The sequence below is a fragment of the Callospermophilus lateralis genome, chromosome 2 (assembly GCF_048772815.1).
Source record: "Callospermophilus lateralis isolate mCalLat2 chromosome 2, mCalLat2.hap1, whole genome shotgun sequence".
In the NCBI taxonomy this organism is placed as follows: Eukaryota; Metazoa; Chordata; class Mammalia; order Rodentia; family Sciuridae; genus Callospermophilus; species Callospermophilus lateralis.
Genome location: NC_135306.1, coordinates 198,653,175 through 198,712,338, shown reverse-complemented (window position 1 = coordinate 198,712,338; position 59,164 = coordinate 198,653,175). Strand labels below are relative to the sequence as shown.

General features: G+C 38.4%; 4 protein-coding genes across 4 annotated transcripts; 3 read left to right on the top strand and 1 right to left on the bottom strand.

Annotated features, from left to right (window-relative positions):
- Nucleotides 1–13,890: 13,890 nt before the first annotated feature.
- On the bottom strand, nt 13,891–14,835 carry LOC143390537 (olfactory receptor 5B12-like). The gene has a single exon (XM_076842911.2). It carries the CDS (start codon nt 14,833–14,835, stop codon nt 13,891–13,893), a length of 945 nt encoding a protein of 314 aa, XP_076699026.2.
- A 12,738-nt stretch (nt 14,836–27,573) lies between these two features.
- On the top strand, nt 27,574–28,521 carry LOC143391854 (olfactory receptor 5B2-like). The gene has a single exon (XM_076844608.2). The coding sequence runs from the start codon at nt 27,574–27,576 to the stop codon at nt 28,519–28,521; it is 948 nt and encodes a 315-aa protein (XP_076700723.2).
- A 14,115-nt stretch (nt 28,522–42,636) lies between these two features.
- Nucleotides 42,637–43,569, top strand: LOC143390536 (olfactory receptor 5B3-like). Its single transcript, XM_076842910.2, has one exon. The coding sequence runs from the start codon at nt 42,637–42,639 to the stop codon at nt 43,567–43,569; it is 933 nt and encodes a 310-aa protein (XP_076699025.1).
- Nucleotides 43,570–54,074: 10,505 nt separating this feature from the next.
- Nucleotides 54,075–55,013, top strand: LOC143390535 (olfactory receptor 5B2-like). The gene has a single exon (XM_076842908.1). The coding sequence runs from the start codon at nt 54,075–54,077 to the stop codon at nt 55,011–55,013; it is 939 nt and encodes a 312-aa protein (XP_076699023.1).
- The last annotated feature ends 4,151 nt before the right edge of the window (nt 55,014–59,164 follow it).

Below are 59,164 nucleotides of genomic sequence, written 5' to 3'. Positions count from 1 at the left end.
TGTTCAGAGGGGGCTATTTGGAAATGAGTAGATCATGAGGGTTCTGACCTCATCAATAGATCAATCAATTTAAGGAGTCATAATCTGAAAGAATTATTGGGAGGTGTTCAAAGTGTACGAAGTAAAAGGGGGTGTCCCTGGGGATGTACTCTGGGGAATATCTTGCCTTTAGTGCCTCTCTCTTCCTCTCTCTGGTTTCTGGTTATTAGGAGCTGAGCAGCCCTCCTCTGCCACTCTCTTCTGTCATAATGTTCTATCTCATCCCAGGTCCAAAGCAATGGAGCTGGCTGACCATGGATTGAAGATTCTGAAACTGTGAGCCAAAATCAATCTTTTGTCCTTTAATTTTTATGTCAGGTATTTTGGTCACAGTGTTGAAAAGCTGACTAATACAGAGATTCGGTAACAACTGTGTATGCTTTCTTAAATGCTTTATGCCATTGATTCTCTCATTCTTCTCTATACATATTGGAACATGTTCTCAATGATCCAGACGTTCAAGTTCATGATCTTCATTTCCTGTTGAGCCTAGCTTCAAAATGGGTCCAAAAACCCAACATTAAACCCCAGGCCTTTTTCTTGGAATGTCTTGGAAGCTTTGAACATGCATGTGATTTTTATGACATATAGATTTTCAAAGCCTTCTATGGAATTTAAAATTTCTCCAGAAATTTTCTTTTAGATTTTTTCATCAGATTGTTATTTGCTTCAAATGATATTTACATCTTTGGGAAATTGCAATAGTATATAATTGCAAATCTTCGATATATGCCCAAGAATAAGGTTATTTAATGAGTGAAAAGAGTCAAGTGAAATAAAGACAGAAACTATAATTGGGCTTTTCCATATTTTGGTGCATTTTAATTGTACATCGTTGTGGAATTTGTTGCTACATATTCAGACATACACATGATATAAAAAGTACAATTTGGTTAATATCATTCTGCTGGGTTTCTGTTCTTGTGACTAAAAGGTTCAGGGGTCACTCCAGTTAAACTGGGCTAACTGGGCTGCTCAAAATAACCACACAAAAGACACAAATATCTTTTTCTTTGGGGTCACTGTGATGGCTCCTCTGACCTTAAGGGTCCGCAGAAAGAGAGAGAGCTAGAGCTCTCTTTTATTGAGGGAAGCTATTCAAATGAGGCAAGGGGTCAGGTTTCAGGGGGCTGAGTATCTTCATGATGTCCACTGTCAGCAGGTTGACTGACACCTGGGTAGGCCACACCCAAGGGCACAGTAAGAGAAGGGGACACACACAAGGCACTTCCATGAGAGATTCTATCCTGAATAGGGCAAGGGGTTATATTACAAAGGAACAGATGAGCATAGCTTCACCCATGGGGCTGTAGCAAGACACACCCATGCACGAGACATCAACCACATTTCTGTGACTGAGCGCCTCAGCACCCAGCCGGGGAGTGTGACTCAGTCATGCGTAAGGTTCATCTCCCACATATCCCCCCTTTCTTAGTATATAAAAAAAGAATGTAACTGGGAAATTCTTTCAGTCACTTGACTCTTGGTCCAAGGTCATCACAATTTGCTATTGAAACACAAAAAGAATTAGTAGAAAACATCATCTTCATTAACACAATGAACACAATAATCCGGATTATTATTACTTCCCCAAACACTCACCAGAAGATTCTTAATCTTTTCCCAATTTTATTGGGACGCATTGTGTTTGGCCATAGTGACAGACATTTTCATTGCCATGGCATTTAGGCCTCTCCATAAGCCATAGAGCAAAGGGCTCACTCACATTATTTATTTGTCTCTCCATAGACCATAGAGCAAAGGGCTCACTCACATTATTCATTACATTGCCTTCTAGAGCATCATTATTTAGTCTCATTCTTCTATCAGCACTTATCTGACCATGAAGGATCTTGGAAGTAATTTAAGTCAAACATTAAGAAAATCCATACATTGTAAGTTTTAAGACATAGCCACAAAGGCCGCAATTGAACAAGCAAGGAATAAAATTTAAAGTAGTCACTTCAGGGATTATGAGACCAGCAGTTTGCCTAGGTCTGGTTACTTGACATACACCTGTTTTAAAGCCTGAATATTAACTTCAGCGTATTATAGCTCTGAAATATTAGCTGGCAATAACTAATGATGCAATAAGTTATATTCTCACAGGCTACAGGGTATTTATCATTTTTTTCTCTTAACCCTCACATTTAAGGAGTTAATTAGGTCTGTCAGTAATATAAATACTCTTGGAAAAATCTATTTTAATAATCTTCCCAACAATTGTCCATATAGGTAAATGTAGTCTTAGTCACTAAAGTCCATCATAATTGGCTGGCTTGGGTTTTTTTATCTGCTGTTTAGCATACGTTTCTGTCACTGGTGTGGTCAATTTGTTGCTCGGCTACTTTGGCTACCTCAGTCACAGGAGCTGGTGATAACTGGCTAATAACAAACCTCAAGTCTGCCGCAATCTGGCTGGGCACAAAATCACGAGCCACTCACAGCCTTGTAGATTCAAACAGCAATTCTTTATTCCCAAACTGTCACCGGCACTCTACACGCATGTTCTGGGGAAAATCCACCTCCACTTGGCTCTGCATCCCAAAATACTCTCTGAATCCCGTGAGAACTCAATGGGAACTCAAGGAGTGGGCGGGCGCCTGAGGCAGCAGGAAACGCACTATTCCCAGCAGGGTCCACCTTAAACCTGGACCCACTCTAATCCAGCAGGATCCTCCCTAAACCCGGATCCACCCTGGTCCTTGAGCAGGGTCACCTTTCTCAAACATTCATGCAATGTCACTGCAAATGACCTGGGTCCAAGGCAAGCCCATTTCCACAACGGAGAGTCCTCCCTCTAAGAAACATGGGGTAGGCTGACAAGGAAATTGCCATGCATCATTCCTACTTGGCAATGGCTCTCAGCAAAGTCGACGTCCAGTAGCTCAGTTTCTTTTTGGAATGCACACAAGTGTTATAGAGTTCAAGTGGGGCATGCCCGTCAATCATACATAAGCAAGATAATATCCATAAGCCAATCATCTTGTGCCTAATGTCACCACACTGTGAGGAAACTTATAAGGCTACTCCAACATTTTCTCCTCTTTATTAAATTGATTGTCAAAGGAGAACCTTGCTGAGAAAAGAAAGGAAAAGGAAAAAGCATAGAAAAAAATGGGAATCAAGAAAGAGAAAAGCATCCAGACATGGCCCATTCTTGTAGCTGCAGTTGTCTCCTGCTGTGATGAGCAGGCAGTCCCTAGTGACTAGGTCTCTGTCACTTGGGTTTTGATCTGAGCTGGATGTGGGGAGTAAAGCAGTCACAGGGCAGGAGACCTCTCTCAGAAAGGGTAAAGAATTAGGCCTTTGCACAGGTGTGTGGGGGTGAGGTTCTGTGCCTCACCTCTGTTGGCCCCCAAGTTTTCTTCTGATGGCCCCTCTGTGACTGTGCCTGTCTTAGGTTGTCCCTCCCTTGAAGAATCTTACTTGTCATTCACTAACCAGCCATCCTCCGGGGCCAAACAGGGTGATGTAGAGTGTGCAAGGCATTGTCTGAGAGCGGTCCCTGTCTCCTGATAGACAAAATGCCCCCGTGGCCTCCACACCAGCATTTACCTTAGGATGGACAAACTCAGGTTTCTTCTCCGTGGAGGGCCCAGCTCATAGCACTGGGCTGGTGAGGCTGCGTTCAGGAAGGAAGGAGAAAGGCCACAGACAGACAAACAGTAATATTGTGACAAAGCTGAGAGACACAGATAGATGAAGAGGAGAGCAGTGCTAAGACTCAGGACATGACCCCTCATAGAACTGGCCCTTAGTTGGTGTTACTCACATCTGGTCCATAGCCGCCATCCATACGGATGCGGAACACCATTATTTCAACAAGTATCAAAAGATACTTCCAGACAGTCTGTTTACCATAGAATCAATATATAGGTATAACTGATCATTACAGTCAGGACAATTAATCTAGTTTCATGGGTGGACTTTCCAGTCCATACTGCAAGACTCATTAAAGGTGGATCTAGGAAATGGGTCCACATAAGTCTTTTCATAATTTTTATTTACCTGACAACCTCGTGAAGCTGCATGGTTGTAAACTCTGTAGCTGGAAATTTACCTTTCTGTGCCAGGTTTCTCAGTCATTATCATGATGACTGGTTTAAACTCTCCTTTGATATCTGATTTAATTCACTGAATCATGTTCAGTAACATTAAGACTCTCAATATTACAATTTAAGAAAAAAACTTTAAAATATTTGTAAAATCTAGTGTGTGTCTCTGGGGTCCTGTATTCCCCCCTTTTTTTATTTAATAAAATTGAGTAAAGGCTTGGCATAAGTCATAGTATTATTAGTTTAAGTTATAGATAATAGTATAACTATTTAAATGATAAGAATAGATTTATCTTTTATTGATTATTATAATTTTTTAATATAGACTAGTCGATCCATCCTAACAATTTAGAAAGAGCCCTCAATCTCCTTTTGAGCAAATGTCTCAAAATATCACTATATTTTAGAATATTATCTTTTAAATAGGTATCTCTTAATTGCCTTAAAATATGATTAAGGTTATCTTTTAGTGTACGGAGCACTATATAAATCTTAACATATTTTTATAGATAATAGGTCCAGTCAGAGAACTTACATAATATTGAAGAATTTTTAAAGTTTGTAACCTTTATTGTTTAAAATTAACATATGACTTTAATTTGGAGAACTTTAGCCTTAATAAAATGTTTTTTTTATAATTATCTAACAAACAGAATATGTAAAAATCAACAGTGTTTTGTGTCTTAGAATCAATCAAATATAGTCTTAAAGAACAATTGTCAAAATCAGGATCTAAGTTAGCAGTTTAATATATTTAGTGTTTAATCGAGGATATGAATTTATTTACCAAAATTAATCTTTGTTTTAAACAGCAAGAATCATTAGGCAATAAAGACCTTTCTTTAAGGAAATAAACTTAACATTTTAATAGGTATTATCATGTCAAAATATGGACAAAATCTTAGCTCACATTAGTATAGTCAAATTAGGAAAATAGCCTGAAATATCCTTGAATTAATCAGTTAAAATTTTTATAGTCAGTCCAGTATATATAAATCTCTTTTTTAATTGTTTTAACTTTTTACATCATCTGTTTAGATAATATATATATATATATATATATATATATATATATATATATATATTTTTTTTTTTTTAATTTAGGAAAATACTTTTATCATTGAAATCTAGAATATAAAGACCTTGTTTTACCCAAAGATGATTTTTTTTTTCTTTTTAGGATCCAATGTGTGTTTTCTCTTTGTTGAAGCATCTTTTTCTTTTAGAATTTTTTTCTGGTTATACATTGGAACAATTTTTGGAAACCTTAGAATCTATAAACAAATTATTGTACTTTGATAAGAAATATCAATGAAAACATAATTAAAATCCTTAGATAGTTTGTAGACAGAATTATATTTGTTTATCATCTTGTGAGTTTGAACAATAACTTTGAGAATTAGAAACTACTTAAAGATTGTATTTTTACTTAAAAGCAAATTTATAGTAAATACATTTATCTCAAATATCTGTAACTAAAAGACTATCTGATAAATGTATGCATAAAACATAAATTATGGGTTTTCTGTTGAAGAAAAACAATTAGGCAAATATATATTAAATAAACAATTAGACATTGCTAATTATTTTATAGATTAACAAATATAGGTTACCTAAATATCTAAAAAATATATTAAGAATAAGAACATAAATTATAATTGTATTAACTTTATGTAACCACGTGGTCTCCAAATACTTGGATCCATTTTAATTTATTTTTACTTAGGAGTGCATTCTTTTATGTGACGTCACTTGATGTAACTGAAATAAGATCCTTGTATATATATATATATATATATATATATATATATATATATATATATTATTATAGTCAGGAATGAGAATAAGGATTTTTTTGGTCATCACAGGAACATTGCCGGCTTTGTTCCTGTGGCGAGCAAATGCATCCTCATAACATCCAAAATTAAAGTTAAATACAAACAAGCATGTTTGATATCTCTCATCAATAGAACATTATTTAGTAACACAACTATAAAGAAAAGTCAGGTTATTTAACTCAGAACTAACATAAATTTAGGGCTGCAACGTAGAAACCTGTGGAATTAAATTTTGTCTGAAAAAGATATCTTTCGTTAGCATTTACAGGTAGGCATTTTAAAAAATACAGGCTCTGAACAGCTCTGGTAGCAGCAATCTGAAACACAGTAGTACTGGTTAGGGGCTGGAAGTCTGAGTGACTGTGGAAGAACCAATGGGAAGCCGGCGAAAGTGTGGGAGGTGGGACCAGGAAACCCCCTCTTCCGTCCAGGCACCGCATGGTTACCATGGTGACAGCAAACACAGAGTCGGCTGCCTTAGTTGGGCAAAAGTTCCCCAAGTTTTCCTAGCTGACTGCATTTTGTTTGATTTTGTCTGCATTTTTCCCTGCCTGGCCAAGATCCTACTGCGGTGGCAGCTTGCTTTGTCTCTGCAATCTGCGGCTGCAGCCTGTATACTCTTGCATCCTGCACTTTTTTCTGTGGCACGTGGGTGCTCCAAAAGTTTTTTAGCGGCAGACACCAGCGTTACCATCAGATCTTAAGCTAGTCTGCGTTCTCATTTAGGTCAAGTCATTTAAGGGTTAAAATCACTGCTGGCCACAGGGGTTAGGACCCCTAGTGAGCAGCAAGCAGCAGCCTAAAGTCTCTAATCCCCAGAGGCTGAGTCACAGCCATTCTAATTCATAGGACAATCTTGTAGCAAAAAAAGTCAGTACATACTTTCTGAGTATTGACAAAAACAATAGAAAATTGAAATTTATTTCTCTCCACGTATACATCACAATATTTTCTCTCCCTTTTTCTCACTCTCCTAGCGCAAACTTCTACAATATAAAGGCCAAAAAAAATCTTTTTTTTTTAAAGCATTTACAAAAACAATTTTTTAAAAATTTCACAAAAGCTCTCTTTCCATGGAGAGGACTCAATAACCTAGCCCATCAATCATCTTAATAACTATATTTATTTAGAGTCTCTACAATTATGCCTCAATATTAAAAAATTTAATGTCACAGATTTCCCTTTAGTCTAATTCACTTACTTTCTACAATTCTGCCCACAATACTCTGCAATCCTAAACATGCTTAACTTCTGGAGAGAATTACTAAACTCACTAACTTTCTTTAATATTTAAATTGGAGTTCCCTTAGGCGCCAGCATTTGTTGCTTCTGTCCTGGGCGGCTTAAAGACACAGACCTTTCGGCCCACGTTGGTGGCCAATTGCCAGGTTTCTGTTCTCACGACTAAAAGGCTCAGGGGTCACTCCAGTTAAACTGGGCTAGCTGGGCTGCACGAAATAACCACACAAGAGACACAAATACCTTTTTCTTTGGGGCGGCTGTGACGGCTCCTCTGACCTTAGTGTTTCCCCTTTCCCACCCTCCCTCTGGTCCTTTCATTTACTCTACTGGTGTCTCCTGTTTTCTTATCCTTCCCATTATCATTCCTCTCTGGCTTCCATACATGAGAGAAAAGATACAATTATTGACTTTCTGAAAAGATACAATTATTGACTTTCTGAGTAAGTGGGACTTTTTGGAGAGCTGCTAGGTAGATAAAAGATGTTTTTCTGGGGGTGGGGCATTTTAGGAGGCTCCTAACACATTTTTCTCACTTCAGTGTCTTGTAGGCTGATTTTTGTTTTCAGTTATCGTGGTTCCAATTCTGTTAGCTTTCAAGGATCCTGCAGAGCTGGAGAATAGGGCAAATCAAGCCACATAAGGTAAGATGGTGGTCAACTAAGGTCCTACAACATTCGTCTCACCACAGAAACATAAATTTGAACAGCTATTCACCATGACATTACCTTCTCAAGTGCTAAGGAAATCAAATGAGAGACCACAAACCTGGTTTTAGAAAAATAACACCAAGAAAAGACACATTGAAAGACGTCAGGAAGAAAAGAGTCCCTTGTATTTACCCTTTTTCAACTCCAAGCAAAGCAGACTAGAAGAGCTATTACTGCTTGGAGGAGGGGGAGGGAGTTAAATCCAGGCCTTAAGTTTGAAACTAATATCAGGACCTACACAGTGAAACACAGTACCAGGCAGAGCCCCATGGCCCCTGCCTTCAGGCCAGTGCCAGTGGATCAAGCCTCTGGACCTACATTAGCCAGACCATTAAAGGATTGCCTTCATGCATCCTCTAATCTCATCATAGTATCTGCTTAGGGTGAGACAGAGGCTCAGGCAAAAGACCCTACAGTGCCAGATCAGTGTGAGAACATGATGCTAGGTGAATCCTGGTGGTCCCTGTGTCCAGGTCAATGACAACGATTGGAGCCTCTGGACCCACCCTGGTGCAGATGAAGACCATGTTCCTGGTTAGACTGACTGATAGCTGGTTGTGGCAGTTGTGGGTCATGACTAGATGACAGCAGCATGCAGGCCATAGAAAGATGGGCTTAATCTAGCCCTTGTGCTGCATTGGTCTCGGTGTACCTTGAGCTTCATGTGTGACCTAGAATTGCAGTTGTTATGGTTTGGATCTGGGGATGTTCCCCAAAGGCTCTCATGCTGAAAACTTGATCCCAAATGCAGCAAAATTCAAAAGTGGGGCTTTTGGACCATGAGGGTTCTGAATTCATCAATGGATTAATCCACTAAATAAATTAATTACTTAACAAATGGTGAAATGGTGGTGAAAACTGTAGGTAGATGCACATGATTGTAGAAAGCAGGTCACTTGCAGCCTGACTTTTGGCATATTCTATCCCTTCCCTTTGAAAGGTTGAAGAAGCTAAAATGTAAAGGATAAAACTTGATTCTATAAAGTCTTTCTTCTAGTTAAGTTACACATTTCTGAAGTAAGATTAAGTTTTGTTCTCCTGGGACCTAAAAATTGTGAAAGCATAAAACAATTCCCGGAACTGCCCATTAGATGTGTGTCGAAATCTCCCCTGACCACCTAGTTGCTCAATGAGAACAACCCCCTTTTCCTCAGAAACTGTGCAGTCCCGCACGTACACACCTCAGGGCTTAAACCAATCAGTTTAAATATATACCCATCTTAGTACTGACCAATCACCCCTACCCGACCTGTTCCCGCCAGTGAATTGCTAATCATGTTTTAGAGTTGTTATTTGATTTTCCCGTGGTATGTGATGATTTGCTAAGGGATGCTATGATGTATGTAAAGTCCCTGCCCCCTCCAAAGAATGTATATAAGCTCTGCTTAAGTTGCTCCTCTGAAGTGAGCTCTGAGCCCCAGCATGCTGGACCCCCAATAAACCCTTTGCTGTTGCATGAGACAGTCTCTTGGTGGTCTTTTCCTCCAACGTTCGCCCGACCTTTATACCTTCCCCATCCTGACCAACCAATCAGCTTTCCTCAGCCATTTCCTTCTGCCATAATATTCTGCCTCACCTTAGGTTCAAAGTAATGGAAATAGCCAACTGTTAAGGTCTGTAAACAAGTCTGGATGGCGCCTGGCATTTTGCCAGGGGGAGTGGTTTGTGAGGTGGAGCCAGCGAGCCATTAAGTGTGGAGATTTCTTATTGGTTGACTGCTGTATCTAGTTTATGTTAATTAGATAAACTGTGTGGAATGTATAAATACCGCTCCTGTCCTACAATAAACGGCTTCCACTCCTGCTGTATCAATCTACACAAGTTGCTGGTCACCCTCCAGTTATTTTGCTGCAGCCGGTCTGCGGCAGCCAACCATGGTCCAAAACTTATAAAGCAATGAGCTGAGATAGGTCTTTCTTCCATGAAGTTGTTTTTTTCAAGTGTTATCACAGTGACAATAGACCAACTAACCCAAAACTGGTACTGAGAAATGGGGTCATTGCTGTGATTAAACTGAGAAGTGTTTGTAACTAATTTACAGGAGAAATTTGGAAAGTTTTGAAGATGGAGGATGAAGAATTCTTAGCATGTTGCAAGTGAAGTTTCATGGACAATTCTGGTGTGAGTTTAGATGATCAAATACTGATAGGAATGTGGACAGTAAAGTCTGTGCTTATGCAGTTTCAGATAGGAGTGGGTGCGCTCCTGGGAAATGGACATGAGACCACAAATATCATATTTTGGCAAAGAATTTGTTGACATTTTCTCAATATCCTGACAGTTTGTTTTTGGTCAAATTAAAGGTGATGAACTAATTAATCTGGCAGAGGAAATTTCAAGGAAGCACGGCATTTAGGAGTCATATGGTAGTCTTTATACAGGTTTACTGATAATCTGGATCAAAAAGCAGAGTAGAAAGATTGAAAAACTTTCAGTTTGGCCAGAAAATCAGATGTAAAATTGGGACCAAGGAAGTTGTTGTGGAAGAAACCAGAGCCATTAGAGAAACTAAGTATTTTGCACAGAAACAATATAGGAAAGATAATGCCTTCAGGGCATCTCAGGAGTCATCCAGACCCCACTTGGATCATAGGTGTAAAAGTGAAAAACTTGTTTGAAAGACTTTGCTTTGAGAAGAGACCCCAGGGTACTCTCCTCCCATAGGGGTACCTAGGAAGTTGTTTACTCAGGATTCAGTGCACCATGCTCAGTCATCCAGGCTCTCAGAAGTCACTGAAGCTGTGGTCCAAGAGAATCAACAACTGCTCCTGCTGGTGGTAGACCCTGGCTTCATTCATGTGGTTCTTATTTTGTAGGCATGAAGAATGTCAGAGTCACTGGGTCATGAAGGCTTCCAGTGAGATTTCAAAGGAAGACCTGGAAGACCAGGCAATGTGCCCCAGGGTCAGAATTCTTGAGGGTAACCTCTGAAAGGGTGATGTATGAGACAATGAGTGAAGCAGAAGGTGCAATGGAGACACTAGGAATTCAGAGATGCCAGGAATGTGGAATGTCTGCCAAAGAAGGATTTAGGCAGTGAGCAGAGCCAGCCCAATAGAGGAGCTATGTGGGCTGTTACTGGAAAGGTTATAGAGGTGAGGTGCTCCAGCCTTTTTGTGTCCACATCCTGCCACCGTGTATCCCTGATGCCTGACATGGAACTATAGGACTTAATGTTTTGTTTGCTATTTTTTTGTCTTATTTTGGATCCACCCCTTTTTTTTCTATGCCCCTTTTCCTCAATTTTGAAATGGGAATGTTTACTCTGTGCTATTGTATGTTGAAAGTATGTAACTCACTTTTTGATTTTTACAGGGTTCATAGCTAAGACTTTGCCTTGAGTTTTAGTGGAGACTTTGGGCTTGGACTTTTGAGACATGCTAGAGCTGCTAAGACTATGGGACTCTTGGAGAGAGACTGAATGCATTTTGCATTGTGAGATGGGCAAAAGTGTTTGGTGGCCAGGGGCAGAATGATGTGTTTTGATAGGAAATATTCTCCAACATTTCATATTTTGAAAGCTTGGTCTTCAATGCAGCAACATTCAGAAGTGGAACTTTTATCCAATGATTGAATCATGAGGGTTCTAATTTAATCAGTGGATTAATCCATTTGATGAATTAATTATTTGAATGATCTGTAGGGAAGTGGTGGAAACCCTCAACAGATGGAGCATGTTTAGAGGAATTAGGTCACCTGGGGCAAGCCCTTGAAGACTATATCTTTGTCTTCCTTTTTCTCATTCTGCTTCCTGTTGTCATGAGCTGAGCTTCTTCTGTCATGCCCTTCCAGGGATGTCTTGCCTCACCTCAGGCCAAAAGCAATGGGGATTGCCAAACATTGATCATAACTTCTGAGACCATGAGCCAAAATAAATCTTTCATCCTGAGAGTTTTTTTTTTTTTTTTTTTTTTCTTATGTAGTTGTCACAGCACTGAAAAGTTAACTGTCTCAACATTGTTGGTGGCCATGGGACTGATTGTCCATCCCATTCTTTCCATCCTCAGGCAGTGCAATATGAAGAGAGTAATTACTTTGATGAAGAATAAATATGTACATGTTAAATCATTATATAGAAAACTGGGACTTCTTCCTGCATGGCAATGCCCAGGGTCAGGCAGAATCTCACCTCAGCGGAACTCAGGATGGTGACTGTGGCCAGGGTGTATGGACTTACTTTGGCCCAAGGTGAAGGACAGAGATAAACTCCCCTTTTAGGTATTCTTAGAATTCATTCTGAACAACATATGAACTGTGGATTTGCTATACCTTTGAACCTGGATTTGGTATACCTTCTGTTGCTGAAACAGTAACAATACACCAACTATAGACTCGTGGTAAAATTGTACTTAGGGCACCATCTAGTGCTGAAGTAGTAGAAGTGACTATAGGCTCAGAAAATAAGCTGTATTTAGGATTTCTGGAAGCATAGTAACAAAGCCAGATTACAAAGTCTGGAACAGGTTGCCCGGTCTGAAATAGATGTTGCACATCAATAAAAATTAAGAACTTTCAGGGAATCATGAATTCATCTAATAAATATAATAAGTTGATAGAAATTTATCCTGTAATAACCAACATGTGAAAATTCAAAATAGTTATTTTAAGAAAACTTAGCAAGCTATAAGAAGACCAAGGAATGACTGTATACTTTGTAATTTCACTGAGAGGTTGAAGTAATTAGAAAAAAATCAAACAAATCCTTGAGCTGAAAAGCATACGAAACCAAATGAAAACACAATAAAAGTCATCAATAACTAATTAGATCAAAATAAAAAGAATTAGTAGTGAATCTATGAGGGAGAAAAAAAGTAAAAGAGAGGAATTACAATTAAAAAAAAACAAGTAACAAGATGTTAAATATGAACATATTAATTTTTGATAATCACCTTAAATGTAAATGAATCAAATTCTCCAAATAAAATATATACAGTGGCTTAATGGGTAAAAATAAAAACCTAACTATATGATGTTTATGAAAAACTCATTCCATCTCTAAGGATAAGCATAGACTGAAAGTGAATTGACAGAAAAAGACACTCCATACAAATGGAATCCAAAAGAAAGCAGGAGTAGTCATACTTATTTCAGATAAAATAGAGTTAAAATCAAAAGCAGTAAAAAGAGAGAAGGAAGATCATTATGTGATAATAAATGTGTTAATTTAACAAGGGGAAAAAAGTAATTATAAATATATACTCATCAAATATCAGAGCACCTAAATATATAAAACAAAATTTTGTAGACCTAAAGGAAGATCTAAAACACAATAAAATAATATTAGGAGACTTTAACACACTACTTTCAGCAATGAACAGATTATCCAGACATAAAATCAAAGAGCAGAATTAAACTGCACTCTAGACCAACTGGACTGAGCAGACATCCACTGAACACTCCATCCAAAACTGCACAATATGCATTCTTCTCGACAGTGCATGGAGACTCCTCTAGAATACAGCATACAGTGGCTCACAAAACAAGTCTCAACAAGTTCTTAAAAAGCAGAATCATCCACGATGCAATAAACCCAGATATTAACAAGAAACTTTGGGAACTATACAAATACTCCTGAACAGCCAGTGGATCAAGAAGAAACTTAAAAATTTCTTGATAGAAAGGAAAATGGAAATACCACCTCCCTAAACCTATGCAATACAATAAGAGGGAAGTGTATAGCCCCGAATGATGTCAAATTAACTATCTGTATATGTTTTGAACAAATTTCTCCATCTGTAGGTGTGCACTACATGAAAATATGAAAATATGCGTTCCCAGTGCTTATATGTACTCATGAGTGTCCACGCACATGTGGAAGTTTGGATAAGAAAGTTTACTGAAAAGATTTTAAATAATAATTTTATGTTGCTGTGTGATTCTTTCTAACCTATTATTTGGGGCCTCATATTTCTTAAAAATAAATTAGAAATATGTGGGCTGGATAAGCAAATATTTTTTTCCATACATTTGAGGTCGATGATTTAGTGTTATTAAGATGCTACACAACTAAATTATGAGTCCCATAGAAGATTTTGCCTTGCCCACAGCCTTCTTGAAGGCACTCTTGACCTCTTTGTTCCTCAGGCTGTAGACCAGTGGGTTGAGCATAGGGATGACTATGGAGTAGAACACAGACGCCATTTTGTCAGTGCCCATGGAGTGACTGGAGCTGGGCTGTAAGTACATGAAGATGCCTGACCCGTAGAAGATGGTGACTGCAGTGAGGTGGGAACCACAGGTGGAAAAGGCCTTCTGGCGTCCTTCAGATGAGCGCATCCTCAGGATGGTGACAAATATAAACAGGTAGGAGACTGAGATGACCAGGATGGAAAAGAGGTCATTGAAACCCACCACAAAGAAAATAACCATCTCACTGACATAGGTGTCCGAGCATGAGAGAGCCAGGAGGGGAGGGCCGTCACAGAAAAAGTGATCCACCACATTGGCCCTGCAGAAAGAGAGTCTGAAAATGTTCCCAGTGTGGATGCAGGCATTCAGAAAACCACAGATGTAGGAGCCCACGGTCAGACGAGTACAGGCAGCTGTGGTCATGGTGGTGGTGTAGCGCAGGGGTCTACACACGGCTGCATAGCGGTCATAAGCCATGGCGGCCAACAGGAAGCTTTCTGTAATGATAAAGCCAACAAAGAAGAAGAACTGGGTGAGACAAGCATTGTAGGACATGGTTTTGTCTCTTGTGAGGAGACCCACCATGACCTTGGGAGTGACAGCTGAAGAATACCCAAAGTCCACCAGGGACAGGTGACTGAGGAAAAGGTACATGGGAGTGTGGAGATGGGAGTCCAGCAGGATCAGCGCAGTCATTCCCAGGTTCCCAACCAGGGTGCTGAGGTAGATAAGGAGGAAGAGGATGAAGAGTGGGATCTGCAGTTCTGGGTCATCTGTTAGCCCCGCCAGGATGAACTCAGTCACCTCTGTACTGTTCTCCATTGGGAGTCATGAGGGTGCCCTATAGCAGTGAGAAAGGAGAGTCAGAATGACAAAGGAAAGCAGGACTGTGCTGAGCTCTCTCAGCAGGTCCCCTCTGTGCCTGATTTCAGGATTTCAACAACTGGTTCCCAGGAGTCCTGGTCTGAAGTATGCCATGACAACAGAAGGCAGCTGTCCATTAACAGCTGCTCACACAGTGTCCTTCGTGAAAGGATTTTGCAGGTGATGTGTTGCCGTTTCTTAGCTTCATGGATGACTGCACTAAGTCAGGTGCCAGAAAGAAAAGACCTTTCTAAGATCATCAGACTACTGGAAATGGTCCAACTCTTTATGCAAACTTTCCAAAATAAATACAGATTATTTGTTTCACTAAAGTATAATAACAATTTTCTCAGTCTCTTCAGGCTGATTTAACAAAATACCATGAAGTAGAGAGCTTCTATCTGTTTTCCTGCTTCTTTATTTTGCTTTTCTTTGTTTGTGGTTCAGGGACTAGTACATGCTAGGCAAATTCTCCACCACTATGGTGACTTTTCTCTTCGTCCTAGTGTGGAGGAGGAGGATAGCTAGCTCTCAGAGGTCTCTTAATGAGGGATCTCCAATCTCAATCACAAAAGCTCTCCAATCCAATCACAAGAGTTCTTCTCTCAGTACTTAATCTAAGGATCCCACATTGAGATCTCATTAGCTTGGGGGTTAGCTGTTCAACATATGAATTTTGGCATTTAGTGATATTACTTTGGCACTTTGTAAAATTAATGTGATTTCACTCTGACTTACTTTTTTTCTTTTTCAGTAGAGCATTTTATAAGCCTGAAAAATAATTAAGTGAAACATCCTTCACCTAGAATAATCTCATGGTATAGTATGGGACATAGGATATGTAATTTATGTCCAGGAATAATGACATTTACAAAATAAAGAGTTATTAACTTTGTCCCTTTAAGCATTTTTTAACATTCCCATGCAGATATTCTTGATCTTGAGCCTTACACATAGCTCCAGATCCGGGACATAGAAGTTGGGATTAACTGTGAATTAAGCTCTTGTAGATAAGACATATTGAGCATTTGCTATGTTCTTATCACCAAATAGAGGCTGTAACACTATACCTCAGATAACATTCACACATCATGTGCAATATTATTTCTATTTCATTGATGCTGTATCTGAAATTGACTGACATTTAGTTACATGCTAAGAGCTGAAGGAAATAGCGGAGGTGAGATTTGAAGCCAAGTTACTCTGATCTAAATCCTTAGCTCTTTATAATGAAGGAATAGTGTTACTTTTTTTTTACTTTTAATATGAATTTGGCATAAGATATATCTTTTTCAGTTGATTGATTAACTGATTAAGTGATTAAATCTATCATGGATGTTAATGGGAATAGATGAAAAGATGAACTTAGTGATATAAAATACATTCACCGGTTTGGGTGGATTTTGTTTAAAGAACTTATCTTTCAGGATCTCAGTTGAATACCAACAACTATATCTACAAATGCTTATAGTCCACCCTCCATAGCTCCCCAAATCTTTGAATAGTTAAAGGATGACATGGCTTTTTTTTAGAAGCAGCCAATAAGCAGCATCAAGTGCTGGCTGCAATCCGTCCTTCACTCTCTTTACTCTCACTGAGTCTCCATGGTGAACTAGATGTTTTGCTTTTTTTTGGGGTCTCAGGTGATGCACATGATGCTTTTCCTGACCTCGAAGTGCTTCACAGACTGCAGCATGTGCACAGTCAATACCACGTGTTGCTCCCATTCTCCATCCTGAGAAGAGAGCACTTTCTCATTTGCACACAACTCTGTGGTGAGGGTTGATCTATTTACTTGGTAGCACATCATGTGATAATTAATCAGCATCAGATAAACTTCCACCATCAGATAGGTCTTAAGTGGCGGAACTAAAATATGTGTTCAGATTGTATCATAATTAGCATGTCTTGTGTAATTTTATAGCTCTCAATTTCATTTCCATTTTTGTAACTGGTGCCCAAACTTGATTTATTTCCTCATTTATTAATATCCATTCCTTCTCTTAAAAAATATTAGTATGATCTTCCAGATTACAATAGCATTTTACATTGATCCCCCATTTGATTCTCTCAGTAAGCCTGGAATATTAAGATAACTAGTATTATCACATTCCCTGAAAAAGAAAACTGAGGTTGAAACAGTTTAAATAACTGGTTTAAAATTGTACAAGTTCATACACTCAAAGCAGGAATTCAAGACCCATTTGTACTTTTCTCTGTCACTTGATACATATTTTCCAACAGGATCTCGACAGTGTTTGGCCGCCCAACCTCTGATTGTATGATATGGAATATAAGAACTGTTTGAAGCATTCCAACCTAAACTCTGAATAAGCCCAGGGAGAAACGGGTGCCTTCCTACCCTTGCCTGGTTACTTCTGCCACTTCAGCTCTGTGCAGACAGCAGATCTGACCTTGAAGCTTACCTTCCTTCCCCGAGCAACACAACCTGTAAATCCAGCACTCCTATTCAGGTCAGGTCTCTCGTCACGAATTCAGTGCTTCAAAGAAGGAAAACACCCCATCTGGAGGAAGATTCTTCTTTAGTGTTTAGCAGAAAGGTTTAACATTCTCCAGGGGTGGGAGAAATGGAAGGAAAAACAAGGCTGTTGGCCTTGGAATTAGCTAGTATAAGTTCTAGTTCTGGATCAGCTGCTCTCTCTTCTTAGATAAGTCACCTAGTCCCTTTGTACCTCCATAGCTTCATCTATAAAAAAGAAGTCATGGAAAGGAGCTCACCCCGACCACATGTCCCCTGAAGGGCTGCTGCAGTGCTGAGGAAAGAGGCTCTGCAATGTCTCCTACCTGGTGAGGGGTGATTACCAGGGTCACAGTTAACACTACCCTTCCTCCCCTGGACACTGCTAAAGGCTCTGAGTAATAAGTTGTTTGGGGGTGGGTGGCGGTCATTGTTGGTTCTAGACAACTACTAAACACTAGGTGAAAAATGAATGATCGAAGAGGTTCTTGTTCTTGGACAGCTCCCTCCCAAATGAGGCATGTGGGGTTTGAAATGTTAAAAAGTGGTAGCCAGGAGGGAGTTAACCAGTCAGGGCGCTCTCCTGGGACAAACACCCCAAAAGGACCAAAACAAGCTCTCATCTCACAGGACCCGGGGATAGGCAATTAAGGGCTTTATGGGGTTCAACTTTGCTTGTTGAGGGAGATCCTGAGATTATTTTTCCTAAGTAATTATTTTTGATGATTTACAAATCAATCTAAGGCATTATCTGTAGGATTATAATTGGATTTAAACGTTGGAAGATAGAAACACAGGCGTGCCCCATAAATTGGTGCTTCTCTTAATTCACAACCATTTCTCCCTGGGCTTATTCATAGATTAGATTGGAATGCTTTGAATATTTCTTATATTCCATATCATACAAACAAGAGGTTGGGTGGCCAAACACTATCGAGATCCTGTTGGAATATATGTTATCAAGTGACAAAGCAAAGTACAACTCTTTGAACTGTTTAGAAAAAAATATCAATTCATTCAACTGTTTATTGAGCTCAAATGGGTTTCTCCTGAAGTGCTGAGCCTTGGGAATATAAACCCACACAAACTATCAATGTAAAGGTAACTACACTGCCGTATATGTTGCAGAATCTGCAGTCAATGGGCAGGGTCATTGCCAGATTTTTTTTTTTTTTTTTTTGTAATTCAAACTCTACTGACCCATTTCTTTTTGTTCTGAAGTTGAGGAAGATATAAACTTAAAAGTCATAGGATTCAAAACTGTACAAATGAGCAGAGGGCAGCCATAAATTTTCTCACAACAAGGATTTCTGCAAAGAGATCAGAAAAAAAATAATACTGGGAAGATGTTACATATTTATAGTTTCATCACTGAATAAAAATATTTTCTTACATCCAAAAAAAAAATAAGCGTTGTTCTTGTACTCCTGTTGCTTAAGTCTGAGGAAGAAAATAGACACTAAACAAGAAAGCATGCTGAGAAGCACATAATTATAGGAGAGAAAAATATAGGCATTATATATAAAATAAGCAAATAATTATATATGGAAAAATGAGAGAGAAAGGAATGTCACTTTATAGTAGTTAACTAGAATGTTTTCTCAGGAAAGCTAACATGTCACCCAGGCCCGAAAGTGATGACGAACCAGCCTGGGAATGCTTGTTTCAAGGAAAATGAAAAGTATATAATAAAGGCCCTGAGTTTCAAGGAAGTGGCAGAATCTAAAATAAGCCATGCAGCATAGGTAATAAGATCTTCTTTTGCAGTTTTTATTTCAGTATCACCCTAGAGCAAAACCTGTAGGCAAAGAAAATCAGACCAATCATCATCAATACCAAAGCTTCATCAGGGTCCTGGTCGGGATCACAGGACCAGAAGCAGTGGCCCCTGGGCTTCACTCTTGACTTCATTTTGAAGACCATTTGTTCCTACTAATATGGGAACCTATGTATGCATCAAATCCAAAATGAATTTCTTACAGTTTATGAGTTTAAAAGGCTATAATGGTATGAGTATTTCTTACAATTAACCAGTGCTCTAGAAAAATTGACTTCTACTCACCTACACCAGGGTATTCGATCTATTTAATTCTCATTCCTTATCCCACATGATGAATGTGGGGTCTCTTGTCTTAGTAGGAATACCTCCCATTCTTATTACTGCTCGTGGCTTGAAGCTTTTCTCTAGGTCATGGTGTGGTAGATAGTGAAGAGTCCAGAATCTAGAATGTGGTGGTTGTGTGGTGGATAGTGCAGAGAGAGGTACATCCGAGTTCAAAGTGCTAATTTTCTCAAGTCTACCTGTGAAACCTTTGGAAAACATTTGTGATACAGCTGGCATAATAGTATTGTCTACATCATACTGTAATAATATAATATGGTATAGTTGGGTAGATTAGATTAAATGAGACTTTATATATGTATATACATATATATTTGTATACTAGTATTATGAGACAATTATTTGGGTTTACCTTAGAACATTTATATTTGCTGAATAAAAAGAAGGTAGGGATAGTCTGGAGCAGTCATCTTGGCTGTTGATAAGTAGCAAGGACACTATTTGGACTTGTAATTATCAGAAAGAAATAGCTCATACTGGGCTATAATTCATCACATTTCTGGATTCATCTTCCTAGCAGTTATATGGCATCCTATGAGTTCTGTTCCAGTTAAGGTAATGGTTGGGTTCTGTTATTTCACATTCACTTTTCTCTTTTCAGATTTTGGGATGTAATCTTAGTTCTCTGATGGGTCCATTTTATAAACAAAGGAACTGTCTTCTAGATACAGATTCAGGGAGTCATGCTGCCGAGGGACAACACTATCTATATAACTTTATCAAGAGCACATAACTTGGGGCTGGGGTTGTGGCTCAGTGGTAGAGCACTTGCCTAGCATGTGTGGGGCCCTGGGTTCAATCCTTAGCACCACATAAAAAATAAACAATAAGCAAAGATATTGTGTCCACCTACAACTAAAAAATACTTAAAAAAAGAACACATAACTCCAAATAATATAAATGTACTAGGAGCTATGTCAACTCATGGAACCATGATCACTCACACAGTTTAATTGCTGCTTCTCTTGGTGACTGGAGTGGGAAAACACTCACTCCCAGGGGAACCTGCTCCCCATTTGACTTTAAGATGTATAAATCCCACTGAATACCAGGAGTTGGTCTCTAATATCCTAACATGACTCTATTTAACATAATTGAAGAGGGACCTGTCCGTGTGCCAAAGGACTTTTGGAGTTCAATTATTGATCTTAATATAAAAGACTGCCTGTCTCACTAGGTGACTTTCCTTCACACAGATATACCCCTATGAGCCTGCACAGTGTCTAGCTCAAAAAAAAAATATGCCCAGTTAAAAATGTTTGTGTTCAGCATGATAATCTCTTCTTAGAGTTGCTCATCACTTTACAAAGTGAATATGGAGACTGCCATTTGTCCTTACAGCAGTCCTATGTGACCAGTTGAAGAATATTTTATGTCTGCACCTAATAATCACCTACTTCTTATATCTCTCTGCCTCTAGAGCAGTCTTTGCAACTAGATATTAATAAATAACTTTCTCAACAGGAGCTTTGTTTCTTTGGTGGTACCTGCAATTTGAAGACCCCAGGTGAAGTTGGGACATCTTCCTTGAAGAGAAAGGTAAGTTTCTAGCTCAGTCTTTTGTGGTGATCTGTTCAGATTATGGTAACAGAAAATGGGCTGTGTAAAGGTACAGAGCAGCCATTTTCCAATGGAGTATTCAGAGTTTAGTATCCTAAGTATTAATATTTCATACTTTCATGTTGTTTAGTTAGAGTGTATCACAACAATCTCCATCAGTAAAAAAAAAATGGTGATTTATTCCAACAGTAGAAGATGGTATTATTCTCATTATTTAAAAATCCCTTTACATAGGGAAGTACTTAGCAAGTGGTGGGTACTCAGTAAATGTTTATTGATACAATGAACAAACAAATGGAAGAATGAATGAATGCAAAGAATCAATGAATGAACAGTGCCCTATTTATTGAGCATATTGTGAAATACATAACCCTGTGCTACTAAACCTAGTCTCATGCTTAACTTTGTACAGGATATTTATAGGCTCTTCATCAAAAGTTCTAAACTTTTTTGATTAAGGCTTTCACAAAAAGAGATATGATTTACATTGAAACCCACCACATACATGTGTACACATGTTTTCACACACACACACACACACACACCAAAACAAAACTTTTATGGAGCCCAGCTTACGCTTTGACTTGAAACTCATCTTTACTATTTTCTTTTTTATCTTAAATGAGTTAACACAAGCTAACAGAAGAAAGACTGTGAATACTGCCTGCTACATATGTCAGAAATTATTACTAATCATAGCAGTGGTATGTAACTTTATTTTATTTTTTGAAAAACATGATGGTTTTTCCCACTGTATGATTTCACCATTCACTGATGGATCCTGACCTGCTGTTTATAAAACACTGTGTTTGAACAATTCGTGGTAAATTAATTCTCAAAAATTTACCCAAAACAAGTTAGTGTAAGGTGTACTTACCAATAATTTTGATAAATATAACAACTTATATTAATAATATACTTTGTCATAAAAAGGTGTTTGAGGAATATTCTTCTTGGCTATTTTCCAATACATTTAAACATATTTCTCTTCTGGTTTCAATATTTTCACTGGGTGTAGTCTCAGAAGAATTTTAGGAAAGCTGTTGACATTAATTTATTGAACATATGTTGAATATATTGAATAAAATTATGTTAATGAAGAATATATTCTTATACAAATATCAATTAAATGCACATTAATTCTGTTCCCCTTGTTTTATCATCTAGAGTCTTAGAGAAATTATCATTGAGGGTGCTAATTTCATAATGAGGATTGCTTTTTACAGAGTTGCTTTTGTAGAGCATAAGAACCATTTCTTCACTGGTTCATTCATCCAACAACCATTTACTGATAGTTGGATATGTGCTGTACATTGTGGTAGGAAATGTATACAAAGATAAATCTACTAAGGCTTCTCTAAGTTTCAATTTGGTAGGCAATAGATATGCAAATATATAACTATAACAAGGTTTTTTTCCCCAACTGATAAATAAGTTACATCTTCATTTTTCAGAGGACGGAAAATGATCTTCAGAGAATTGAGAATTCATGTTCTATTTATTAAGTGAAAAGACTAAATTCTGAACCCCGGTGTCTACCCTAAAATTCAAGTGTTTTTTTGCTACCTCAAATTGACTTACAATTATGGAATTATTTAGTCATCAGTCTCTTTAATTATTGTCTATTATATGCTCAACTGTATAAAAGGAACATTAGGTCAACAAAATTTAAAACAGCATAAATAGTTCAGGCATTAAGACTCGAATCTAGATTCATAAGGATTTGAATCTACATGACTTAGGACAGTGTCTGGCAGGCAGGGCCATGTTGTTGTTATTATTATCAGAGTGAAAAAGACATGGTCTCTGGCCTGTATTTACTACCTATTTGGAAGGACACCACTTCAATATTCTTCAGTATTGACTCCTTCCCCTCTACCTTCTCTCAGCTTCCATATCTGCTTGTCAACTCAGGTTTCACTTTCAGCTTTCCTACTGACTCATTTGGGTCTCTCTCCAAGTGTGACCTAAATGGCAGTATGGTCTGTAGTGATTACCTGGAAGTGGTGACCAGTGGATGGATTTAGGGCATATATTGAAGGTGAGTTTTTAATAGACTGTGCTCATGAATTACATGTGGTGTGTGAGGGAAAGAGAGTTAAAGATCAGAATTTTGGTATCAAGTGATTGTTGAAGACTTTATTAAGTTTGACCAATATTTAACATAGATTTTGAAAATTGAGGGCATGATTTCATAATGAGGTTGTGTAATTGGGTGAAATAATTGGTGCAACCTCCAATAGATCCCCCTGCAGAAACCATGCAAAGATGGCATCTCAAAACTTGTAGCTGTTATTATTCCTAAAGCTAATTCCCAAATTTTCTGTTGCCATTATTTGCAAAAGTGGCATGTTTGCTTAAACAAATTTGAAATTAATTTCTGAAGCTATCCAGATGAGCCCCTTTAGAGATGTGGTTCCAATCATTCTGTTGGGTTTCTTTTTTGTTATTGTCATTTGTTTTTCCCTCCAGTGATTAGATGTCTTGCTAATACCACTGATAATAGTAACATTTATTTAACAATAGTAATACCTCTAACTTACTGTGTGACTAGTGTTGTAAGGGATTTAAACATGTTGACTCTTCACATTCTCTAAATAGACTGTTGAGGTACTATTATCATACGTGTTTTTAAAAAATTTATGTTTTGATTACTGTATTTTAGTTTTATATAATTGTGGGGTTCATTTAGACATATTCATAAAGGTATTTAACATAATTTTCTCCATTTTAATCACTGGTACTACCCCCTCCAGTCCCCTCCTTCTTTCCCTGATCTCCTTCTTTGACTCTGTTGGTCTCCCTTCTGTTAGTTTTTTTTTTTTTTATAATTGGTGTGTTATAACTATACATAAAGGTGGAATTCATTGTGATGTAGTTATTATACATGTGCATAGCATAATTGGCCAATTTCATTCAGCAGTTACTCCCCTTTCCCATCCCTTCTCTGTCTCCCTTGATCCCCTTCCTCTGTTCCACTGTTCTCCCCCTTTTCCCCATGAGATTCCCCTTTTTAAAGTTTCAATTAGTGCATTATAGTTATACGTAACAGCAGGGTTCATTTCCACATACTCCTACATGCACAGAATATAATTTGCTCCACTTAAGTCCCTAGAATTTCCTCTTTCCCTCTCCTTCTTTCCCCGTTCCCTTTCCTCTTCTGGTCTTCTATTTATTGCCTTTTAAAGAAAATTTGTATTTTATAGACGTACATAAAGGTGAAATTCTCTGTGGGATATTTACATGTATGCACAGCAAACTTTGGTCAATTTCATTTGATGGTTCCTCCCTTTTCCCTATCCCTCCTCCTTCCCCCTCAATCCCCTTCCATTTTCATGCGATTTCCTCCCCGTTTTTTCTGCTTATTTTTCTGTAGCTTCTGCCTAAGAGGAAAACCTTCAACCTTTGATATTCTGAGTCTGGCTTATTTCAGTTGGCATGATGTTCTCCACTTCCATGCATTTACCAGCAATGTAATTTCATTCTATAAGGCTGAGTAAAACTCCTTTGTTTCTTTATCCACTCATCTGCTGAAATGCACCTGGTATGATTCCATAACTTGGCTACTGTGAATTTTGCTGTTGCAATAAATATTGATGTTTCTGTATTACTATAGTATGCTGATTTTTACTTCTTTTGGGTAAATACCAAGAAGTGGGATAGCTGGATCAAATGGTGATTCTATTCCTAGTTTTTTGAGGAATATTATATCTATCTATCTATCTATCTATCTATCTATCTATATATTTATTTATTCATTTCCAGAGTGGTTATACTAATCTGAAGTCCCACCAACCATGTATGAGTATACTTGTTCCCCACATCCTCACCAGTGTTTATCATTATTTGTGTTCTTGATGATTGCCATTTTAACTGGAGTGAGATGAAATATCATTGTAGTTTTAATTTGCATTTCCCGGATTGTCAAGGATGTTGAATGCTTTTTAATTTATTTGTTGGCCATTTGTTTTTCTTCTTTTGGGAAACGTCTGTTCCATTCTTTTACCTATTTATTGATAGGATTATTTGTTTTTCAGTGTTAAGTTCTTTGAGCTCTTTGTATATTCTAGATATTAACCCCCTTTCAGAGGAGTTTCTGGCAAAGATTTTTTCCTATCCTGTGGGCTCTCTTTTCATGCTCTTCTTTCCTTTGCTGCTGAGAAGGTTTTTAATTTGGAGCCACCCCACTTACTGATCCTTGATTTTATTTTTTGAGTGTTAGGAGTCTTATTCAGGAAGTTGGTGTCTGCACCGATATGTTGGAGTGTTGAGTTTTTTTATATTATAGGAGTTGCAAAGTTTCTAGGTCCTTGGTTCACCCTGAATAGATTTTTGTGCAGGGCAAGAGATGAGGATCTAGCTTCATTCTTCCATATAAGGATATCCAGTTTTCCCTGCACCATTTGTTGAAAAGGCATGCATTTTTTTCCAATGTATGTTTTTGGTACTTTTGTCAAGAATCAGGTAACTATATTTATGTGGATTTATCTTTATGTTTTCTATTCTGTTCCATTGGTCTTCATGTCTGTTTTGATGCCAATACCATGCTGCTTTTGTTACTATAGCTTTGTAGTATAATTTTCCCTAAAAATTTTAGTACTGCATTTCTAGTTCTTTAAAGAATGTCACTGGTATTTTTATGGGGATCACATAGAATCTGTGCATCAGTTTTGGTAACGTTACCAATTTGACAATATTAATTCTACCCATCCAAGAACATGAGAGAGATTTCCATTTTCTGAGGTCTTCTTCAGTTTCCTTCTCCAGAGTTCTATAATTTTCATTGTAGAGGTTTTTTCACATCCTTGGTTAGATTTATCCCCTAAATATATTAATAATAAAGTGGACCTCACAGTCATCTACAGAATATTTCATTCATCAACAAATTCATTTTCTTATCAGTTTCCCATAGAACATTTTCCATATAGACCAAACTTTAGGATATAAAGTAAGTCTTAACGAATACAAAAAATTGAAATAATTCCTTGCATCTTACCATAATACAATGGTATGAAATTGGAAAATCAAAAACAAGATAAAAAACAAAAACCATTTAACAAATGAACATAGAATAATACGCTTTTGAATAATGAATGGGTGATAGAAAAAACAGGGGAGAAATGAAAAATTTTTAGAAACAATTAAAACAAAGGTACATATCAAAATCACTGAGACTTTATGAAGGCAGTTCTAAGAGCAAAATTTATAGCATTGAGTGTTTACATAAAAAAAAAAAGATCCCCAATCAATAATCTAATGTTCCAACTCAAGACCTAGAAAAGCAAGAGCAAACTAATTCCAGAGCAGGAAATAATAATTTAGATGAGGGCCAAAAATTAAAGAAGAGAAGGAAATTAAAGTTATAAATAGAAAAAGAAGAATTAAACTTATCTTTGTTTTTTGATGACATATTATACTTGGATGGCTCAAAAATCTCCATCAGAAGACTTCTAGAGCTGATCAACAAATTCAGCAAGTTGGCAGTATATAAGATCGATATAAAAAATCAACAGGTTTTCTTTCTTTAATAAGGAACCTGCTCAGAAAGAAATTAAAAGAACAATTCCATTCACAATAACCTCAAAAAACCACTTGGGAATAAATTCTCCCTGTTTTAAACTGTGGCACAGAAATATCGTGACCTGTCCAAGGTTACCCAACCAGTAAGTGGAAATGCCAGGATTTCAATGTAGACAGGTCATGACCAGAGATGATTTATTTTCTTTAACACTACAATATCCTACTCCTTTAAATACTTGTATTGTTTCAAAACACCTTTTAAAACTGCTATAACAATGTTGGGACACAGTTAAAATAGGGAACACAATGATTATTTTATTTTATTTTTTTCAGATGAATACACTTTAAAATAAATAAAATAATTTGGGGGATGAATAAACCCAGACATGGTTGTGTTCTTGTCCAGGGGTATAAATAAGGATGAGCATCTTCCTGGATTCTGTGCTTCTTCCGCCAAGCAGGATTCAAGGAAAACAGTGCTCTGAGGAGTGAAGGGGAACTAACTTTTCTTAGACTTCACATAAATTATAGCTGGATGAATGATAGCCTCATTCTTCACTGTACTTCACAACCAAGAAGGCAACAATGTATCACTGTTATCAGACAATCATCTAACAGGATGTGCAGAAGGACTAAACAGGACAGTACTTACTCTTTTCAGACTACCTGGCACGTAGTGTTTAGTTAATATAAATGTTATCTGAATCTGGATTGACAGTGGTAAAGAGTGATTTACAGAGGAAGGACAAGCTTTCAACCCAAATGAAAATATGTAATCAGTATTTGAAGACAGATATTTTGTCTGAGTTGGGTCTGGAACTAGCAGGCATAGTACAGGCTTCTACAGACTGTCAGACAGAGGTCAGAAGATGCCAGTTTCAGGGTTATTGGGATCCTGGCATGCTCATGTCATTGGGGTGACATTAGTGTACATGCTGTGAATCATTTCCCGTGCATAAGTAATTTATCCATTTTGCCTTTTTTTTTTTTTTTACTGGTGAAGCACAATTCCAAGATGTCATACCTGGAGAACAGTACTAAGGTGAATGAGTTCAGACTCTTGGGATTGACCCACACCCCAGAGCTGCAAGTTCCCCTCTTCATAATGTTCACCCTCATCTACCTCATCACTCTGGTGGGGAACCTGGGGATGATCATGTTGATCCTGCTGGACTCCCGTCTCCGCACCCCCATGTACTTTTTCCTCAGTAACCTCTCCCTGGTGGACTGCGTTTACTCCTCGGCCGTGACCCCCAAGGTGATGTCTGGGCTTCTCACAGGGGATAAAGTTATCTCCTATAGTGGATGTGCTGCTCAAATGTTCTTCTTTGTGGCTTTTGCCAGTGTGGACTGCCTCCTGCTGGCTGTGATGGCCTATGACCATCATGCAGCGGTATGTACACCCTTGCATTACACCACCACCATGACGACCAGTGTGTGTGTCCACATGGCTGTGGCCTGCTACCTCTGGGGCTTTGCCGAATCTGCCTCTTACACTGGGTTCACCTTCTCCCTCTCCTTCTGCCATTCCAATGTGGTCCATCACTTTTTCTGTGATATCCTCCCAATCCTTGCCCTCTCCTGCTCTGATACCTACATAAATGAGACTGTGCTTTACATCTTAACAGCCTTCAATGTCTTTTTTGCCCTGGTGGTTATCCTGACCTCCTATCTGTTCATATTCATTGCTATCCTGAGGATGCGCTCAGCAGAAGGACAGAAGAAAGCCTTCTCCACCTGTGCATCTCACCTCACCGCCGTAACCATATTCTACGGAACCATAATCTTCATGTACTTACAGCCCAGTTCTAGCCATTCCATGGACAATGACCAAATGGCCTCTGTCTTCTATACAATAATAGTTCCCATGTTGAACCCAATCGTCTATAGTTTAAGGAATAAAGAGGTTCATAAGGCTTTCAAGAAAGCCATGGAGAAGATGATGACTCTTTTCTGCACATAATTTTAACTAGGGAGATCATACAATCTGTATAGTTAATCAGTTATCTATCTATTGTTGTGTAACAAAGTGCTCTGAAATTTAGTGGCTTAAAACAATGGCTTATTATTTTTCATGATTCTATGAACAGGGCAGTTTCTTTTCACAGGCTTGCTCATGAGGTTGTGTATGTTCTAGAAGGCCAGCTGAGCTGGAAGGTGCAAGATGGTCTTTTACACATTTCTGGTGTATTGATGCTGGCTACTTGCTAGGTCACCTTAGTTCATGTCTACACAATCTTTTTTCTTTCGGAGGCTGGATATACTTTTTTATATGACATTTTCAGGCCAATATTTAAATAGTATGAAGGTAAAACTCAAAGACTTGTTGAAGCCCAAATTCAAAAACTCATACATTTCTTTAGCACACTATAGTGGTCGATGTGAGTCAAAAGTTTGACCCAGATTTGAGTAGGAAGAAAGAGACATCACCTCTTCAGGAAAGGAGATTCAAAGACTTTGTGGCTACAGAGTTAATCCAGCACAGTCAGAAATTAGGTAAACTGTGGTAACAAAAATACAGTGACATAAATCACAAATTATTTCTCAAGTGGCAGTAGCTGATGTAGCAGGGTAAAATGAACTCTCTAGATGGTTATGACCTCTTTGCCATGTTTGGATGGAGACTTGAATAGAGTATTGAAATCTTTCTTCATCATAAACACTCGACCTGGAGGAAAGCAGAAAGAGAAAAGATGAGAGAAAAGCAATATTTTCTCTTTCAAGTGATGTAGTAGCTTTCATGACTTCTGAGCACATTCTATCGTCAAGAATTCATTTATTTGGATGCAACCAGTTGCAAGGCTGACTGCCTTGCTGAAATGCCAATACTCTGGAAGAAAAAGAGGATGAGTTTTTGGAGAAAATTAGTCATCTTCCAAATGATTTGTTCCTGAATCTGAACTAGCGTGTGTTTTTCCCCTCCTGGAACTTTTTTTCCTAGACCTTGCATTGCTTCTCCAAATAACTTTTTCTTGACCCTTCCATCAAAGATGCTCTCCTAAGTAACCCCTCACCCTCCTCTTTGTCACAAAATTTAAACAAATCTCTGAAATTATATTTCATATTGGCTCAAACACTTAATTTCTATGTCTTGTGAATCATGTGTAATCATGCATAAATAACCTGGTTTTTGTGTCTTTGAAAAGCAGAGATTATATAATTAGCTGATGTATTAGCTACAAATGTGGAAAAATAGTAGCTCAGTTGCCTAAACAACTAGAAAGCCACATGACCACTATGTGAGATGTGAGATTGTGATAGTAGAAGGTTTGCTGTGGGAGGTGGACGTGAGTCTCCTTTGGGTGCTTTCTTATCTTGAAGTGTCTCGTGGATACCACAGGAGAAGTTTCATACTGCAATGAAGAAATAAATTTGGGAGTTATTAGCATGTAGGTGGTATTTACTGCCACAAGAATGAGTGCTATCCATGAGGGGACACAGGAAGAGAGGTGGTTCAAGGGCTGAGACCTGAAGAGCTTTCTCAGTAAAATGAGATGGTCTTAAACTTTCATTAAAGAAGAATACTTTAAGCACCACTATTTTGGTAGAGTCATACTGGAACAAGAACTACAAAAATTTAGGATGTTGCCTTCACCGTCAGGTGTTACCAACCACCAGACTCAGAATTTTTGAAGGAGCTAGGAACTACAAGTAAAGTAAATTTAAATCTGGAAGGAACATTCAGGATAATCTAATTTGACATTTCACTCCTATAAATGAGAAAAATGTGTTCCCACTGGCCACTGGCTGATTACCTGGGGCTCTTTGAGCTCTAATATACATACCAAGTACATCTTCCAATTTCCCATGGGTGTTCATCCATTATTTTTTTTCTATAAAAATGTCTACTCTGGCATCTCATGTGCCCCAATATACTTCTAAATGATATTGTCTTCACTTACCCAGTGATGAGGAATTTGCTTATGGTCATACAACTCTCCAGTAGAAATTTATGAGTAGAACCCAAGTAGCTGGACTGACTCTTACAATTCCATCTTTGTTGATACATTTTTGAATCGAATGGAGGAAATAAGCCTGTCCATTCTCCATTCATTCATTGTGGACCCTGAAATGCATCCAATTACACTGGTCCCCACTTATCCATGGTTTTGCTTTCTATAGTAAGTAGCCTGCAGTCAATCCTAGTTTGAAAATATTGAATGGAAAATTATAGAAGTCAAAACAATCCATGTTTTTTATTGCATGCCATTCTGAATAGCGTGATGAAATTGCATGTTGTCCTGCTCCATCTCCCTAAGGACAAGGATCATCTGTTTGTCCAACTTAATCATTCTGTATACACTACTTGTTCACTAGTCACTCAGTGGTCTTTGTGGTTTTCAGATCAACTGTTATAGTATAACAGTGCTTGTTCATGTAACCCTTTGTTAATCTAATAATGACCTAAAATACAAGAGTAGTGATGGTGAGAAATTTATTACAGTGTATTGTTATAATCACTCTTTTTATTACTTACTATTGTTAATCTCTCATTGTGCCCTGCCGCAGTCTCTGGCTGGGCACAAATCACGAGTCTCCACACAGCTTGTAGATTCAAACAGCAATTCTTTATTCCCGAACTCACACCGGCCGTCTACAAACACGCTCTGGGGGAATCCACGTTCTCTGCCCAAATCCACCCTGCCCAAATCCACTCCGCACGGGCTTCTGTCTCCCAAAATATACTGTCTGACCCTAAGCACTCAAGAGGAACTCAGCAGCAGGATATGCCCTATTCTAAAGGGGGAACACCCTAATCTCCTTTTATGCTAAACTGCCCTATTCTAAAGGGGGAACACCCTAATCTCCTATTATGCTAAACCGCCCTATTCTAAAGGGGGAACACCCTAAACACGGATCCTGCCCTGGTCCTTGAGCAAGGTCACCTTTCAGAAGTCCTTCCACTAGACAGCATGGGAGTAAGCTGGCAAGGAATTTGTCATACCTACTTTGCTGATGGCTCCCAGCAGTGCCCAATTTCTAAATTAAACTTTATGAAAAGTATGCATGTGTAGGAAAAAACATAGTATGTATAGAGTTCAGTGGCATCTGTAGTTATCCTTTTATAGTATTTTATAATAGAATATTAAATTTTCTCTTCTTTACATTTACCACCATACCCACCTTGAGCATGTATAGCGTGCATGCGTGTGCACACACACACACATACACACACACACATACACACACAATCTATGACTTAAAATAGGGTTACATTCTGATAAACCTGAGTCAAAAATAGCCTAAGTTGAAATTTTATTTAACACCCTAGTAAACCCATCAAATATCACAAAAATCGCAAATTGAATCATTGTTAAACCACGGACGGTCTGTGTGTTTACATGTGTCTATTTGTCTCTGTAACATAAGCTTAAAGATGGTACAGATCTTCAATTATTTTCTATTCACAAATTCTAGAGGAGGGCTGGCCTATAGTAGACACTTAATGAATGCATACATCTAATGAATTAAATAGATTGCCCAGATTTCTCTGCTGAGGGCAAGATTCTATTTAGGTATTTATTTAGAGATAGTCTTGCTATGTTGCCTAGGCTGACCTTAAACTCCTGGCCCCAAGTAATCTTCCTGACTAATTATCCTGAGTAGTTGGCACTACACGTGCATGCCATCTTACCCAGCATGGACCAGACTCTTAGTGATGTCTCCTTTGATATCACCACTTTGCTATTTCAAAGGCATCTCAAATACACCAGTTCAAAAGAACTCTCATTGTTTGTCCTCTTAGCCTATTTCTCCTGAGTCATTTCTGTAAATGACTCAGTGAATGGCAGCAACACCAACCCAATGATACTGAATTATTCTTGAGTGCTTCCTTTTCCATACTTACTGCATTCTGTCCATCAGCATTGTTAGATATGGAAAATGACAAACCCCAAAATATGTGGCCCAGGGAGAAGGAAAGAGGGAGAAAGCAATACATGGATCCTTTCCCAGTACATCTTTCTCAGTGACAAGACAGGCTCTGGGAAGGAGATATCTATCAAGTCTGAAATGGCAGCTTTTGTGAAGAGGCCAGAGCATTGATCCCACCCTAAACAAATTCTTTCCCCTCTGCTGACCACTGCCGCCCGCCCCCCCCCACCCCCACATCATCCATCTGGCCTAGTAAAGATTAATTCCAGATACTGACCACTGACCCCACACCCACTGACCTTACACCCTCCTTCTGGCTCCATAAAGATAGCCCAAACGGACATGCTCATTAATGGAGACACCTCTCAGTGTAACCTATACAAGCCTAAACTCCCCCTTTCTCCAGTGGCTCATTTTCCACCAGGAAAGTAGGTCTATCAGAGGCGTCACTCGGTTCCTGAACAAAAGCTGTGCTGATCCGTGAAGTTTGCATCTGGCCCTGGTCCTTTTGTGCTAACAAGCATATTCTTTATATTGTGCCTGCATGTATTCAACGGTCATCAGTGTGTCCTCGTTCTGCATTTTCAGTGCTATGAACCGAGTCCCATAACTATCCCGTCACCTGCATCTCTACCATAACCTCCAACATACCCGTCTTTTTGCCTCTTTTGTGTTTTTCTTTTTCAGTATTAAGGATTGGACCTGGGTCTCAAGAATGGTGGACAAGCACCCTACCACTGAGCGATACCCCAGCCCCACCCCTTGCTTTTGTGCTCCAGTACCCATGGCCTGCATCAGTTCAGTGAGCCCCTCAATTTCTTCTACCCAGAAGACTTCTTCTCTTGCTATTCTCCTGCCTGGAAAGTGCTTTTTGTGGCCCTTGATGTTACCAGCTTAGCTTCGTTTTTCAGGTGTCACCTTAAATCCATTGCTGTTGGATTTTACTTTTGTAAACAGTTTTTGCTTTATTCTTTTATCCAAGATTGCTTTGGCTATTCAGGGTAGTTTGAGGTTTCAATCAAATTGTAGATTTGTTTTTTCTGTGTTTGCAAATATGTCATTAGAATTGTGATAGGAATTGCATTCAATCAGTAGATTCCTTTGGGTAGCATGGGTGTTTCAACAATATGAACTTCTCTAATTTATGTTTAAATATTCAGTATTCAAAAATTCCAATTTACTTGTGTCCTCCTCAATTTTGTCATCAATGTTTTATGGTTTTATACTTTTCAATGTATAGATCTTTCACCTCCTGAGTTCAATTTATTCCTAAATATTTTTGTAGCTATTGTAGAAAGGATTATTTTCTGGATTTATTCTTTATGTGGTTTGTTTCTAATGTAGAGAGCTATTATTGTTTTTGTACATTGATTTTGTATCCTAAAGCTTCATTTAATTTATTTATTCGTCCTAACTTTTTTAATTGGGTCTTTAAAATGATTGTTATCTGCAAACAGGGAAAATGCCATTTCCTTATTTCTCACTCGGATGCCTTTTATATCTTTCTGCTGCTGAATGGCTCTGAGTACCATATTGTTTCCAGTACCATATTGAAAAGAAATGAAAAGCATAGACATCCTCATCTCATTTTTGAACTAAGAATAAAAACTTTTAACTTTCATCATTGAGTAGGATGTTTGCTGTGAGTTGTCACAAATGGCTTTTGTTGTGTTTTTAAGCCTAATTTGTTGAGAGTTTTGTCCATAAAATTATTGAATTAAGTTAAATGCTTTTTTTCCCCCTGAATCTATGGAAAAGACAATATATTTTTCATTCTATTATGAATGTTGAGCTATCCTTGCATCCCAGGGGAAAAATCCCACTAGGTTGTGGTGCATGATCCTTACCATGTGCTTTTGAACTCAGTTTATTAGCATTCTGTGGAAGATTTGTGTGCCTGTCTTCATCAGGTATACTAGCTTGTAATGTTTTTTCCTGTAGTATCCTTTTCTGGTTTTGATAACAAGGTAATGTCAGCTTCATAAAAAGAGTTTGGAAGCATGATCTCTTCTTCAATGTTTTTGAAGATGCTTAAGAACTATTGAGATTATTTCTCCTTTAAAAGTTCAGAAGAATTAAACAGTGAAAGAATTGATCCTTAGATTTTGGATAGATTTTCTAAAAAAAACTATTGATTCAATCTCTTTTATCATTATGGGTTAGTTCAGATTTTATATTTCTTCATAATTCAGGCTTCAAAGATTGCATGTTCCTAGGATTTACCCATTTATTATGAATTATGTAGTTTGCTCTTTTTTAAAAAAATTGTTCTATTTTTTATACATGACAGCAGAATACATTTTGACATATTGTACACAAATGGAGCCCAATTTCTCATTCAACAGGCTGTACACGATGCAGAGTCACACTGGTTGTGCAATCATACATGTATATAGGGTAATAATGTCCATCCATTCTACCATCTTTCCCACTCCCAACCTTACCTTCATTCCCCTTTGCCTAATTTTAAGTTACTCAATTATTAACTAGCACACTCCTTCCCCCATTATGGATCAGCATCCATATTTCAGAGAAAACATTCGGCTTTTGGTTTTTTGGGATTAGCTTATTTTGCTTAGCATGATATTCTCAAGCTCCATCCATTTACTGGCAGAAGTCATAATTTCATTCTACTTTAAGACTGAGTAATATTCCATTGTGTATATAGACCACATTTTCCTTATCCATTCATCTTTTGAAGGGCATCTAGTTTGGTTCCATAATTTAACTATTGTGAATTGAGCTGCTATAAATATTGATATGGCTGCATCACTGTAGTATGCTGATTGTAAGTCTTTTGGGTATAAAACAAGGAGTGGATAGCTGGGTCAAATGGTGGTTCCATTCCAGGTTTTCTGAGGAATCTCCATACTGCTTTCCATAGAGGTTGCACCAATTTTCAGTCCCACCACCAATGTGTGAGTGCACTTTTTTCCCCCACATCCTCACCAACACTTATTATTGCTTGAATTCTTTTTAATTGCCATTCTGACTGGAGTGAGATGAAATCTTAGAGTAGTTTTGATTTGTTTTTCTCTAATTGCTAGAGATGTGGAACATTTTTTCATATATTTGTTGATTGATTGTATTTCTTCTTCTATGAAGTGTTCTTAGTGCTGACTGGATGCCAGCAGTCCAGCCTTTTTTATGTGTAACAAAAAACTTCTGCAGATATTGCTAAATGGTTCCTAGAAGGACAAATTCACTTCTGTTTGAGAACCTCTGGTCTAAATAATTGGAATATTAAAAACAATGTAGTTAAAATGACTGTTTAATTGAACACTTCTTAATCCATTTGTGAATTATAACAGTATGTCTGAGACTAAGTAATTTATGAAGAACAAAATTTTGTTTTCTCACAGATGCAGAGGCTGTGAAGTCCAAGTTCAAGTTCGGCTGTTTGGCAAGACCTAGGTCTTCTGGAGAGGAGAAATACTGTATTCACATTATGGAAGGTAAAGGGCAAAGTTAACAAATGCTGTGTGGACCTTCTTTATAAGGGTCTTAATTTCATCCATGATAGAGGAACGTTCCTGATGTAATTGTATCTTCAAGGTCCTACTCTTGATACTATCACATTGGCGACATCTGAGTTTTGGAGGGGACATATTAACATCACAGTACTCATTCATAACCACTCCCACATTCATGTCCTTTTTGTATGCAAAATATATTCATTCCACTTCAATATCCCTAAGTAGTCTTACTCATTCTAGCAGCAACTTGAAAAATCTAAAGTCCAGAGTCTCATCAATATCAGAAATGGGTAAGACTCAAGGCACAATTTATTATGGGGCAAATTCCCCCTTCATCTGTGGTCCTGAGAAGTTAAACAAGTTATGTTCTTTGAAATTACAGTGATGGGACAGCTGTAGGATAGGCATTCCCACTCCAAAATAGTCATGACAACAGGAAGAGCAGATTCCAAGTCAGAACAAAATTCAACAATATAAACATTAAATCTCAAGAATCCAATGATCCTGTGTCCTAAGTCCCACCATCTGGATACACTAGGATGGGGGTTGGGTTCCCAAGACCCTGAAGAGCCCATTCCTCCCATTCCCTGGAGTCCCATGGGAGCCCCCAAGGCCTCATTTCTTTGCTGGGTTTAGCCCATGCAGCACCTCTCCAGGAGCGGTGTTCGATGCCCATGACTCTCCCAGGCTACATTTGCACTCTTGGCCATATGGGTCTGGGACGTTGGGGGTAGACCTACTACTGTGGTTCTGCTGAATCATGGTAGCCCTGACAGGGCCTCTGCAGCTGCCCTGCCTATGTGGCAAGTGATGGTCTTTGAAAGCAAAGTGGAGGTAGCGCTGCCTTCACAGCTCATGCACTCTGTGTTCTGGCAGAATTTGCACCATGACCGTCACTGCTTTTACTCCTAGAAGCAGGGTCCTGAATTGCGTCTGGTCCTGCCTGAGCCACAGCTGGGGCAGCCAAAGAGTGCATCTACGGAATGTGTAGGCAGAGACTTTTCAAATCTTCCTGGGCAGCAGGGTTATGTGAGCATGGTTGACCTGCCTCAAAACAGTTGTGCCCCAAAGGTCTTGGAACTGTAGGTCTGTGATGGGTGTGGTAGCCTCCATGAGTTTAAAAATGTTTTCAGGATCAAGGTCCCATTACCTTGCTGAATGGCATCTGACTTCCTCCTGGCAATACTAATCTCCCTATCAAATCATCTCTGGGCTACACTCTTGATTTCTTCCTAAGCATGCTTTTAAAATTCTTTACATGAATAGTCAGAGACTTTCCCAAATCTCTACATTCTGATTCCCTTTTCATTATAAATTCCATCTTTAAGTATTTATCTCTTTACATATTTTTCCATGACAGTTTAGAGAAGACATGCAGTATCCCAAACACTTCATTACTTAACTTTTTCTATTGCCAAGTACCCTAGTTCATTATTCTATCCTTCCTACTCCTGTCTCAACCTCTGGTAATCACTATTATATATTCTGGTTGGCTGTTTTCTTTGGGGGTGGGTACCAAGGATTTATTTTGTATTTTACTAGAGAGAGGGTCTCACTGAGTTGCTTAGTGCCTCACCCTTTCTGAGGCTGACTTTGAACTTGTGATTCTCCTGTCTTAGTCTCCTGAGCTGTTGGGATTACAGGCATGAGCCATTGTACCCTACTCTGGTTGATTTTTTAAAATATCCATGTAGAAGCCATATAGAACATCCATATAAAAAATGAAGAATTTGTCTTTCCATTTCAGACTTATTTCATTTAACATGATGAGCTTCAGTTTCATCCATTTTGCACAAAACAATAGGGTATCATTCTTTTTATGGCTGAATAGTATTCCATGTGCATACACAGAAGTTCTTTAAAATTCATTCATCCATTGATGAGCATCAAAGTTGGTCCCATAACTTACCTATTGTGAATAAACTTGGGATGCAAATATCCTTGTGACGCTGATACAATTTCTTGGATATTTCAGAGCTTTGCAATACTAACTTGCCTATATCACTCCACAGATATAAAATTTTGTCCTCTTCCACTTTCCCCAGAGTACCATGCCTTAGGCATCTGTGATTTAACTTTTCCTAATTTTCCACTAATATCAATGGAAGTTCCTTAAGCAGCACAAATTCCTTGAAGCCTGAAGATATTTCACCCAGAATCTTAATTCTGTCAGGAATATACTTTCTGTACCCTGGAAGATAGTGCTAAAGGTTAGCAAAGATATAAAGGAATTAAAATTATCATGCATTATCAGTCGAATGTAAAATGGTACCTCTTTAAAAATAGTATGTTGCAATGTTTTATAGTATTAAACATAAACTTACCATGTCAACCACAATACCACTTCAGTGTAATTTCTCTAGTAAAATGTAAACCAATATTCATATACAAACCTGTATGTTCATAGCAAATTTAATTGTTTTTTGTCTTCTTTTTTTCATTTGTTCTAATTATTTATACATGACAGCAGAATGCATTTTGACACATTGTATACACAAATGCACCACAACTTCTTATTCCTCTGGCTGTACACTCTGTAGAGTCTCACCAGTCCTGCAATCAGACATGTACATAGGGTAATAATGTTTGTCTCATTCCACATCTTTCCCAACCCCAACCCTTTCCCTCCCCCCACTCCCCCCTGCTCAATCCAAAGTTCCTCCATTCTTCCCTAGCCCCCCTCCCCATTATGGGTCAGAATCCACATATAAGAGAAAACATTTGGCCTTTGGTTTTGAGAGATTGATTTATTTCACTAAGAATGCTATTTTCCAGCTCTATCCATTTATCTGCAAATGCTATCATTTCACCCTTCTTTAAGGGTGAAATGACTAATATTCCATTGTGTGTATATACCACATTTTCTTTATCCATTTATCAGTTGAAAGACATCTAGGTTGGTTCCATAATTTAGCTATTGTGAATTGAGCCACTATACATTTGATGCCACATACATTGATGTGGCTACATCACTGTAGTATGCTGATTGTAAGTCCTTTGGGTATAAACAAGAAGTGGGATAGCTGGGTCAAATGGTAGTTCTATTCCAAGTTTTCTGAGGAATCTCTTTATGGCTTCCCATAGTGGTTGCACCAATTTGCAGTTCTACCAGCAATGTATGAGTGTGCCTTTTTCCCCACATCCTCACCAACACTTATTGTTGTTTGTATTCTTGGTAGCTGCCATTCTGATGGTGTGAGATGAAATCTTAGAGTATTTTTGATTTGCATTTCTCTAATTGCCAGAGATGTTGAATATTTCTTCATATATTTGTTGATTGATTATATTATTTTTTCCTCTGTAGTGTTAATTTTAATTAATAAAAGCTAGCAATAAAAATCTGCCCAGATCTATATAATTCTACTCATCAAGGAAAAGGAACAAACCACCTATACATGAAACAAATAGATAGTCACATATACATTTTGCTAGGGGAAAGAAGCTAGACTCAAGAGGTTGTATTCCATTGTATATTCTATTTATCTGATTTCTCTCTCTCTCTCTCTTTCTCTCTCTCTCTCTCTCTCTCTCTCTCTCTCTCTTGCAAAGGAAAGATCTATATGGACAAAACCAGTAGATTCTAGGAGCTAATGGTGACAGGATGGTTGGATTATGAAAGAATAAAGAAATTTTTTAGACTGATGGGACTGTTATTTTGAATGTAGCAGTGGGGACATGATCACATACACACATTTGTCCAAACTCAGAACTGTACCCTCAAATACAGAATTTTACTGTACACAAATTATGCCCCAATTAAACCAAAACAAACCCACAGATACATTTGTGTGCTCACTCAATAGGTCAAGCTGGGTGCCACAGGCAGTTTAATGGGGCTTCTTTAGATAAGTGGAGTAGTGTCTGGGGCTGCTTTCACAAGAGACCTGTTCCCCGGAGATCTTCCTGTGTCTCCTGGGTCCCACACACTGGCCTCTGAACTCCCAACACCATCCTTCCTTTTGACATCTTTTTAGTAGAACTAGGATCAGAGCCACTGTGGTCACTTATTCCCTCTTCTGAATGGGAATTATCGTTAGTACCCAGGATGGCCTTCTCCAAGCAGGATTTTCTGTGAGTCTACAATCATTACAGGGAAAACATCCCAAGGTAAAAATTGTATTGAATGTGGTTAAAATCGTAACCCACCACCGAGTTGTTTTATCCGTTTTCTTTTATTTGCTATTTACAGACACATTTCTGCGACCTGCCCAGCTACGCTGATGATATCACAAATAAAGAAACTGAGGTTGGAATAAAGTAAGTGACAATTACAAGAGTGCTTTTTTGACCAGTCCCCTAAAAGAAAGAGCTTTTTCAACAGGAATTGTATACACTCTTCCCTGGCAGAGGTTCAGAGTCCAGAAAGTGTAGGATTTCCAGGACTTTTATTTAAGGAGCAAAGTAAGCTTTCATTTTCCATACTTTTATTTTTTTGGTGAGAATTATAATATATGTAAAAGCAATAAAGAACTTAATATTATGAATTACATGAGCTTAGAAAGGGATGTCACGAGCATTTTTTTTCTTTTTCTTTTTTTTTTGGGAAATAGGCTAGAGTCCCAATAGCAAAATATTTCTCCAAGTAGGAAGTTCAGGGATGCTTATGAACCAGGAGGCGACATCCCTGAAGATGGGAGAGATCCTAAGGCAGATGATGCTGTGGCTGCGTGGGCCGTGATTTCATCCTGTGTACTCTCTTCCTTTGTCATTGTGGAGGAAGCAAAGAAGAACAGCTTGAACTGAAACTTCCTTCGACTCCAGAAAGGACCTTGTGAAATTATTTAGAGACGTACTCCATTTCAAAGGTCTTACTGCATAATCTCACCTGTTTTTTTTTTTTTTAAATCATTACATCCAGAAAAGTTGATAGAGAAGCTGTTCAGAGTACATCTTGTAAAATCATTCATCCCTGCAGGGGAACTCTGAATCTATTTCATATTCAACAAATGGTTTTAGTAAATAAGTTAACTTTTAAAACTCTGAGCTTTCTTATCTGTAAATATCGATAGGAGCGTTACCTTTGTTGTTGTGACAGCTATGAAATTTATATTTGAATCTACGATTCTCTTATTAGTGTTCATAGACCATAGCATATGCGATGAAGCGTTTTAGGTCATATTATCATGTATGTTAGAAATCTGTAAGCACAAATGCCTATGGCGGAGAGCGATGCCAAATAAATTTGCAAAATAGCCAGAAGGCTGAAGAGAGAAGTTGTTACCAGAGAATAGATGTCATACTAAAGTCTCCAAAATCAAATTTAAAATATATGAACATGGAACCCATGATCCTGTGAATTTTCCATGCTCATCTCCAGGATTCAGCTGATGGATGAGAATAATATGGGTGAGAATGGGTTTTAGATAAATAAACTCCTTTATCTGTGAATTGGAAGTAAATTTAAGCAAAAGATAGGCTGAATGTCCTGGTGTTCTCCCACAAATGATTGTTAGAGAGGAAGAAACACTGGAGGGCACAGAAAGGATAGTACACTCAGCAAATGAGGATAAGCAAATTCAAGAGTGAGCCTTCCAGACTTGAAGCTCAACCACAAGTTGGAAGGTCCAGAGTAAGCACTCAGCTTTCCCAGGCTAAGATGGACTCTCCTCCCAACCCAAGCCTCATTTCACAGGAAATACTCTTCAGGACTGTGCTGGATACTCATGTTGTGCTCTTTTGTGAAAATGTATTATCTAATTTAACTGTTACAGTAATCCCTTTAAGAGGTCTCACTATTGTTTTTATCTTATAAATAGAAAAAAAACAGTGGGGCTGGAGTTGTAGCTCAGAGGTAGAGTACTTGCCTAGCATGTGTGAGGCACTGGGTTCCATCCTCAGCACCACCTTAAAAAGAAATAAAGGTATTGTGTCCACCTATAATTAAAAAATAAATATAAAACATATTAAAACATAGAGAAATTAAAACATAGAGAAAACCAGTATTAAAGAAGTCAGGGACCATGTCTCCCAGGTAGGGAGTGGGGTGAAGCTACTATTTAATTTCATGTGCATCTCTTTGCAGAGGCTAAACACTACCAGGACACCAGATCTCTTCAAAATTGCTTGATGATGGCACTTGTCTCTCACAAAGCTGCTGTAACACTCTGCCTATTTTATATGCACCCCTCAGTTACTTTACTCTACTCTTTGGTCTAATGGATGCCTGAATAAATATGAATAGAGCTGAATTAAATCTCATTAAACTTCTTTTAAGCATATAGTTTTTGGGAATCAGTCTGAGCAAACGGAAGGCTTGGCTTTGCCAGTAGATATGCATGTAAATGAGCACAAACCTTTTGAAGGTTTGTTGAGAAGGTCAACCACATTTAAGCCAGGTGAAATGTAAGTGTGCACTATAAAAATGCAAACTCTTAATAGACTCAGATGATGTGATTTGGGAGATGTATTTTTTGCAACTATGTGACTTTAGGCAGATATATCATCTTCCTGGACCTCAGTTTGTTCATTCACACAGGTGTGATTTTGGTCACAATCTATATATATATATATATATATATATATATATATATATATATATATATATATATAATCAATCTATATAGATTTTCTGTCCCTTAGTTTTTTTGGTCCCAGTCTTTGCTTTAGATCAGCAAATCACAAAGAAGAAAGAAAAGGATGAAATGACAGAATTTATGTGTTTTAGTGACATTCTTCTTCACTTGACCCACTGTTCCTTTCTTCCTTACGACAGAGAATTTTGACTCACCATGCTTAACAACACAGACGTGAAGGCGTTCATCCTGGAGGGTCTAACCAATGATCCAGAACTACAGGTCCCCCTCTGTGTCTTGTTCAGCCTCGTCTACCTCGTCACTGTTTTGGGAAATCTGGGGGTGGTCCTGTTGATTCTCTTGGACACTCGCCTCCACACTCCCATGTACTTTTTCCTCAGCAACTTTTCTTTGGTGGACTTTGGTTATTCTTCGTCTGTCACGCCCAAAGTGATGGCTGGGTTCCTTGAGGAAGTCAAGGCCATCTCTTACAATGCATGTGCCGCGCAGATGTTCTTTTTCACAGCCTTTGCTTCTCTGGAAAATGTCATCTTGGCCTTGATGGCTTATGACCGCTATGTAGCAGTGTGCAAACCCTTACACTACACCACCATCATGACCAAAAGTGTGTGTGTGCGTCTGATCCTGGGCTCCTACCTCTGTGGTTTCCTGAATGCCTCCGTCCACACTCTGAACACATTTGGGCTCTCCTACTGTCAGTCCAACGTGGTCCACCATTTCTTCTGTGACCTTCCAGCAGTCATGATCCTCTCTTGTTCTGATAAACACATTAGTGGGATGGTTCTGATTGTGGCTTCAAGTGTCAATGTCATCTGTGCTCTTCTGGTTATACTGATTTCCTACCTGCTTATATTTATTACCGTCTGGAAGATGCACTCGGCCAAAGGTCTGTCTACCTGTGCTTCTCACCTCACTGCAGTCTCCATATTTTACGGGACGGTCATCTTCATGTATTTCCAACCCACCTCTCGTCATTCCATGGACACAGACAAAATGGCGTCCGTTTTCTATGTGATAATCATCCCTATGCTGAACCCTATGGTCTACAGCCTGAGGAACAAGGAGGTGAAAAGTGCGTTCCAGAAGATTTTCCAGAAGGCCACATCATCTTTAGGAATGGGATTTTAATGTTGTAGGATGCATATAACTAATCTCACGTCTCTTGGATTATCTTCATTCATACTTTAAGTACCAAATTGGGTTTAATTCCTAAAGCTATGTACTTATCATTTGAAAAATTTATTGTCTAGTAAAAAGAAAACATATCCAGACATTTTATACCTGAATAAAAATGGGTCAGATAAAACATGAGATATTTTGGGTTCTGCTTGTCAAAAACCTTATTGATGGCATTTAAAATTTTTTATTACCATGCATTAATTGTATACATCAATGGGATTCTTTGTGACATTTCAATACTATGCGTGTAGCACGCAGTGACCAAATGCAGCCTCCTTTCATCCATTCCCTCCCCACCTCCTTTCCTCTAGTAATCACTATTTTCACTACCTTGCATCAGGTCAACTTCTAATTTTTTTTTAAATTTTTAAATGTAAGAAAAAAACATGTGGTACTTGTCTTTCTATATCTGGCTTATTTTACTTGATCTTCTCCAGTTGAAATACTTTGTCTTCATTGTCTGATGTTCTATCTTCTAAGTGTTCTACTCTGCTGGTAGTATTCTCAATTGAGTTTTTAAGTTGGTTTATTGTTTCCTGCATTTCCAGGATTTCTGTTTGTTTGTTTTTTATAACCTCTATCTCCCTGTATAATTGATCTTTTGCTTCTTGGATTTGTTTGTGTAATTTATTGTCGAAGTGGTCGAAGTGGTCTTTCATTGTCTGATTTTGCTGTCTAATGTCTTCCTTGAGACTCCAGATCATCTGAAGCATGTATATCCTGAATTCTTTATCTGACATTCCATCTGCTGCAGATATTACCTCTTCTAAAGTTGAGTTGACCTGCATTGCTTGTGGTCCTTTCTTTCCTTGTCTTTTCATACTGATCGCGTTTCGTTCTTCTGGTAGCCACGCCCCCGTATCTGGTGCAAGAGACCTCAGTTGTCAGCACTGGTGGGGGCTGTAGCTGGGAGACCCGCGCCGCGCGGCTCCCGCCGGCTCCTGCGTCAGCGCCGCCTCAGCTCCCGCCGGTTCCCGTGCCGCTGCCGCGGTTCCCGCCAGCTCCGTCCGGCTCCCTCGCCACTCCTGCTAATTTAGAGTCCGCTGGGAAGGAATCTCTTTGGCCGATCTTTGGTGACTTCCCCTCTCTGCTATGGCGGGCCCCTGGCTCCTTGCAGGAGTGACCGAAGGGAGAGGTGGAACTGGCTTGTCTCTGGTCTGATATAATCTCTGGTTTTAGATCCCAGTTCGCTAATTCATAGAGGCTTGGTTAGATTTCCTTCCCATCCTCTCAAGGTGGGGAGCCCTTTCCTGGGTGGGCAGGGCCGTTAGCAGAGCCGGAAGGGCACGTGCCTTCTGTCGGGCCAGGCGGGGACCCTTCTGGCTGCGCTGGGCCGCCGGGGGCTCCCTCAGCGCCAGGCAGATGGCGCCCGCGTGGCTAAGAGCCGGGTGGGGTAACCCTTCGCAGAGCGGGCGGGCCGCCAGGAGTGCCGGGATGGTGGGAGCTGTCTGCCGGCCGGGCAGGGACCCTTCTCGACGAGCAGGGCCGCTGGGGGCGCTTGTAAAGCCGGGCGGCTGCCGCCGCGTGTCTAAGACCCAGGCGGGCGGGGTGGCTGTTTGCAGGGCAAGAGCGGGACCGGCAGGGTAGCCGGGATGGCGGAAACTGTCTGTTGGCCGGGCAGGGACCCTTCTCGCCGAGCAGGGTCGCCGGGGGCGCTTGTAAAGCCGGGCGGCTGCAGCCTCGTGGCTAAGAACCAAGCGGGCGGGGTGGCTGTTTGCAGAACAAGAGCGGAATGGCGGGAGCTGTCTGCCAGCAGGGCGGGGACCCTTCTCGCCGAGCAGGGTCGCCGAGGGCGCTTGTAAAGCCGGGCGGCTGCAGCCTCGTGGCTAAGAACCAAGCGGGCGGGGTGGCTGCTTGCAGAACAAGAGCGGAATGGCGGGAGCTGTCTGCCGGCAGGGCGGGGACCCTTCTCGCCGAGCAGGGTCGCCGGGGGCGCTTGTAAAGCCGGGCGGCTGCAGCCTCGTGGCTAAGAACCAAGCGGGCGGGGTGGCTGCTTGCAGAACAAGAGCGGAATGGCGGGAGCTGTCTGCCGGCAGGGCGGGGACCCTTCTCGCCGAGCAGGGCCGCCGGGGGTGCTTGTAAAGCCGGGTGTCTGCAGCGGCGTGGCTAAGAACCAGCCGGGTGGGGTGGCTGTTCGCCGGGCGAAAGCAGGGCCGCCAGGGTAGCCGGGATGGCGGGCGCTGTCTGCTGGCTGGGCGGGGACCCTTCTGCCGCGCTGCTCTGGGCCGCCTGCCGCTTGCAGAAGCGGCGGGTGGCCGCGGGATTGGACTCTGAGCCCGCGCTGCCAGTCAAGTTTCACTTGTTTGGGGCAAACTGTCACGTCTAATAAACTTACTAATTCTCGGCAGGTCTCCTTTCAACGGAATTTTGCTAGAAGATCCTCAGTAGGTAGAATGTAGCTGTTTTAATTGGTGTTTCTGATCCCGTTAATGTGGAGATATTGAAAGTGCAGCTTCCTCGCCGGCCGCCATGTTGGATCCTGGCTTATTTTACTTGAGATAAATTCTTCCAATTCCATTTATTTTGCTGTACATGACAGGATTATATTCTTTACAGCTGAGTAATATTCCATTGCATATATGAAACACATTTTTAATCCATTCACCCATCAATGGAGATTGAGATTGATTTCATATCTTAGTTATTGTGAATAGTCCAGCAATAAACATGAACATGTGGATTTCACTTCAATGGACTGATTTCATTTCCTTTGGATACATACCCCATAATGGAATTGCTGCATAATATGGAAGTTATGTTTTTAACTTTTTGAGGATCCTTATACTGTTTTCTGTAATGGCTGTACAAAGTTACCTCCCATCAGTGGTGTTCAGGAGTTCCCTTTTCTCCGTGTCCTCTCCAACGCTTGTTGTCTTTTTGTCTTCTTGATCTTCGGCATTCTAAAAGGTGCGAGGTCCTAACTGTTGGTAACTTGCATTTCCCTGATGACTCTTTGTATTGTTTTTGTCTCATCCCAGCATCCGGGTAATGCTGACCTCATAGAATGATTCAGAACATGTTTCTTAAGTGCCTTCTATTCTTTTGGGGGGAAGAATTTAAGAAAAATTGGTATTAATTCTCATTTAAATGTTTTTAGAATTTACCCGTTGAGCCTTCTTATCCTGTGCTTTCGCTTATTGAGAGATTATTTATTAATGATTCAATTTCTTCTCTTATTAAATGACCATTCAGACTTAGTACTGTTCTTGATTTATTATTTGTAGTTTTTGTATTTCTAAGAATTTCTGTTTTTAAATCTGGGTTTACCCAATTTGCTGTTATATAGTTAGTTTATATTTTATTAAAATCTTTTAAAATTTTTCTATAAGGTTGGTAGTGATATCCTCACTTTTATTTCTTATTATTTTTTTTTGACTTTGTGTATTCTCTTTTTTCTACCATGATTGATCTGTGGAATCATTTTTGTTGATCTTTTCAAAGAATCAGCTTTTGGTTACTGATTTCTTTAATTTTTTTTTAGCTGTTATTGGACTTTTAATTAATCAATTATTTTTTTTTTGTTGTATGCAGTGCTGAGTATCAAACCCAGTGCCTCACACATGCTGGGCAAGCTCTCTACCACTGAGCAACAGCCCCAGCCCCTGATTTCTTTATTGTTAGTCTATTGTCCATTTCACTTACCTTCACTCTAAACTTTTATGATTTCCTTTCTTTTAGCTGTGGATTTACTTTGCATTTCTTTTTTTTCTAGTTTCTTAAGTGTAAAGTTATTTTATTGATTTCTTTATTCATTTTTATATAAAAAAATTATAGCCCCAAATTTTCCTATGAACACTGCTTTTGCTGACTGCCATAGATTTTGGTATGTTATGTTTGCATTTCCTTTGTCTTGGATTATTTTCTATTTCATTAAAAATAATTCTTCTTGGGCTGGGGATGTGGCTCAAGCAGTAGCGCGCTCGCCTGGCATGCGCCACATACAAACAAAGATGTTGTGTCTGCTGATAACTAAAAAACAAATAAATACTAAAAAATTCTCTCTCTCTCTCTGTCTCTCTCTCTTTAAAAAATAATTCTTCTTTAAACTATTGATTGTGTAGGAGTTGTTTTTTAATTTCCTTATATATATATAAATTTTCAAAAATGGGAAAGATTTGGCTCCATTTCTTAAAATATTCTTTTTCTTTCTTCTCTCGTGTTGAAACTCCCATTGTGCATGTGTTAGTATGCTTACAGGTATTTAACAACATCTGTATTTCAAGACAGGGTAAAAAAGAAATAACTTAGGTTAATGAGGGCATAATAGGGCCTAATCCAGTGGTGTTGGTGTCTTACAAGAAGAGGACCAGACACCAGAGATCCACCATGGGAGGGCACAAGAAAGTGTCATCAACAGGCCAGGAAGAAACTTCATCAGGAACAGATTTGGCTTGTTCCTTGATCTCAGACTTACAAATCTTCAGAACTACGCAAAAAAAGTTTCTGTTGTTTAAGTTACCTGGTGTGTTCTATTTTAATTCACATGTATGAATCTACGTCTATCACACAGATTGTCTTGGGAAGGGGAGGACTATTTACTCATGGTCTCTGAAAGATGATAGCAAATAAAATCTTCACCATATGCCCATCAGCATCTGCTGGAATATTGTGCCTATGCTTCAACCCTCCCAGAAATGGCACATGCCAGTTCTTCCACAATCCATTGCCTATAACTAGAACATGTCTCTTTTCAGCTGTAGTGGAATAGGTGCACAAAGAGAAGCAAATGGGATGTTTGAGCAATATTTTGTGACTCATACTATGGTAACTTTATATAACTAAGTAATAAAACAATAATACTTAATGAAATACTTTCTATGTGTCAAAAACTGCTCTATTTTGTATATATATCGTCTTATAGTCTCCTTGATTGTGTGAAGGTTACATTATATTATTATCTTCTTTTTGCAAATGAGAATATTATGTTTGAAGGGGTTAGGTCATTTAGCTGAATATCAGGACAAGCCATCTGTGTGCATAAAACCAAATTTGCAACCAATAAACTTGCCCAACTGAGCAAGGTGTGATAGGTCTCTTTGTAAGTATAATTTAGAGGTGATTATATGGAGAACAGAAAGGATCTATTCCTGGTATTGGAAAAAGAAAATCTTAGGCCCCAAATCTAGTAATAAGACAAATAAGGATTCTGAAAATAATTTTTGCTGAGAATATTTCTTGATACATTTCTGCAAAAGAAGAAGTAAAAATAAAAACTAAATTGAATTAAAAATAATCTTAAAATACCAAATTCTGATGAAGATGTGAAGGAATTGGCAATGCTCTGCAAGTGAAAACAAAATGATACAGCATCTTTAGAAAATGATTTGGCAGTTTCTTTTCAATTAAATTTGCATTTGCTCTACAACTAAATGCAATTGTTCTCACATTAATTTACTCCAGTGAAATAAAACCTATGCTCATTGGAAGGGAAGCTCTAAGGCTCCCAACACAGAGAAATGAAAAGTATTTTTTTAAAAAATGGAAATGCTAACTACCTTGATTTGCTTATTACATATTGTATACATTTATCAAATTATCACATTGAACCCACACATATATGCAACTATGCGTCAATTTAAAAACTTTAGACATGCATAAAGCTGCAAAAGCCTTATTTATAATCTCCAAACAGTGGAACTGACATAATGTACCTCAAATGAAGAATGGATAAACAATCTGTAACGTCTTTAAAATGAAATGCTATCCTGCAGTAAAAGATTCCACTATTGACAAAGGTAATAATATCGATGGATCTTAAATGCATTCTAAGTTAAAAAAGCAAGAATATGTAGGCTAGGTTTCTTCCAAAAGTCATATTATATGGCCAAAAAAAAAAAAAAAAAAAGAGTTGAGAGGTTTCCAAGAGAAGAATGTGGAAGAAGAGGTTCATTAAAAAGACTCTTGGGGTTTTGCTTAGGTAAGGGAAGTGTCCTATAATATCTTGGTTGTGGTATTGGTGACCTCACTATACACATTTGATCAAACTCTCAGAATTTTTATTCTAATTATTATTTCTAATATCATATTAACATATAATCACACATTTATGATATTCTAATAGCTAATTATTATTACACTGGGGGTCTTATTATTTGTAAACTATGCATTAATCATAAAATATAAAAGTAACAACAAGCAATACAAAAACATGTGTGCGCACTTGACCTACCCAGCTTCGTCTAATTGCTTCTTTCATGGGAAAATGGGGTGAGGGGCAGTAGGTGCCTTCCTGTAAGGTGTCTCCTGAGAGCTTCATGTTTCTATAATTCCCTCCTGACTCCCTTGCATCAACCTGTGAGATCCCAACAGGACCCCATATGACATCATGTGAAGGGAGAAGAGTTATTTATCTGAATGCTCAGAGTTCTCAGAACCTGTAGGCCTTCTCTAGCCTAAGGATTTGCTGGGTCTGCAAGCATGGCTTCAAGATAAAAATTATATTGAATTAATTTAAAATGATAACGCCTTAGCAAGTTGTTTTACAAACCTTCCCCCATTTTCTTTCTCTAGACTTTATTCTATGTACGAGTGGTAATCTTATTATGTTTATTTTCCAAAGAAGGAGCAATACACCTCTCTGAGCACAGTGAGAATGAATGATAGATCAAGACTTGAATGCAGGGACCTGGACCTATGTTGGTGTTTCCCCCTGCATCTTTCTTTGTCTTAAAGACCTCCATCTGTGGGAGAAACTTCTCTAACAATATGTGTGCATTATTCCATGGAGGAACTTCTACTTAGGATTGACTATTTTTTTTTTTCTTAAAGAGAGAGTGAGAGAGGAGAGAGAGAGAGTGAGAGAGGAGAGAGAGAGAGAGAGAGAATTTTTTGATATTTTTTATTTTTTAGTTATCGGCGGACACAACATCTTTATTTGTACGTGGTGCTGAGAATCGAACCCGGGCCGCACGCATGCCAGGCGAGCGCACTACCGCTTGAGCCACATCCCCAGCCCCAATTGACTATTCTTTATTTTCCAGCAGTGAGGTAAGCTTCTATATTCCATATACATGTTGGTGAAAAGTTTTAAAAAACCACTTCATTGAGGTATAATTGGCACATAAATGGCTGAGTCGGTATTTTTAGTGGAAAGCTTAATTCATACAAAAGCAGAGGGACAGCTATACATGTCCAAATCTCCATTAGTAGAGAGGGGAGTGATATTTATCACACTGCTTTCCTCAAGAAGTTGAACCAAAACATAGATAAATGATGCTCTGATTAAGTTTAGTTTTATTTTATTTGGTACCCATTAGCCTTCCATCAAAGATGAATGGACAAAAATAACAAGTATACACTGACTGTTCTTTAAGCCTCAGAGGGAAGTAATTGGATTAGCACTATCTGAACTGTAATTTAACCCCCCCCCCCATAATTCATCCTTTTTATTACTAGCACATCTAAACATGCTGATATTGCAGTGGCTAGGAGCCTAGATTTTGATCAAGTTGAAACTGTCTCTCAGTCTTCAGTCTGGAACATTTTTCATACTAGCTTTGTAATTGTGTACCATAACACTGACCTTTTAAATCTTTAATTCCAATAGTTAATAATAATACCTATCACATACATTCACACATGTGAAAAGCTCGTAACATTAGTTCTAGAACACAGTGGTTATGTGTGTTAAGATTGGAAAATAATGCTTTCAGGGACGAAGATTATAAACTGTGGTGTGGAAAGACACTCAGGAATAGTAGTCAGCAGAGGATAGATACCTTTTCTAACTTGACACACTGTTCCCACACAAGAACTTAATCAAATAATTTTACAAATGGTGCTTTCCAGAAAATCAGATCTGTAAGCTAAGGGTGAACCACAAACTATGCTTTTTAAATCGTAAGTACATGTATTCAACTAATGGATGGTAATTGTAAGAGGAAAATAGTTTAACAAGACTATTTCAAACTAAGCATAAATATGGATTTCTGGGAAAAAAATTAGACATGTGGACTCAACAGAACATCGAATCACATGTGTGGAGAAATGGCAGAATAAGAATTGTAATAGCAAATTGAAGTGGCCCTGCTGAGGGGGAAGAGGCCAATTGAAGGGGAGGCTACAAGATTTCCAAGTTACCTGCATGCTGCTGTCCACGCCTATCAAACCAATATACAGACCCTGATTCTACCCTAATAACATAGTTAGCTCTCATCAGGTTGTACCAAACATACAGAATTTTATTCATAGTTTTAAAAAGGACTATTTTGGCTGGCACCGTGGTTCATGCCTGTACCATTCCAGTGGCTCACGAGTTCAAAGCCAGACTCGGCAATGACCAGGGGCTAAGCAACTCAGTGAGATCCTGTCTGTAAATAAAATACAAAATAGGGCTGGGGATATGGCTCAGTGGTTGAGTACCTCTGAGTTCAATCCCTGATACCATCCCCCAGAATTATTTAATCTCAAAACAATACCTTGAGGGTAGTTCTCATTGATATTTTCATTTTTCAGGTGGAACAAATGAGGTTCAGGGAAGTTGGGATCAGACCAGGGCTGGCTGTATAGTATGGGGGGTAGTCAGTAAACAGTTGCTGCCTCTTGCCTTCAGAACTGCCCCTGCCCATTGTGCATGCTCCCACTGCCCCAGTTATTCTGCGATGGCCGTATCTCAGTTACCACACTTGAAAACCATCACTGGGTTTGAGACTATGAAATTACGAGTAATAGCAAATTGCTTCAAATTCAATTTGATTTGGATTCAGTGAAGACCATCGAACTTAAGAACCACTCTCCTGGGCCCAAAGCTTAGTTTTCTTGTTAATACTATGTAAATATGAATGTGTTACTTAATTTTTGTCTCATAATTTAAATAAACATGATGACTAATCAATCTCAAATTATTGTTGAGAGGAATCAATAAATGCACAGGTAAATTATCTGCAGAACAGTATCCAGTACATGAGCAACAGAGAACATAAGCTTTTACTAGAGTACAGAAAAGTGAATTTGAAGATATATTCAATCCAATGATTCATCTTGGAGAATTTATTGAATATTCTACATATCAGTTGATAAAAGTAAAATTAAAAGTTGGGAGATGATTCATAAAGATCCTTTGGGTTTAATAGATGATATAGATAATTACTGCAGTAATGTTTAATCCTATGCTGTGAGATCTATGGAAATTTGAAGTGTAAATTTATGCTATCATTAAATAATGCACGTGGTATTTATACATCTCAATTTCCCTAAATCTCTTTTTCAGCTTTTTATTTATTTATTTTGATTCTTTTTTATTATTAGTTGTTAAAACATTACAAAGCTCCTGACATATCATATTTCATACATTTGATTCAAGTAGATTATGAACTCCCATTTTTACCCTGTATACATATTGCAGATTCACATTGGTTCCACATCCACTTTTTTACATACTGCCATACTAGTGTCTGTTATTTTTAAAATTCTAACTCTACTACATTACAAATGTGACCCATCTAGAGTAAACATTTGTTAAAATAATCACCCATTAAATATGCAACGCAGACTATAAAATTTTAAGTTACTTATTGAAGTTTAAGGTGGTCCATTTTTAATTTTAATTTTTTGATTAACATGTAGTAATTGTACATATTTGTGGGGAATAGTGTGATACTTCAACACATGTATAAAGCATATACTGATCAAATCAGGGTAAGAGTATTTCCATCTCTTTGGAATTTCTTTGTTTGAAGACTTCAAGATCCTTCCTTTCAGTTCTTCATAGTCATATAGCAGGTTATTATGAAATATAGTCCCTAGAGCTTATTACTTTCATTTGACTATGCTTTTTGAATTAAATATCCTCTGTGTCTCTGTCCCCTATTCCTCCTCTCTTCCCAGGCTGCAGTAATCATGGTTCTAGATTTTGATAGATGCTTTTAAGCTCCCACATATGAGTGGTCATGAAGTACCTGACTTTCTGTGTCTGGCTTGTTTCACTTAGCATAATGTCCTCCAGTTCTACCCATTTTGTTGCAGATAACATGAATTTATTTTTTATATATATATATATGTATATATATACATATATATATATATATATACACACACACACATATGTAGCTTTCTATATATAACTTTTTATGCTGTTTATCTGCTGGTGGTCACATAGGTTGATTTCATATCTGAATGTGTGAATAGTGATGTAGTATACGTGGCAGTTCAGGTGTTTCTTTGATAGGCTGATCCCTTTTGGATATATGCTCAGAAGTGAGATTGCTGGATCACATGAAGATCTATTTTTAACTTTTTGAGGAACCTCCATACGGTACTCCATAATGGCTATATGAATTGACATTCTTACCAACAGAGTTCTCTTTGCTCCGCACCCTTGCCAGCATGTGTTAATTTTTTTGATAACAGCCATTCTGATTGGGGTGACATGATATCTCATTGTTGTTTTAATTGGCAATTTGTCTCTTTTTGTGTATTCCTCTATTCCTTTATTTCTCAGGATTCCCAAATATTTGATGGACAACTGTACAGAAGTGACCCAGTTCATCCTCTTAGGACTAACCGATGCCCCAGAACTGCAGGTTCCCCTCTTTATCATGTTCACTCTCATTTACCTCATCAATGTCATCGGGAACCTGGGGATGATCACGTTGATCCTGCTGGACTCTCGTCTCCACATTCCCATGTATTTTTTCCTCAGTCACCTGTCTCTGGTGGACTTTGGCTATTCCTCAGCTGTCATTCCCACAGTCATGGCCGAGTTCCTTACAGAATACAAGACTGTCTCCTACAATGCGTGTGCAACTCAGATGTTCTTTTTTATAGCTTTTGCCACTGTGGAAAATTATCTCTTGGCCTCCATGGCCTATGACCGCTATGTAGCCGTGTGTAAGCCCTTACATTACACCACGACCTTGACACCAAGTGTATGTGCTGGTCTGGCCATCGGATCCTATGTCTGTGGCTTCTTGAATGCCATACTTCACATTTGGGACATATTCAGTCTCTCTTTTGGTAAATCCAATGTGGTCCATCACTTTTTCTGCGATGTTCCAGCAGTCATGGCTCTGTCTTGCTCTGCTGCACACCTTAGTGAAGTTCTTCTGGTTTTTATGTCCAGCTTTAATGTCTTTTTTGCTCTTCTGATTATCTTGATCTCCTATGTATTCATATTTATCACGATCTTGAAGATGCACTCAGCTCAGGGTCACCAAAAGGCTTTGTCCACCTGTGCCTCCCACTTCACTGCAGTCACCATATTTTACGGGACAGTCATCTTCATGTACTTACAACCCAGCTCCAGTCACTCCATGGACACAGACAAAATGGCGTCTGTGTTTTATACTATGGTCATCCCCATGCTGAACCCTGTGGTGTACAGTCTGAGGAACAAGGAGGTCAAGAGCGCATTCAGAAAGGTGGTTGAGAAGGTGAAAACTTCTATGCAAGATTGAGATTTTAACATCGTGTGTGCTCAGTAATTTCATTTCTTTGCTCTCAGACCTTCCTCTTTCAATGAGTCACATTTAAACTCCATAATGTGTAGAAGTTCCTGTGGTAATATGCTTGCCTCTTCAGAAGTCAGTTGTCCAGTAAAAAAAAGAAAACATTGTAAAGTATGAATGGGGAAGGCCAAGGGGAGCGGTCAAACCTTAGTAATGATATTGGAACTTGCTTATCAAACCTTAGTAATGACATTTGATTTATTGACTTGTTCCATTTATATTTTTTCCTACCACATTTCTGTACAAGTATACATGTTGAACAGGGAAACTAACGTATGTATGTATATTTTTTTGTGGGCATCTACATATTGGAGTGAAAAATTTGTCAGAGGTAAGTGGAGTAGGGCTAGTTTTTAATAAAAATTAATAATTGATTGGATGTTACAGTATAAATTTATTTTTTTCTGAATAAATTTTATTATTAGAAGAATTTTAGATTCCACATCAAAGAGAGGGGAAGGTACAGATATTTCCCATGTAGCCTCCTCTGTTATTACTCTTCCCCACCAAAGTTGTATACACCTTTGTTACAAGTGATGAGGCACATTGTCACCTCAAGTTCATAGCTGACATTGGGATTCCATGTTGGTATTGATATTCTGTGGGTTTGAACAAATGTATAATGACATGTCCATTATTGTGATATCATTCAGAAGTATTTTCACTGCCCAAAATATCTTCTGTGCTCTGCCTATTTATTTCATCCTCTCCCCTACCCTCTGGCAACAATGGATGTTTTGGGGTCTAGTTTTGCCTTTTCCCCAAATGTCATATAGTTGGACACAGACATAGCTTCCCCTCTCCTCCTTTTTTTTTTCTTTTAATGAGAGTAGAAACACCCTTTACAGCTTACAACAGTAAATGGAATAGAGAAAACCAGAGCTCTTGTGTTTGGGGTGGCATTCACAGATTTGTGAGGAGTAGCCTTTCACATTGACTTCTTTTACTTAGTAATAATATACATTTGTTTCCTCCATATCTTTTCATGGCTTAATAGATCTTTTAATAATAGTATTGTATAATATTGTATCATCTGGATGGACCAAACGTTACATATTCACTTACTGAAAGATATTTTGGTTGCTTCCAAATTTTGACAATTCTGAATAGAGCTTCTATAAACACCTACTGCTTCACTGCATGTTCTTCAACCTCATTGGAAGTTCTATTGATTTTTGTGGTCAACTCATCCTATACTTATAGAGTGTAGATCCTCTTTAGTGCTCCACCCTGGGATGCTTTTATGTTTTTATTGAACTTTTAGTTGACATCTTAAAAGTAATGCGTGAAAATCTAAACTCTTGGTTTCATTCTCCTAATCCAGATTCTGTCTGCACTGAGAATGAATCTACTGATAGAGCCTTTGAGAGGTGTATAAACTCTGCTGCCACCACTCATAATTTCCTACCAAACATATATTTTTTTTCATACTGGGGATTGAGCAGAGGAGTGCTTGGCCTCTAAGCCACATCCCCAGCCTTTTAAATTTTTAATTTAGAGACAGGGTCTCGCTGAGTTGCTTAGGGTCTCCCTAAGTTGCTGAGGCTGACCTTGAACTTACAATCCTCTGGCCTCAGCTTTCTGAGCTGCTAGTTTTAAGGGCATGTGTATTGTACTTGGCTCCTACCAAACTTTTTGCTCCATATGGTATAGCAGCATATTATTTTAGTTTATTTGTTAGATAGAAAGTCCATTCATTCACACTGCAGGAAGTTGTTCATCCTGACCTCTTTCCTTATTGTGGTGTTCTTATGTCTCATATTGGTTATTAATATACTCAGAAAGCCCAATTAACTACTCATATAAAATGATCATCCCTCATATTCGTCAGATATAATTTTTCTTTTTTAAAAAATTTTATGGATGCATTATAATTATACACATTAGTGTGCTTTTACTTTTGGTTTTGATAAGAACACAGTATGAGATCTACTATCTTAAAATTTTTATTTTTATAGTAGAGTATTTTTAATTAAGGGTACTCTGCTATGTAGCAATCTCTAGAATTTATTTATATTGAATAATAGCAACTATACAGTCATTTTGGAGCAGCTCACCATACCCATAACTTCCACTTCCATAACCCCCATTCCATTGCATACCTCAACAGCTACCACACTATTCTCTTTTTTTATGAATACCTTATATAATAGAATCACATAGAATTTGTTCTACTGTGACATTTATGTTGTCACATATAGCAGGATTTCCTTCTTAAGGCTGAATTTCATATATATGTATCATGTATCCTCATGGATTTTTAAAGTCATTAATCCCATGATGAAATTTACATTGTTTCTATCCCTGACTCTTATGAATGATGCTATAATGAACAAGACCCTAATTTCAAGTCTTTTGGATATATACCAAAGAGGGGGATTGTTAGATCTTATGGTAATCCTGTTTATAATTTTTAAATTTAATTTTATTACTTCATTGTTTTTTAAAATTTGTTTCTGTTGGAATATTATAACTGTACACAATTTTGTGGTTCACTTTGTTCTACTCATAAATGCCTATAAAATAATTTGTTCCATTTCAATGCCCAGTACTATCCCCTTTTCTCTCCTGCTCTTTCCCCCAGATTCCTTTCCTCTACTCTTTCTTCCTTATATTAATCTATTTTTTAACTGGTGCATTATGGTTATACGTAATAGAGGAATTCCTTGTTGTATATGCATACATGCACAGAGCATAATTTGGTCAATTTCATTCTGTAGTTCCTCCCTTTCCCATCCTCCCTCTCTTTCTTGATCACTGTCCTCTACTTCACGGTGTTCCTTTTTCATGAGATCTCCATTTTTAATTCCTTTTAAATTTTTTTCTTTCTCAAGATTCCACATATAAAAGAAACCCTTCAATCCTTGACATTTTGCATCTTTTTTTTTTACATTTAACATAGATGTTCTCCATTTCCATTAATTTACCAAAACATAAAAAAATTTTATTCTTATTTATGACTGAGTAAACTTCATTTTGTCTATATATCACATTTTCTTTTTCCATTTGTCTATTGAGAAATGCCTAGACTGGTTCTATAACTTAGTTATTGTAAATTGTGCTGCTGTAAACATTGATATCCATGTATCACTGTAGTATGCTGATTTTAATTCTTTTAGATAAATGACAAGGAGTGGGATGGCTGAGTCAAATGTTGGCTCCATTCCTAGTCTTTCCAGGAATCTCTATACTGCTTCCCAAAGTGGGATTGTATAAATTAGCAGTCCCACCAACGATGCAGGATGATAGCCTGCCCCTTAACATGTTTGCCAATATTTATTATTATTTGTATTATTAATAGCTACCATTCTGACTAGAGTGAGATGGAATCTCCATGTACTTTTGATTTGTATTTCCTTAATTGCTAAGGATGCATTTTTCAGTATTTATTGGCCAATTGCATTTCTTCTTTTGAGAAATGTCTGTTTAGTTTATTTGCTGCTTTATTGATTGATTTATTGCGGTTTGCCTTGCAGTTTCCTGATGATTACTGATGCTGAGCTTCTCTTCCTAAACCCACCATCCATCTGTCAGTCTTCTTTGGAGAAATGATCATTCAAATATTTTGTCCATTTTTAAATTTGGTTATTTGTTTTTATGCTAAGGAGTAGTAGAAGTTCCTTACATATTTTGGTTATCATTATGGTTTGGATATTTAAAGTCCCCCAAAGGATCATGTGTTGAAGACTTTGTTCTCAGCCGATGACACTGTTGGGAGATGATTGAACCTTTAGGACCCAAGGCCTTGTAGAAGGAAGTTACATCATTGGAGGGATGCTGTTCAGAGTGATATTGGTACCCTCCACCCCCTACCCCTTCTCTCTCTTCCCTGATCTTTCTCTCTCTCTGCTTCCTGGTCACCATGAGATGAGCAGATTTTCTCTGACATACATTCTCCATCATGAAGTTTTTCCTTATCACAGGCCCACTGGCAACAGGGCCAAGTGACTATGGACTGAAACCTCTGAAACCACGAGCTAACAGAATCTTTCTTCCTTAGTAGTTGATCTTCACAGATATTTTGTCACAACTACAGAAATCTGGCTAGCACAGTTATTAATTCCATTTCAGATTCACAGTTTAAAAATGTTTCCTCCCAT

Coding starts and splice junctions, on each gene's coding strand:
- LOC143390535 (XM_076842908.1), top strand. CDS start 54,075: ATGGACAACTGTACAGAAGTGACCCAGTTCATCCTCTTAGGACTAACC.
- LOC143390537 (XM_076842911.2), bottom strand. CDS start 14,835: ATGGAGAACAGTACAGAGGTGACTGAGTTCATCCTGGCGGGGCTAACA.
- LOC143390536 (XM_076842910.2), top strand. CDS start 42,637: ATGCTTAACAACACAGACGTGAAGGCGTTCATCCTGGAGGGTCTAACC.
- LOC143391854 (XM_076844608.2), top strand. CDS start 27,574: ATGTCATACCTGGAGAACAGTACTAAGGTGAATGAGTTCAGACTCTTG.